This window comes from Martes martes (genome assembly GCF_963455335.1).
Source record: "Martes martes genome assembly, chromosome: 9".
NCBI classification, from domain to species: Eukaryota; Metazoa; Chordata; class Mammalia; order Carnivora; family Mustelidae; genus Martes; species Martes martes.
Genome location: NC_137896.1, coordinates 104,245,599 through 104,315,379, shown reverse-complemented (window position 1 = coordinate 104,315,379; position 69,781 = coordinate 104,245,599). Strand labels below are relative to the sequence as shown.

At 44.2% G+C, this 69,781-nt stretch overlaps 3 protein-coding genes across 5 annotated transcripts; 1 reads left to right on the top strand and 2 right to left on the bottom strand.

Annotated features, from left to right (window-relative positions):
• Positions 1-2,551: 2,551 nt before the first annotated feature.
• On the bottom strand, positions 2,552-12,329 carry ZNF892 (zinc finger protein 892). Its single transcript, XM_080814158.1, has 4 exons — positions 11,983-12,329; positions 11,079-11,246; positions 7,577-7,657; positions 2,552-4,912 (listed from the first exon to the last, which is right to left on the bottom strand). Exon 4 carries the CDS (start codon positions 4,589-4,591, stop codon positions 3,647-3,649), a length of 945 nt encoding a protein of 314 aa, XP_080670284.1. The 5' UTR covers positions 4,592-4,912; positions 7,577-7,657; positions 11,079-11,246; positions 11,983-12,329; the 3' UTR covers positions 2,552-3,646.
• Positions 12,330-33,081: 20,752 nt separating this feature from the next.
• Positions 33,082-50,680, bottom strand: ZNF2 (zinc finger protein 2). The gene is made up of 5 exons (XM_080813257.1): positions 50,559-50,680; positions 41,196-41,267; positions 39,876-40,002; positions 37,019-37,132; positions 33,082-36,501 (listed from the first exon to the last, which is right to left on the bottom strand). The coding sequence occupies exons 2-5, from the start codon at positions 41,226-41,228 to the stop codon at positions 35,495-35,497; spliced, it is 1,281 nt and encodes a 426-aa protein (XP_080669383.1). The 5' UTR covers positions 41,229-41,267; positions 50,559-50,680; the 3' UTR covers positions 33,082-35,494.
• Positions 50,681-55,021: 4,341 nt separating this feature from the next.
• Positions 55,022-66,608, top strand: ZNF514 (zinc finger protein 514). 3 transcript variants are annotated; one of them, XM_080814631.1, is made up of 5 exons: positions 55,022-55,646; positions 57,113-57,201; positions 61,879-62,005; positions 62,334-62,417; positions 64,346-66,608. In XM_080814631.1, exons 1-5 carry the CDS (start codon positions 55,628-55,630, stop codon positions 65,326-65,328), a joined length of 1,302 nt encoding a protein of 433 aa, XP_080670757.1. In that variant the 5' UTR covers positions 55,022-55,627; the 3' UTR covers positions 65,329-66,608. The 3 variants fall into 3 exon arrangements, with proteins under 3 accessions (XP_080670757.1, XP_080670759.1, XP_080670758.1); XM_080814633.1 differs by having other exon boundaries at positions 55,034-55,646; positions 57,127-57,201; XM_080814632.1 differs by lacking the exon at positions 55,022-55,646 and adding an exon at positions 56,638-56,698 and having other exon boundaries at positions 57,127-57,201.
• The last annotated feature ends 3,173 nt before the right edge of the window (positions 66,609-69,781 follow it).

The window sequence follows — 69,781 nt, the reverse complement described above, 5'->3', positions numbered from 1 at the left end:
ACTGAAATGACACAGATGTTAGAATTGCCTGATAAAAGATTTTAAAACAGCCGTCATAAAATGCCTCGATGAGCAAGGACAAACATGCTTGATGCAATTTTAGAAAGGAGTTTCAGTAAAGAAGTAGAATACAATCAAATGGAACTGAAAAATAGAAATGAAATAAAGTCCAATGATGGAGTCAACATCAGAAGGGAAGGGGCAGAGGAAAGAATCAGTGAAGTCGAAGATAGAACAACAGAAAATACGCAACCTGAACAACAGAAAGAAAATTACTGTGGATGGAATTGTGCGTCAACCATCCCCCAACCACCAATTCATGTTGAAGCCCTAACCAATGTGACTGTATTTAGAGACAGGGTTTGCAGAAGGTAATTAAGGTTAAATGAGGTCATAATAATGGGGTCTTAAGCTGATAGGATTGGTGGCCTTGTAAGAAGATAGAATTCTCTCTGCAAGTGCATGCAGGGAGGAAGAGCTGTGAGGACACAGCAAGGAGGTGGCCGTCTACAAGCTAGGAAGAGAACCCTCTTACCAGAAACCCAATCAGTGCATACCTTGATCTTGGCCTTCCCAGCCTCTAGAATGGTGAGAAATGAACTTCTGTTATATGAGCCCCCCAGTCTATGGTATTTTGTTTTGGCACCCCCAAGCAGATTAACAGATTTTGGCACCTACAAGAGGGGTGCTGCTCTAACAAATACCTAAAGATGTGGAAGCACCTTTGGAACTTGGGAATGGGTAGAGGTTGGCAGAGTTTTGAGGTGCACACTCTAAATATGGATGTTAAAGGCTGTTCTGATGAAATCTCAGACAGAAATGAGGAACATGTTATCGGAAACTGGAAGGCAATCCTTGTTGTAAAGTTCCAGTGTTTTGTGGAAGGTAGAACTTATGAGCAAAGAAACTGTAGACATTCAACAAAGATTTCCAAGCAAAGTGCTGGAGGTGCAGCTTGGGCCCTCCTTACTGCTTATAACAAAATGTGAGAGGTGAGAGGTACATCGAAGGACTTGTTAAGCAAAAACAAAAACCCCAAACCCCAGAACTTAGAGATTTGGAAAATTCTGTCTGCCCAGATTGCAAAATATGAGAAAGCCTGTTCTGCAGAGAACGTTAAGGGTGTGGCTGAACAACCATTTGAAATAGAGAACAGGGGTGTGACTCACGGGTGTGATTAAGTTCAGCCATCTCCACAGAAGCCGGGATGGTACCAGCAGAAACACGCCAGCTGGGACTCAAGGGACAGAAAAACTAGACAAATGGAGGAAGACTCTCAGATCCTATAGGACTGGACAATAAAGCTACTCAGCCACAAACATGCTCTATGTTTCAAAAAAAAGAAAGTATGACTCAAGTCAATTTCAGGATCATCCCTGCCTCCTGTGTCAAAGAGTGGGGACGTCACCTAAGTTTCAACAGGCCAGTTGCCACAGTTGCCAACAAAGTTCTGGAGGCAGGGCTACCCAGCAGAGACTTGGTGCTGAGACTGCTGACCAGTGGGTCCAGAAGGTGGGATCACTGCCTCAGTGGGTCTGGAAGGTGGGGCATCCAGCCAAACAGCATTGTTCTCAAGACCTGAGATTTTATGGAGTTTGCCTTGCTGGGTTTTGGACTTGCCGGGGACCTCTCACTCCTTCCTTCTTTCCTATTTCTCCCTTTTGGAGAATAGAATATCTATCACATGCCTGTCCCACAATCCTATTTTGGAAGCATATAACTTATCTGGTTTCACAGGTTCGCAGCTGAACAAGAATTTTGCCTCAGGATAAATTATACCTTAAGCCTCACCCATATCTGATTTATGTGATAGTTAGGTAAGATTTCAGACTTGATGTTGGAATGAGTTAAGATTTGAGGGGTTGGGATGGAGCAAATGTATTTTGCATGAACATGAATTTGGGGGAGCCAGGGGCAGAATGCTATGGACTGAATTGTGTGCCCCCCAAATTCATATGTTGAAGTGTTAACTCTCAGTGTGAATTGTATTTGGACACAGGGGTTCTCAGAGGTAACTAAGGTTAAATGAGGTCATAAGGCTGGGGTCCTAACCAGATAGGACTGGCAGCTTTATAGGAAATAGAAGAGAGAAAGAGCTCTCTTTTCCCATGAAAGCACCAAAAAAAGGCCTCGTGAGGACACAGCAAGAAGGTGGCCCTTTGCAATCCAGGAAGAGAGCCCTCACCAGGGGCCAAAGCTGAAAGCTTGATCGTGGACTTCCCAGCCTCCAAAACTGTGAGAAATTCATTTGTTGTTTGAGCTCCCCATTCTAGATTATTTTGTTATGGTAGCCTGAGGACATTGAGGTAAAAATATACTCTGGTGGTGGGGGGGAGAAAGAAAAAAAAAGAACAGAAGAAGAACAGAGCCTCAGGAACCTGTGGGACTACAATCAAAGATCTAACATGTGTGTCATCAGGGTCCTGGAAGGAGAGGAGTGAGGGCTGGAAAATGTGTTCAAAGAAATGATGGGTAAAAATGCCCCAAATGTGGTGAAACACATACACCTACAGACTGAAGTTCAGAAAACAGGATAAACTCAAAGAAATCCACATCAACACACATGATCAAACTTGTGAAAACTAAAAACACAATACTCAAAATATGTGCAATAACCTTCAAAGTTTCAATGAAAAAAAAAATATATATATATATGGCTGTCCTGTGCCTCTACCCGAGAATAAAATGGTGAAAGGTATTTCAAAGTCTTACCGAATTTCACAATCTAATACGCAGTGTCAGCTCAGGTCTACAACTTAATGTGACTATGGTATGAATGAGTCTAAAGTACAAACTATATACGATTGAGGTAAAATCTTTATAAATAAGCACATCCTCAGGTAACTTAGCTTAAAATACATAGCTTAAAATAGACTGAAAACATCAAAGGTCCCTTCTGTACCTTCTCTTTCTAGACTGTCAGTCTTGACCTCTGGAGTTAGTATGATTCTCAGCAGGCTGTGAATCAGTAAGCAAGGTCTCCGAGACAAAGAGTGCGGCAGCAGACTACCATGCCGACATTCCTTGGTGTTGGGGTGGAAACTCCACACCTGGCCAACTAACGAGTCTAATACTTTCCCTGGTTGGGAGCACTCATTTGGGTAGTTATCCCAATCAACATTTCTTGAGTTCATTCCCCCAGTTCTTTTTCTTGATCCTTCTCATCTATCTTCTAAGTGACCCTGTACTTAAGCCGGAGGACCACTTCCCTTCCACCGCCACTCCCAACCCTGGACCAACTTGTCATGAATTCTTAATCTCTTATTTCTGCCTCTGCAATTTCCCTAAAGAACCCCTCATCTCTTTAAAGCTTCGTTTCCTTAGCATTAAGAGACTATCCAGCCCAGACAAGATGCCTTCTTTGCATCACCACACACCCTATTTCTCTCCCAAGGATTTGGAAGCTTACATACACCTCAGGGTGTTGGAAATAATCATTCTCTTTCCCCGAGGAAATTTAAAGTCCTCTGCTGCACTGAAAAAATGTCAAACCCCTCCTTCACATTCTAAGTACACTATGTATCAGCAATGACTTCTCAATTAATATCGTTTGCATGACACATTCTGAACTTCATTTGTAGCCCTCACGTGACGTTTAGTAATTGTTTGCTAAATATATTCTAAAGGTACCACATCTACATGGTCTTTATCCAGTATGAATTCTCTTTTGCTGGCCAAAGGCTGAATGCTCACTAAAGGCTTTTCCGTATTCTTTGGTTTTCCCTCCAGCATGAGTTTTCTGATGTTGAGAAAGGGATGAACTCTGGCTGAAGGCTTTTCCACATTCCTTACACTTATAGGGCTTTTCTCCAGTGTGAGTTTTCTGATGCTTTGTAAGAGATGAGCTCTGGCTGAAAGCTTTTCCACAGTCCTTACACTTGTAAGGTTTCTCTCCAGTGTGTGTTCTCTGATGACGAATAAGGGCTGAGCGGTCGCTGAAGGCTTTGGCACAATCATTGCATTTATAGGGTTTCTCCCCAGTGTGAGTTCTCTGGTGTTGAGTCAGGGCTGAACAGTAGCCAAAGGCTTTCCCACACTCATTACACTCATAAGGCCTCTCCCCAGTATGAGTTCTCTGGTGCTGAATAAGTCCTGATCGATCACTAAAGGCCTTCCCACATTCATTACACTTATAGGGTTTCTCTCCAGTGTGAATGACCTGATGTTGGGTAAGGAATGTGCTCTGGCTAAAGGCCTTCCCACACTCGTTACACTCGTAAGGTTTTTCTCCAGTATGAATTCGCTGATGTTGAGTGAGGTATGAGCTCTGATTAAAGGCCTTCCCACACTCACTGCACTCATAGGGCTTCTCTCCAGTATGGATGATATGGTGGCGAATGAGAGCAGAGCGGTGACTGAAGGCTTTCCCACATTCGTGACATTCGTAGGGTTTCTCTCCAGTATGAATTCTCTGGTGTAGAGTAAGGTGTATGCTCTGGCTAAAAGCTTTACCACATTCGTTACATTCGTAGGGCTTTTCTCCTGTGTGAATTCTCTGATGCAAGACAAAAGCTGAGTAGTAACTAAAGGCTTTCTCACACTCATTACACTTCCAAGGTTTCTTTTCGGCACAAATCTTCTCGTGCCTCATTAGATCTGAATTTTAAGTTCTTTTTAAATGAATCACAGTTACGTAGTCTCCCTCCTTGTTGCTGCGTAAGCGATGACCTCTAACTAAAACTTTTCCCAAATTCATCACACTGGTAACGTCTCTCCCCAGAAGATTTCTTCTGAGTGACAGCCTCCTGTACTAAATGTTTCTCATGGTTTTCCTGCTGACTCTCTAAAGAATCCTCACATTCACTGGAACTTTCCTTTGGAAATCTTTCTAGTAACGCACCAGGGGCTGATTCTTCCTCAGAAATATTCTGTTCTGGAGTAAGCTCCTTGCCTTCTGGTCTTTTCTCTCAGTCTGAAAAAAAAACCAAAAATACACGTGGATCATTTCCTACACAGGAAAGAAAAATAACTACTGTGGTAGGAAAATAATGAAAAACAAACAAATGAAAAACACTTACACGGAACAGAGGAACTTGAAATCTCTCAAAAGTCACTTCGTAATTTTGAAAGAACTTGAGAAAAGAAAGATGAGTGGGCAAAGAGGTGCCCAAAAGGGAAAGAGTGAGCAGGCACTCAATACTCTTCTAACCAGGAAGGGAGGAGATGAGAAAGAATAACAGAGAGTAAGACTAGGCAGAGGTCATATGGGGAAATGGCAGATGAGATTTAAAAACGGGTGAGGTGGAGACAGGGAAAGACAGTCTTGTAGGGATTGCCCACTCTCACCCCCTCACTGGAGCCTCCGCACCTCATGCCTTGAGATCATCAATGTTAGTTGATCTTGTTGCTACCAGTCTTTCCCCATCCCAGGATTTCCCAATCACTACTAATAGACTGACCTTCAAAACCTTAAAAAAAAAAATCTCTGTTGGATTCATTGTCTCAAGATGAGACACGGATTCTCTTAAGCTAGCATTCAAAGTGGTCCAGATCAGGGCGCCTGGTTGGCTCAGTCGGCTGAGCATCTGCCTTTAACTCAGGTCATGATCCCAGGGGCCTGGGATTGAGTCCCGCATCAGGTTCCTTGCTCAGCGGGGAGTCTGCTTCTCCCTTCCCCTCTGCTCCTCCCCCTGCTCGTGTGTACTCGCACGAGCTGCATGCATTCTCTAAAATAAATAAATAAAATCTTTAAAAAAATTTTAAAAAACCAAAGAAACAAAGTGGTCCAGATCAGCAACTTCACATCATCACAAAGCTTAGTGATTAAGAAGCAAATGGAATGCCTGGGTGGTTCAGTTGGTTAAGCGTCCAACTCTTCTTGATTTCAGCTCAGGTCATAGTCTCAGGGTCATGAGACTGAGTCCCATGTCAGGCTCTGCACTCAGCATGGAGTCTGCTTGGGATTCTCTCTCCTCCTTCTGCCCCTTCCGCTTGTGCTCTCTCTCAGATAAATAAATAAATAAATACATCTTCAAAAAATAATAAATCTTTTTTCTTTTTTTAAAGATTTATTTATTTATTTGACACACACACACACATACACACACACACAGAGGGAGCACAAGCAGGGGGAGTGGGAGAGGGAAAAGCAGGCTTCCCGCCAAGCAGGGAGCCCAGTGAGGGTCTCGATCTCAGAACCCTGGGATCATGATCCGAGCCGAAGGCAGACTCTCGACGACTGAGCCACCCAGGCACCCATAATCTTAAAAAAAAAAAAAAGAAGCAACTGATCAGCTCTGACTGCCCCACACTTAACAAATTTCAAAGAGTTAAATAGAACGAAGTTCAGAAAAAAAGAGCAGCATGTAGGGATAAGGGCAAATCCCTATATGCTCAGATTTGTTCCCAATCTGTCACGGCACCTGCCCCAAATCCTAGGTTTCCTAGTAAGGGTTCTGGGAGAAAAGCTAAAAATGTTTAAATATTTCCAGGCTTAAATGCTCCTGAATATCCATAAAAAAATCAATGCAATACAATGTTCTCAACTACATGCCGTAATCAGGGAAGTACCTGGGATTTTAAAGGGCAAATGGGTAGAAACAGGTTTAAGGCAAATGGACTTTCAGGACTTTCAGCTATGGGGAATGGGGAATTAAATCCCCAAATGTCCATGGAGAACACACAGGAAGTGGAGGAAAGTAAGAGACTGCCTGTCTGGTGTTAAGGGTTCAAGTTGAAGGATGAAGAAGATGAAAAAGTTAGGCAGGTAAGTAACAAAAGCCTTGAAAGCAGGCAGAGGAATACGGAACTGGCAGAGTGGGGAATCTAGCAGGGGGATGCTGCCTCAGTAAGACAAGGATAAGACTAGGAAAAATATAATTAGCAGGCAGTCCATGACAGTATCCATTTTGATAGAAATGATCAAGTCAAATTCATGATATCTTTCAAAATAAGTTACCAGGACTTAATCAATAGTTATTACTTGCTTAGCATTTGGCCAGGTACTATTCTAAACAATTCTCTTGGATTATTTCATTTGATCTTCACAGCAACCCTGAGTTAAGTGCTATCATTATCTCTATTTTATAATTGGGAACTTTGAGTCACAGAGAGGATAATTCACTTGTTAAAGGCCACAGAGCTAGTAAGTAGTTGAGATTGGCTTTGAACACATTTAGACTGGTTCTAAGGTTTACACTCAACCATTATTCTATGCTTCCTCTACTTAAAGAGGGAGGCAAGGGGAAAGTCAAGAGATCGATTTTTAGTCATCGATCTGAGACAAAAAGTCACACTCTGAGATAAAATAACATATATGAAAAGCCTGGTTTAGAGCCTAACAGCCAAGCATATTATTAACAAATATTAAAAGTTGACTTCATTTTACCTTATTTGGGAAAAAGAACTGGTTTGAAAGGGTGGAAAATATTTCTTTTCTAAAAAAAAAAAGTGTAAAATGTATGCATTTATAAAAGATGATCATCCACAGAGCTGGAGTGCAGCACCGGAGAAAGGGACTTCACTTCAATGTTTCCACGGGTCTAGTGAAATCTGGAAAAGCTCCTCCACAAGCACTTCCAAGATGCTTTGACCCATTTGATCCCACTGGCCATCTGGGTTTTATGTTACCACTCACCTGACGCTTTTGATACTTCTCTCTCTAGCTCCTCCCCACACTCCAACTGAGGGATGACATCACGCTTGGAAATTGGAAGCCCTGTTCATGGGAAAAGAAAAATTCGTTTGGTAAAGAGTTTATTCAGTGTTATTTCCTTGGTTACTAGGAAGACAGTATAAGAGAAAGAAAGAAAGGGGCGCCTGGGTGGTTCAGTCGGTTAAGTGGTTGCTTTCTTCTCAGGTCATGACCTCAGGTCCTGGGAGTGAGCCCCACATTGGGCTCTCTGCTCAGTGGGGGGTCTGCTTCTCTCTCTCCCTCTGCTATCCCCCCCACAACTTGTGCTGTCTGGCTCTCTCTGTAAAAAAATATAGTTATGAGTTAACTATTTTCTTGGTGGTATGGTTTCAGACTGTAAGGGGTTCAAGAAATAGGAAAAATTTTTCTCTCTAGTTTTCCTTTTTTTTTTTTTTTTTAAAAGGTTTTATTTATTTATTTGACAGACAGAGATGACAAGCAGGCAGAGAGGAAGCAGAGAGAGAGAGGAGGAAGCAGGCTCACCTGCTGAGCAGAGAGCCCGACGCGGGGCTTGATCCCAGGACCCTGGGATCACGACCCGAGCCGAAAGCAGAGGCTTTAACCCACTGAGCCACCCAGGCGCCCCTCTAGTTTTCCTTTAAGAATAAAATCTGTCCAATACATATTAAAAGTTAAGATGTTTGCTATACCTGTCACAGAATGTAGATTTATTTGTAAAACAGTATCTCAAGCTCAAATTACCAAAGTCCTCAAAGTGTTCCTGCCATGTCTCATAATGGCCCTGATGAGTCTGACACCCGCCACCCTGCTCTGTCTTCTCTCTCTTCCCTCTCACACACTACTCCTCCCACATGCCCTGTGACTCCAGCTGGTGGTTGCCTTTGAGATGTGGGCCACATTCCCTTTAACCCCCTTGTACAAGCTGCTTCCTCTTCCTGAATGTTCTCCCCCTGCCGCATCCTTTCAGCTATTTCAACCCTGCTCACACTTTGTATCTCAGCTCAGGTGTTACCCTCTCAGGGAAGGCTTTCCTGGCTCTCTGGGCTGAAGTGCCATGTTCTTTCCCTTCTTTCGGGTGATGCACACACTGATTTTGTGCGTCATGTCTGTGTCTCCTATTCGATGGGAAGCTCCACGAGAGCCAAGGCTGGGTCTAATTTTGCTCACGGAAGCAACCCCGGTTATCTGGCACAAAGCAGAAACACTGTATTTGTCAAAGGCTGAACGAAGGAAGGAACACTTGAAGAAGAAGTCATAGAAACAAGTTTAAATGAAGTTCCGTAAAAGTGGGCATGGGAACACAGGTCGGGAAGGGAAGAGAAGGATATCAGACGTTGCGGGAGTGCCAAGCCTAACCTTGATCTATGTGACAGGCACACAGCTCAGATTGTCTCCTAAAATGCAGGGTAAGGGAGCAGAGTGGGCCATGCTCCTCGGAATCTATAGCTGATCTATTTACTGCTGATAACACAGATGTATACTAATTTTTCTAATTCTATATAAAAAAAATTCCTGTACAACTTTAATATAATATTGATACATTAAAACAGACCAGTTCCCTGGGATGCTAGCAAATGAAAGTCTTGTCTCTCTTTCAACTACCACTTTTGCCATGGCTCCCTGAACATACCTATGAGTATACTGGGTAATTTTGTTTGTAGTCAGCATTCTAGTGTTTATGATACAGCTCTCCAAAAATAAATGGTAAAAACAATTCATATAATAAAATAAAGTTACAAGAACTACCTAATTGGAAAATCCTCTGCTCAAAATAATTTAATTCTTTACTTTTATTTTTATGTTGGATCTTTTTTTTACTTAAATTTACTTAATTAACATAGAGTGTATTATTCGTTTCAGAGGTAAAGGTCACTGATTCCGTCAGTCTTATATAACACCCAATGCTCATTACATAACCTGCTCTCCTTAACGTCCAGCCCCCAGTTATCCCATTCCCCCCTCCCCTCCCCTCTAGCGATGCTGTTTGTTTCCTAGTTAAGAGTCTCTTACAATTTGTCTCCCTCTCTGATTTCATCTTGTTTTATTTTTCCCTCCCTTCCCCTATGCTACTCTGTTTTGTTTCTTAAATTTCACATATGTTAATTCTTTAATACTTGAAGTATGAAATCACTACCCTTTTTATTTAAGTTCATGGTCCCTCAAGGCCATATGCCTTAGGAGTGATCAACACAGCAATATAATTTATACAGTCTCCTCTCTTTACAAATAGTAACAGTAACAGACTAACTGGCAGTTCCTTTCAGACTTTAGTTTCCTGAGAAAACCTCAGCAATTGAACTTGTTAAAGAGCTGCTACTTGGGGCACCTGGGTGGCTCAGTGGGTTAAAGCCTCTGCCTTCGGCTCAGGTCATGATCCCAGGGTCCTGGGATCGAGCCCCGCATCAGGCTCTCTGCTCAGTGGGCAGCCTGCTTCCCTCTCTCTCTGCCTGCCTCTCTGCCTGCTTGTGATCTCTCTCTCTGTCAAATAAATAAATAAAATCTTAAAAAAAAAAAAAAAGAGTTGCTGCTCACTGTGCATGTGCTGGGGCTTGAAGACACAGGAAGACCAACAGGAAACTGTCCAGCAGAGGCTACTGACTCTGTCTTCCCTTTCCTCTGAAAGAGATCTACGTTTCAGATCTATGTGCTGGGAGGCAGGTCTGAAGTTGTCAAATAGACCCACTGCCTTTACCACAGAGTCTGCTATTCTCCCAGGGTCTCAGGCCAGAGCCTACAGAAACATCGTGACTAATTTCCCTTCAATCAGAGAGAGGTATGTTTCATCTTGCTGGGCCTCTACAAACTTTTATGGGGCTTTATTTACCTTTGGAACAAGACCCCATGTAGGTTTTCCTGCAGTCTGACTACAAATACCTAAGTTTCCCTTACCACACTCCCGCTCACCCTACAGTGACACACATACCGTGAAGACCTCCAACTTGCTTACAGACTTTCTGCGAAAGCTGTTTCTCTCTCCTCTATTCTATTCTCCAACTACCTACTACCTACTCTCTCTTATTCTCCAAAGTATAGCTTTTATCCCAGTATTTTTTCCCTCAAATACTCTAGAGGATGGAAAACCTCTTCCAAGGCTGTTTATGACTTGTCCTACCAGTCATTCCTGCATCTTTATATGTATATATATCTTTTTATTGATTAACTATTTTCCTTATCTCTATCTTTTTTCCTTGGTAAATTTTGTGAGTCAGGGAAACTGGCTTTTATTACTTTGCATCTGACCATGAGGCCAATGACAGCACCAAAGAGCGAGTAAGAGTGAATTGAGCACTCAGTGGATCGAGAAGGAATGCCAAAGGGAATGTTCTGCATAAGTGAGGAGCATTTACTGTCTGGTTCGTCACTCATCATTTTATCAGGATGAACCCAGTGGTCTAGGAATCATGGGTGAGCAACTCCCACACAATGGAGGAAATCATATTTCTGTTCTGAAAACAAAAGAGAAAAAAGAAGAAATTAAACCCACCTGGGATGCAGGCAGGGGTCAGTAGCACAGTGGTCATGCCATTTTCTCCAGCATAGAAAAGGTGTTGAGTCTTCAGAAAGTAACCCTACAAGTGGAGTCAGGAGCCATGATGATTACTCTTGCCTTGTAGTAAACTTGCAGATACTGCCGTACACAGCTACTTGTCACCTAAGAAGAGTCAACACAGGAAATCGAGGGACAATCCCACAGCATCCCTGAATCAAGACAAACATGACCATCATTGCCTCCCACTCCTCCTATGCTCCTCTGCCTTTAAACTCTAGTAAGATTCTGCTATGAAAATCTGGACATATAAATTAAATACGTATTTCTACCTCTCATCGGCTGAGTGAGAGTCCAAGTAGTACTCAAAGTTTCTAGGTGTCAATCCGTTCCTCACTTAATGACCCAATCTTGTTCTATTCCAGGCTCACAGGAAGAAGGAAGACTAGTTAAAGTCTTCTTGAACACTGGTTTTTCAGATATGATACTGGCATTCTTAGGAAAGCAATGGGTCTTATAGGGGAAAAAAATCCTAGGTCTAAACAAATCCTGTGACTTCTGGAATCCTCATTTTACCCATCTGCCAAATGGGTATGACAATCTCCTTCCTACCACCTTATGGGGTTCCCGTGAAGAGAAAACGAAATCATTATCAAAAGCCACATTGTTGGAGCTGATGATTTTGGGTGCAAGGGAGGCATACATCGTTCCAAAGACCAGCAGGGCAATGAAGTAGCGGGCTCTCCCTCAAAACCTCAACGTAAGACCAACCAGTTGGAAAGGCTGTGGTCTCACAGAGAAGACGTGATGCTTCCCCTTCCAGAGACTGCCCAGCCAGAGGGCAGCCTTTCCCTTTTTCTCTCCAGCAGGCTCTGCGGCCGCATCCCTCCGAAATTCTCACCTCTGCCCCAGGCTCCATGGCTACTCCCTCCCCCGGCCGGCGCAGGTGACGAATGCCGCGGGAGAAGGGAGCAGCGAAAGTGCGAGGGACCCAGGGTGTCCACCGCTCTGGTGCACTCGGAGGCCCGAGACCGCGCGCGCGAATCTCGCAGGGCAGCCTGGCGCCACCCCGGGGGCCTCCCGCCGCCCTCCTTCCAGCCACTCAGAGTTGGAAGGCCCCGCGTTCAGCCCTCCTCGACAACAGGCTCGACCTCCTGCTCGACTGGGAGGAAGCCCCGGCCAGTCGACAAAGGTATCTAGTAGTCCGCCAGGCCAAGTTTCGCCGGCCTGAACTCAAGGCTGAACTACAACTCCCAGAATCCTCCGCGGGGCGCGGCGCACGTCACGGAACGCCGCTTCCCAGAGGACTCCGCGGGACGCTAGCCAGGCGGACCTTCCCAGTCGGGGCTGATAGTCCCGCGACGCCACGCAGTTAGTGGCTCTCCGAGAGCGTCGAGCCCCCTAGAAAAACACTTGCTGGCTGCTCGAAAGACGCCGCCTTCCTGGTGCTGACTCTGGACGCAGGCCCACAAGATGTATTCGACCGCGCTAAACCCCGCCTAGCATGACACATTTACTGCCCCGCAACTATGAGGGGCCAAGGGCCTGGCGGCACCCTGCCCCTCCCCCGCCGGGTTCCCTCTTTACCTGCGGTGCTCCCTCAGAGGGGAGACGCCCGCATCCCCGTCGCTTCCTTTCTGCGCCTCCATGGTATGAGCCCATTGTGACGGGAACAGGGATTATATAAAGTAACCAGGGGTGTGTATTCCAGGCTGTGTCTCAGAATAAGGAAAAGTGAAATCTCAGTCCCGGAAATTACCTCAACACAGACACAGGTCCCCAAGAAATTATTAGTTAATAACTGGTACCGCTAACCTCAAGGCGACTGGAACATGAAAAGTCTCTCAAGACTCCAGAGAAGTTCGAGGAGCTCCCAGCTGGGACTGGGTGTATCTTCAGGCCAGTGCATGGTCTCCCGTATCCTCCCACAATAAAGTAGTCAGCTTTCTCTAGTTCAGATTCCCAAGAAAGAAAATCAAATTAGCCTAACTGTCCCTGTTTGGGTAGAAGCCACAATGACAATTTCTCCTTGCTCTGATAGCGTTCCCAACTTCTAGGTAGGCCTAAAACTTCCTAGAGTAAAGATTACATTTCTTATCATCCCTACCCCTTGCCAGGGAAATGACAGCAAAGTGATTCTTAAAGGGAAGAGGAAAACTCCTCCATGCAGGCTGGAACACAAGTCCTCGTGGACCACGTGGATAAGGTTAACCCCAGAGGAATGGCAAACCAACCCCAGAGATGGAACTGAGCCCCTGACAATTTGTTGGAACAGAGCTGGAGCTTTAACCTGAGATGTAAACTTCTATTTTACGTAAGCCGCTCTTATACTGGGTTTGTTACACAGATAGCTATGCTCATCTCCTAACTGGCTCTTAAGATCGGCTGCTTTTGGTCCAGTCATCTAGGGCTGAGAGGAGAGAGGGCATGTGGTAGAGAACACTGCTCTACCAGCTCAAAGAACAACTGAAAGGAGCTCCCCCGCCAACTCCCTTCCTCCATTAGCAAGAGCTATGGAGTGGATAGTTAATTTGAAATACTGTTGATGAGGGAGCAGGAGGCTGGCAAAGCAAAGGCTGGCACCTTGCACCCCCTCTCCACCTCTCCACCCCCTCTCCACCCGCTCTCCACCCGCTCCCCTCGGTGCTCCCCTCAGGCACCTCTAACTGCCCTAAAAGAAAAACAAATAGTTAACTTGCAGAGATCACAACGCTGCAAGGCAGGAGTCTCCCTTGGTTTACAAATGTCCTTGAGATTTACAACAAAGAAGTTACCTATCAATAGCCCAATTTCCAGAGGCACATAACTCAGTTCCTCAAGCCCTAATGTCATCCGCCCCTCCATAAACAAAACTGAAGGAGGCTGAGGTAGAAGGATAAGTAAAGTTAAATTTCTTCTAAACCTAAATCTCAACAAAGACGCTTGATAGCAGGAATGTGACATTCCACCAGGAGACTCCCAATTGTCTTTATGTTAGTGCCTCATTAGAGGGAAAATGGCCTTGGCTTGATAGTAACCAGGCCTTCAATATCCTGACAGTCTTCTTTACCCTGATAGCCCTTCTGAATACCCACTTTGTCCTCACCTACCTAACTCCTGTGTATATAACCAGCCACTCCTCACATCCCCGGGGCAGCAGCTCTTTCTGCCCATTGGTCCTGTCCCCATGCTTTAATAAACCACCTTTTTGCACCAAAGACGTCTTAAGAATTCTTTCTTAGCTGTCGGCTCCGAACCTCACTTCACCGAACCTCACCTAGGTTCAAGAACTTCATCACTGTTATATATGAAAGGTGCCACTAGTTGACTTGTCTAAAAGGGAGGATGGTTGAACACCTGGGATACTGTCCCCCCTTTTGTTTACCAACCCAATCACAGAAATCCCCCTTCTTTTATTACCAAATCAATGGTCAGTTCTCAGTCTTCCTATCTATCACTAGCAGTTGATAAAACTGACTACTCCCTGCTCCTGGAAAAACTCTGGTTTTCCTCCTCGACTGGTCACTCCTTCTCAGTCTCTTAAGTGGACTCCTCTTCTCCCCAGCCTCGAAACCAGTGATTCTCAAAATGTACCATGATCTGAATTGCCTGGAAGGCTTGTTAAAACACAGTGCTTAACTCTCTCTACCCTTATTCAGGGTGCTGGGGTGGGGCCAGAGGTTTTGCATTTCCAACAAGTTTCCAAGGGCTGCTGAAGCTGCTGTAAATCTTGGAATGTCCCAGGGCTCAATCCTTGGGCCACTCTTCTTTTTCTGTGAACACTTACTTCTTAGTAATCTTGTTCAGTCTGCATGTTCTAAATACCATCCAAAAGTGATCCCAATTTCTATCTCTAACATGGGCTTCTTCTCCAACCTTGAGCTGTCTCAATCTCTTTAGTCTTTCTTTGTTTAATAAATATTTCTAATATAGGATGTTCAAAACTGAACTTTTGATGCCCTTCCTCCCCCAATGCCATAACTATTCCTTCTATAGTTTTCCTTAATTCAGTAAATGGCAATTCTTCCTTCTAGTTGCTCAGTCCAAACACCTTGGAGTCATCATTCTTCTCTTTATCTTAACAACCCACATCCAGTTCCTCTGCAAATCCTGTTGGCTGTACTTTCAAGATACATACAGTATCTGACCACGTCTCGCCATGTCCACTACTGTCCCCCTGATCTAAGCACCCATCGTCTGTTACCTGGATCACTGCAAATGCCTGCTCACTGGCCTCACTCCTGCCCTTGCCCTACATATCCTATTCTCAACACAGCTGCTCTCCTATCTCAAAACAAAGCCAAAGTCCTTACAGTGGCCCACAAAGCCTTGAAAAATCCACACACACTAACTCCCTGATCTCATCTTCTACCACTTTCCCCTCATTTGTTCTGCTGACACTGGCCTGTCACTCAATCCAGTGAGGCATGCTTCCACTATGTAGCCTCTGTGCTTCTTCCTCTGCCTGGATAGACATTCTGGGGGGAGGGGTATCCAGCATATGCCTGGAGGGTATCCACATGACTTGCTCTCACCTCCTCCAAGCCTTTGTTCCCCTTCTTTGTGAAGCCCTCGCTGACCACTTCTCTTTTTTTTCCACAGTACTTATCTCTTTCTAACGTATAATTAATTTTGCTTATTGGGTGTCTCCCAACACACATACGCCACAGATTAAGGTCCATGGGAGGAATATCCCAAAGTATTTACTGCTCCTTAGATGATCAATAACCGAGTACACTCTTCTCTGTGCTTGTAGAAAAGGTGTAAATGCCTGAAACTAATATTGCCTTCATTGCTTTTCTTGGCTTTCATATTTGTGTGCTTTTGGAAAACTTGGACTTCCTTCATAACCCTACTTTTATTTACAGAGGCCTTGCTTTACAAATCACATAGTCCTGGACAATACCAGCTGGCCCAAGCACATAAATTAGTGTTCCATAGTAGAGTGGAGTTGAAACACTTTAAGATAAAAATCCATTGGTCCCCAGTGAGTCCCCATAGTCTCTTAAGGGTTTTCCTAAATTTAGTGAGGGCTTCTGTTTCCTTCTAGTCTGTCTCTGTGTTTGCCACAACATCCCACCAGGAAAGCATCTCTGCATTCTTTATAGGCTACATTACCTCAACAGGCCATTTACTTTGAGGTGAAAACTGATACGCAGAGTGATCACAACAAGGAAACCTTTAGTTGCCACGGGAGAGGACCAAACTGAAAATGTAAAGGTGGGATTTGAGTGGCAAACAGGTGGAAGTCCCAGGGACATGAGATTCAACAGAAGAGAGAGGAGTTACAAGTCTCGGGTAGAGAGAGAAGAAGGCAGACTGGAGACAGGCAATCAAACTTGGAGTGAAATAAACAGCAAAGGCAATAAATCAGGCATGAGTATGTGCCTAGTCTAATTACATGTTACCTTTGGACCTTTGCACATAACCTCAGCACTTTGCTCCACCTCAGCTGCCTGAGCGTGTGAACCCACTGCACATCTGACTACACCAGCTTCAGCTGGACAGTTACCTCTTTGGGGGTGTCAGTCTTTCCCCATCACCTGCCACAGGCCAAACAATTGCACAACTCAAGTTTCTCATTCCTTGTACCACCTCCAGGCTTGCCACACAGTGGGCTGTGGGATCTGGCCTCCCTAGGGGTGGCTGGATGAAGCAACCTGAATGTATGAAGGAAATAGGAGGAATCGGATCAGATACACTGCTTCTGCTTCTCTTTGCCTGTCTACTTTAACAGGAATTTCCTTTGGCTGTGAATGTAGCGGTTAAATACATAAGGGTTTATTCTCTCTCATGCAAGATCAGAAGTAGGCAATCTAGAGCTGGTATGGAATCTCCATAAGATCATCAAGGAGTCAGATGTCTTCTGTTTTTCTCCTTTCCCATCCTTTAGGCATGCCTTAGATCCTCAAAGTCACAAGATGGCTGCTGATTCCTGTCCATTAATAAGATGAAAGAAGAGAGTGCCATGCTACTTCTCTATCCTACATCCACTGTAATACCAATATGGTATAAGAAATTAAAACAACTGTGCTTTTCAAAAAAAACTACCTAGATGTGAGGAATCTGTCCTCCTCCTCATCTAAGTGCTCATGTTCTCTCAGCTGCTCTCTGGAATTATTGCTTTATTACTAAGGAGGAATTCTCAAGAGGTAGGTGTGAGGAAGCCGATCTATGTCGCCACTGTAGGTGTGGATAGGACAGTGTGGATTTTGGTTTCACACATACTGATGTTCTGGCAAGAAGGACATCATGTCTAATAGGATGTGATGGCCTGGCTCTCAGTTACATCCTCATGGCCGCTGCTTTAGTACCGAAGAATGAGAACTCACAGATGAGCTACGCCTGGAGTTAACTTTGGCTTTGTGATATTCTTTGAGACTAGATATAGCCCCATCTCCTGGTTTACTGTGGCTGACTTCTTCAGCCTGGAACCCCACCCAGCGGCCACGGCTACAGCTGGCTTGCAACTGGACTTTGAACCTTTGGTGTGTACTATTTTTCCCTTATACACAAATACATTACGAGAACGGGAAGGTGTTGTGTCCAGAGTATAGATGGAACGGCAGAACGAGGCTAAGGGATTTTAGTTATCAATGAGATTAAACAAATATAAAACAAAAACACAACCACTAACCTAGAAACAAGGGCGATGGGCTAGTCTACTAGAGCACAATGGTCAGGTTAGAGGGCAGAAGAGCCCAAGGTCAGGGAAACGAAGGATCCTGAGTGAAGATCACCTGCATACCCAAGCCAGGGCTCCAGGAACCTCGGAGAAGAGTGGATTAGGAGCTAACAGCACCATGACAGTGAAGGTATTTACAGTCCTGCATACTTACTAGCTTCATGTTGATTTTCTTACTAAAGTGTCTAGTTCTAGAAAGTACTTTTGACTGGTGACTCAAGTTCTCATGATTAGACAGGTTTTCACAAAATGAGAAAATATGTCGTAAGTGGCAGGCACCACACTGGGGACACGACAGTGCACAGATATGAGATAGTTCCCATTCAATAAATAGATAAATAAATAAAGCTTATCTTAGGGTCCCATTCAAACACTTACAAAACATATTGATTGGAGAGCTTCTGACTCATCTGGGGATCGTGATAGTATTATATAAAGTATGAGGCATCCCAGAGGAAGTCTGTGGCATGGTCCACTGGGACTATTTATTGAGACTCTAGACCAAACGGAGGCATGAGAATAAGCATAAGTTAGATGGCGCTCAAACAGAAAAGCTTCCTTTTCTTGTACAAAGGTGTCTTAAGTCTCTGCGGGGGTCCTTTGCAGGACAGAAGCTTGTCTGTGATACTCTGAAGCCCGGCTGGCATAATGTCGCTAGTGCTGGATGATGGAGGACTTGCATCGGAACACGTTCCCACACACGCTGCACTCATAGGGCTTCTCTCTGGTGTGCACTCTCTGATGCTGAGTAAAGGGTCTCTTCTGGAGGAAGGCTTTCCCACAGTCGGTGCACTTATAGGGCTTGTCTCTGCTATGAATTTTCTGATGTTGCTTAAGGGATGAGCGGTCAAAGAAAACTTTCGCACACTCATTACATTTGAAAGGGTGCTCTCCGGTGTGTGCTCTGCAGTGGCGAATGAGGGAGGAGCGGTCAACCAGGGCTTTGCCACACCCCTTGCATTCGTAAGGCCACTCTCCAGTGTGAGTGAGCTGGTGGCATGCAAGGATGCTTTTCTCGCAAAAGGATTTCCCACATTCTCTACACCCGTAAGGACTTTCTCCAGTGTGAATTCTCCAATGCGAGTAAAAGACGAGCAGACAAAGAAAGCCTTGCCACATTCATGACATTTAAAGGACTTCTCTTCCGTATGAGTTTGCTGATGTTCAGTAAGGGTTAATCGGTCATAGAATGTTTTCCCACATTCCCTGCATTTAAAGGGGCTCTTCCCACTGTGAGACATCAGGTGTTTCTTAAGACTACTTTTATAGCTGAAGGTTTTCCTGCACCCTTGACGGTTATAGGGCTTCTCTCCCATGTGGGTCCTTTGATGACGAGTGAGGGATAAGTGGTTATATAAGGTCTTCCCACATACGCTGCATTCAAGGTTTCTCCCCTTACTGTTGGTTTTCTTGGCAGGAGTGGACCTTTGCGAGTCCTCCTTGGGGGAGGATTTCTTCAAAGTTTTCCGTGAAAGATGTTCTTTCTTGGTGCCCTCAAGGTTTTCTGGGCCAAGTACAAGACCCAGAGGACCCTCTTTTCTCAGTGTTTCCATTAATGTCTTTTGTGACTTTGCTTTTTTAGAAACATCCTGCCTTTGAGTTGGGTCCTGGCTCTCAAGTCTACGTTCTGGTCTAAAACAAATAGAAATTACAGATATAACTGGGTCTTGATGCTAGTGAAAAAGAGAACATTATCTATGTTACGAAAAGAATGAACAGGAGTTCATTCTGGGTGGCTCAGTTGGTTGTGTCTGCCTTCGGCTCAGGTCATGGTCCTGGGGTCCTGGGATCGAGTCCTACATCAGGCTCCCTGCTCAGCAGGGAGTCTGCTTCTCCTTCTCCCTCTGCCTCTCCCCCTGGCTTGTGCTCTCTCTCTCTCTCTCCAATGCTCTCAAATAAATAAAATCTTTAAAAAAAGAAAAGAAAAGAAAAGAATGAATACAAAATACTGCCTGGTTTATTGGTAACTCCTCAAAAGAAAAACATCACAGAGAGGCTGAAAAATGGCAGAGTTAGAACAGAGAAGAGAAGTAGAAGTTGTGCATTAGCCCACCACCCATGTTTCTGTTGTTCATTCATTAGATATTTACTAGATGCCTACACAGTAATCTAAGAAGCCACTGGGACTCTACTGAACAAGAGAGATATGGCCCGGCCCTCGTGATGCTTATATCCTGTACGACAGAAGACAGAGAGTAAACAAATAAAATGGAACACATATGGTAAGTCCAGTAAAGGAAATAAATGAATGGAAGTTGGAATGGGGTCTTCTTTAGAGGGAAAACTTTAGAGTGGTCATCTAGAGGTGACATTTAAGTAGAGCTCTGGAAGATATGTGAGCCATGTGAACAACCAAAAGAACATATGAGGGAGAAGCACATGCAGAAAAGCAGGGAAGAAGCATGGAAATGACTGCTCAGTTTACTACACCTCCATGAGTTTAAACAGCAGAGAGTAAGTGGGAAGATCGGCTAGGACCCTAGAAAGTGAACTGTCAATGACAATGGTTTTTAAGGGAAGAGGAAGGAGATAAGGTAAAAGGTAAGTAGGAAAGATAAAAAAAATGTTATCAGAGTTAAATACAAATAGGTCTCAACCCTCCCTCTGCCCACTCCCCCTAAACCCCCAACAGGTGGGACCCTGATGTCTGTCTGTTCATCTGACAAGTACCTAAATGCTGTATACCACGCACTGTTCCAGACACTGGGGTCCAGTAGTAAGCCACATAAAACCTCTGATGGAATTTATATTTTCATCAGGGTAGATATGGACAAACACGAAACAAGTAAAAATATGGTACGTTAGGAGGACACACTGAGAAGCGAGCTAGGTAGTGCAGGGGAGGAGGAAAGAGACGGAGAGAGTTCAGTTATAGACTGGGTCATCAGGGCAGTCCTGACTGAGAAGACAGCGCATTTGAGCATAAACCTCATAAAGGAGACAAGAAACCCATGTGGCTCTCTGGGCCTGAGTTTTCCAGACAAAGGCGCAGTACAGCAGTGACCGTTCTCCACAGGCCTATGACTAGCCCAAGGAGTGGTCTCTAATGATCTGTCCAGCGAAATCCCAACCACCCAGTTCACACATACCCAGAAAAGTGCTTCCTGGGACTTGACTTTCTTCATCTTCCTGAAAATCAAGTTTCCATGGCTCTTCACCTCTCTTCAACTGGAAAATCACGTCAGGTTTAGGAACTAGAAGTCCTGCTCGCAAAGGACAAAATGAGAAACGGCTGTTTGGGATGGAAATTCACAACTGTTCCCAGGGTTTAATAAGATCCTCTTAGTCCCTAGAGAGGAATATGGAAGTATCCAAAAAGCATATGCTAATTTCTAAACTAAGATGCTAATTCTCCTTCTCTGAAGGGAAGTCAGTACTGACTTTTTAGAAAATCTGAATTAGATCTATTGAAGTAGTTGCCCTGATCTAGGAACCTCCCCCAGATGAAATTAGTATTCTTGTGAGTTGAGGGAAAATTCTTAGTTTGGAGAAGTGGAATGTGGAGAAGGTTCCACACCTCAAGCAACTAAGGTGAAGAAGCTACCTGACTTTCTTTTGTAGTTTTTTAAATAATAGATTTGTATCCCTTAATTACACTTCTGTGCGATTATACTGAATCTAATGCAACTACAAATTAAACTGAAACAGTTTAAGAAATATTATTCAGCTTATGTGTAGTTAATATTAAATGCTTAAAACGGAAAACATTAGTAAACAATTTTTTAGAAATCTTTAAAAAGAAAAATTATAATGTCTTTGGCTTTTAATGATTTAAAGTAGTGACATTTTAAAAAAATAAAAAAATAAAGTAGTGACATTTATAAATGTCATATATATGTAAATTTATATAGTGACATATATACATTTTCTATATTCAGTTTTTAAATGCATTACTGAGGGGCGCCTGGGTGGCTCAGTGGATTAAGCCGCTGCCTTCGGCTCAGGTCATGATCTCAGGGTCCTGGGATCGAGCCCCACATCGGGCTCTCTGCTCAGCGGGGAGCCTGCTTCTCCCTCTCTCTCTGCCTGCCTCTCTGCCTACTTGTGATCTCTCTCTCTCTGTCAAATAAATAAATAAAATCTTAAAAAAAAAATAAATGCATTACTGAATGTTTAAGACATACAAAAGGCATAAAGACTAAGACAATCACCTATGAACCAATCATCTAACTTAAGAAATAAACATTAAAACTAAGATTGAAGCCCCTCCCTCACTCCCTCTTCCTCCCCACCATGAGGCAACCACTGTGCTAAATTTGGTGTTAATCACTATGCATTTAATGTTTCCTCATCTTTGTAGCTTTAAAAATATTTCATGTTCAGGGGCGCCTGGGTGGCTCGGTCAGTAAAGTGTCTGTCTTTGGCTCAGGTCATGATTCCAGAGTCCTGGGATGGAGCCCCACATCAGCTCCTTGCTCAGCAGGGAGCCTAAGGAAAAAAAAATTCATGTTCAGGGCACTGCATGGCTCAGTCGTTTGGGTATCTAACTCTTGATTTTGGCTCAGGTCATGATCTCAGGGTCGTGAGACTGAGCCCCGTGTCTGGCTCTGTGCTGAGCATGGAGCCTGCTTGGGATTCTCTCTCTTGCTCTCCCTCTGCCTTTAATTTTTTAAATTAAAAAAAAATGTTATGTTCGTTGTAGACAATTAAGAAATATAAAAAGAGAAAAAGTTACCTCTAAGACTACTAGTTAAAGATAATTAGGGGTAAAATTCTGGTGTAGATTCTTCCAGACTTTTTCTGTACATACAGATATATGTTGTAAATGTACTTCGGTCCCAATCATTTAGTACACTGCTTTTATCATTTAACAGGATATCATTAATATCTTGCCAACTCTATAAATTTCACTCATGGTCAAGGCCCATACTATACTGTAGTCTATTATGGATGTACAATGATTCATTTACCTAAATCCCCATTCCCAAGTGCCTGCATCATTTCCATTGTTTCACAATTTTAGGTAAAACACAGATAAACATCTATCTGATTTTTCCCCCCTTATGAAAATCCCCAGGAAAGGGGCTACCCATTTTCCATTTTATATAATACAATTTTTTGCTTAAAGCTAGGGTCTTCAGACCAAACTTCACTTACCCTACAGACTTTATCCAGATCAAAAAGGCCACTTACTGACAGTCCTGACAGTCATTAGTTAAACACAAACAACAAAAGTTAAAAAAACTCACAAACCATTTACACCCTTCCCAGGGATCTATCCAAAGACGTACAATTCTGCCCCAGTAAGAAAAGAAGGGCCATCTTTACATACACACCCAGCGGCAGATTCTGCGTCACAGAGGAAAGTCAAGCTTACCCAAAGACAAAACCCTGATAGTTCTCAAGCATCATCTCCCTGTAAAGAGCCCTTCGAGTAGGGACCAGTTGCTTCCATTCATCCTTTGAGAACTTCACAGCCACGTCCTTAAACTTGAGTGACTTCTGAAAAGACAAACATGTTCTTACTCACTTATTGTCTTCTTTTATGTCTTACCAAGGAAGAGAAAAGAATATAGCACCGGAAGATGTATGAAATAGGAAAGAATTCTTTTTTTAAAATACTTTTTCTTTTTAATTTTTTTTAAAAGATTTATTTATTTATTTGTCAGAGAGATAGAAAGGAGCGAGAGTGAGCACAAGCAGACAGAGTGGCAGGCAGAGGCAGAGGGAGAAGCAGGCTCCCTGCCGAGCAAGGAGCCCGATGTGGGACTCGATCCCAGGATGCTGGGATCATGACCTGAGCCGAAGGCAGCTGCTTAACCAACTGAGCCACCCAGGCGTCCCAAGAAATGGTTTTAATGATATAAGGGCACTGGATATTTTACGTAAGGGGTATAGGTCTGAGGGACACCTGGGTGGCTCAGTTGGTTAAGTGTCTGACTCTTGATCTCAGCTCAGATCTTGATCTCAGGGTCATTGAGTTCAAGCCCTGTGTTGGGCTCCCCACTGGATGTGGAGACTACTTAAAAAAAAAAAAAAAGATGGGGTACCTGAGTGGCTCAGTCGGTTAAGCATCTGCCTTCGGCTCAGGACTGAGCCCTGGGTTGGGCTCCCTGCTCAGTGGGGAGCCTGCTTCTCCCTCTCCCTCTGTCGTCCCCACTGCTCATGCTGGATTTCTCTCCCTCTCAAATAAATAAAATCCTAGAAAAAAAAGAAAAAAAGGGGTACAGTTCTGTGACCTGAGGCATGAAACTCTTGGTGATGGCCTATGTCATATCCATGGCTGAGCCTCCAAACTTCAGGGACAGTTATTAGTCTTAATTTTTTAAACTATAAAATTAAAGAATTCAATTAGATGATCTTTAAGTTCCCTTTCAGCTTTCACATGCATGGATCCATGAGATCTCGGGCTGAACAGCTGATTCTCAAGTCAAGGGAAGATCCATGATAAGTGTATGTAGAACAGAAGATACTTTTAAGAACTAAAACAGGAGAAAATGGATAAAAAATGTAGTGTCCCTTTGAAAGGGACTAGAAGATTCAGAATTTTTATGTTCTCATGAAAGTTCTCTAAACACTCCCTGAGCTACTGCTAGGGGGAGAGCTGCCTCAATCCTCTGCTCCCATCCATTACAAAACACATGATGGGGCCAGTCACCCAGGCGTTACGAAAGGCCGTTCAGAAGGAAGATCCCTACAGCTGGGTTGTATGGTGAGAAAGAAGAGAATCTGAAGCCAAGAAACATACTAGTCTTCTCTATAGAGCCCAGCTTCTATCATAATGGGATAATCTCTAAGGCTTGCAAAGAAGCTCATGACTGAAGGAAGTCCAACTCACCTGCCACCTGGCTGCCATTCTCTCCTCTTCTATGTTCTCTTGGAAAAGGCGCAGGCCAGAGCTGGCAGAGCTAGAGAAGCAGACATGAAAGAGACCAATCCCATTCTGTAGTTCTCTGACTCAAACTAAAAATCTCTACATATCAATTTGGTATGAAACAGTCCTCACTCTCAATATTCTACGAAGAGCAGAGCAAGCCTAGAAGTAAATTCCCCCTTTCCCAAGAGATGGAAATTATGGATATTGCCACAACTCTGTTCCTAGTTAGTAGGGTGTCATTTAGGAACTCTGTTCCTGAGTTAGTAGCTTCCTGGAAACAGAACCCAAACCAGAAAACTATTAAAAAAATCAAAGAGTTTACAATGAAGTCAATTTTTACCCCATTTTATAAATCTATAATAAGCATTATATTCTGTAGTATTTCGATATAAGCAAGCAATTTAATAAATAACTCAATTTGACTTTTAAATTCAAAACAACCAGGAGGATGCTTATACTAACATTTTTTAAAAGCTATTGTGAAGCCTATATGATCACCAATAAAACAGTAAAAGCAGATTAGTGTACTAGTGTATTAGTCAAGTTTTGTTTAGTTCTAAGGACCAGAAATACATTTAAGCCAGGTCAGGTGTTATTTATAGGATACAGTGGGCATTATAAGGATACTGAAATTAAACAGCATCTAGGTCGGGGCACCTGGGTGGCTCAGTGGGTTGAGCCTCTGCCTTTGGCTCAGGTCAAGGTCATGGTCTCAGCATCCTGGGATCAAGCCCTGCATTGGGCTCTCTGCTCAGTGGGGAGCCTGCTTCCCCCTCTCTCTCTGCCTGCCTCTCTGCCTACTTGTGATCTCTCTCTCTGTCAAATAAATAAATAAAGTCTTTAGGAAAAAAAAACAAAACAAAAAACACACAGCATCTAAGCCTTATGACATCTGTGGCCCCTACTGGGATCTAAAGAGCACTGGCCTCCTGTCCTAATTCCTTCCTGATTGCCAAAGGTCACAAGTACAGGTTCAAGAAAGTGACTGTGTTTCATCCAACCAAGAAATGGAGTCAGACACCAGATTCTAGAAATTCCAGCGAGCTGCTTTAGGGTCATTTTTTCTGGTCACGGTCATTTTTTTAAAAAGTTTATTTATTTTTTAGTTTATTATTTCTACACACAACACGGGGCTTGAACTCACAAACCTGAGATCAAGAGTTGCACACTCCTCCAACTGAGCCAGCACCTCTGTTAGTCATTTTTTTAAAGTTTCCACAGCACTAGGAGGCTATACACAAAATGACACCAAGCTATTCAGTGGTGAGTCCAGGCCTGAATACAACTGCTTCTCCAACAGGAGAAACAGGGCAGCAGGACCAACCAGTGGACTGACTGACCACAGCCCCTACATGAGCTGGCATCACAGAAGACCATGGGAAATAAAGAATTAGCTAGAGAGCTAGTGTATCCAGAGTGTAAGGGTCACCTGCAGAGGCGGACAGGCCCCACCCAAAGTTTGGTTCCAATACTGAGAATGATAATGCCACGTAAACACAGACCAAGTGTATGAGACGGTTTATTACTTACGTAACTGAGGTCTAGACCAGGGTCGGTCTCTCAATCCGGCCCAAAATGGCTTGAGAGAGTGAGGAAAGGAGGCTAGGTTTTTATTGTGCTTAGGACCAGGGTGAGTGTTCCCATGCCCAGGGGAAGGGGCTTGTGTGATGTGGATCTCTTGCCAAGGCCCAAGGAGACAGCATTCAGGCTTTCTTATCAGCTTGTCCAGGTGTGAGACTCAAGGAGAAGGAGGGGTGAGTCTTAAAAGCTGTCAGCAGTCAAATATCAAAAAGCGAAGGCAGACTACACAGAGTAACTATCCATCTGGAACAGGATGAAGAATCTCTGTCCTCTTCTCTCCAATCCTACTCATCTTTGGGCCTGATATGGAGACCACCTGTGACATAACAGTACCTGGAAGACAGGAGAGGTAATATTCTCAAGAGAAAGATGCATTCATCTGACAGAAGTTTTATTCAGGGAATCTGAAAAACCCTTCCAGGAGTGGCCAGGAACAATGGTCTCCCCAAGCTTGCCCACAGAGAAAGCTAGAACAATATTCTGTCGGGGTTCTATTACAAAGGCTGTTGCAAGATGGAGTCAGTACCAGTAGGGAGGACGGAAGAGTAGAAAAAAAGGGTAAAGGGATCGATCCATCAGTGCTCATCTGAGGCTGATTCTATGTAACATAATCCCTATGGTCCAGCGGGATAAATCCTATTTGGCACCATCTTTGGGATTCTGATGTGGTTGTGATTCACTACCAATCAGATTTTATTTTTTTCATTAATAGAACTGTGTACCCTGCTGGATACTGAAGGATGATGGTGCTGCACATTCTTTATCTCTTGCTCTTAAGATCTCTACATAGAGAACCTGGATATGCCGTCTTGGACATTTAGAATGGCCAATAGCAAGATTATATTTATAATTTCTGTGTATGCAGGCCATCTGATATGGGCATGGAGGCGGCCACAAATGAGAATGGTGCTGAGATAAAGGGGGCTCTCTCAAGCCATCAGGGCCTAAATGGGTCTTGCATCTCTTCATCCCCCAAGAGAATGTTCTCAGAACATTGTCCTCTGGCTCAGAGAGGTCTTTAACTCCCAGCCCTCCTGGGCTTGCTGATCTAACACCCACAATTCACTGGCCACGGTCTCTGCATTTCCTACTCAGAATTCTCAGGACTTTATTTGTTGTTAGCCATTGAGAGACTAATGAATGACCTTAGATCATGTTTCCACCTCTTGCCCACTCAGCCATTCCCAGGAGCAGAAAGAGCTGTTCTCAGAGAAAGGGACTATGGCAAGGACAGGGCTACTACTCTATATAAAGTAATTTTCTTAGTAGTCCTATTTCAGGGTAAGGGACAGGCAACAAGGAGCAGCTACTGTTCCGTCTCTTGAGCTCTGCCAATACTTCACACTTTTCAAGGAAATGGCTCTACCCACAGGGATACAATAATAAAAACGGACTCTACTTCCTGGCCAAAGCTGATTGGCATCTGAACCAATTAGTCCTTCTCATGGAATTTTGGAAGTGGAACCAAAAAAAGAGGTCAGTCTCTTCTCATGAGGCTCCACTTGGGAGCCCTTGACAGTCACATTTTGTTAAGCCATCGGAGAGCAGAAAAAGCCGGAGCAGTGACAGGAAAATATGAAATATAAGTACATACAGAAGCAGAGGCAGGGGGTTAAGAGAGGGTCCCCGGTCCCAGTTTACCCACCTGTATTCTTTTCTTTGGGGCTCCGTGACCTAAACAAATATCCTCAGAATGAAATCTCCCTCCACCCCCATACTAGTTTGAGCTGGGTTTCCGTAATTCGCAACCCAGAGACCCAGATAGGTAGCAAAGGCAACCCTTCTACCTTCCTCACCTAAGGTTTCATTGTTCATGTTCTGCTACCAGACCTCTCCTCTCAAGAGCTCTTTGGAGTCTGGCGGGTACATAGAGGACACAGCATCCAATGCGGCTCATAGAACCAGAAGGTGATATTAATCTTAAGATGCCCACCAGTGTCATTAAAATAAGCTATGGCTGTTTCCAGCCAAGCCTATCTTTTCCAATCCAGAACCAAATGGATCCTCATGATGAAACAGAGAGTCAAGGTCTTTATCTTCCTTCAGATTTCTGATTCAATCGCCTAGTATGTAAGTTATCTTTGTATCTTTATCTTTCCAAGTAGGTGGTAAATGTTGGGACTCACATCTTGGTTCCCTCACATTAAGAAAGCTACTTCCAGGGGCGCCTGGGTGGCTCAGTGGGTTAGGCCGCTGCCTTCGGCTCAGGTCATGATCTCAGGATCCTGGGATCGAGTCCCGCATCAGGCTCTCTGCTCGGTGGGGAGCCTGCTTCCCCCTCTCTCTCTGCCTGCCTCTCTGCCTACTTGTTATCTCTCTCTGTCAAATAAATAAATAAAATCTTAAAAAGAAAGAAAGAAAGAAAGCTACTTCCACATAGCACTCCAGAACTATCTGCAGACTAACTGAAATACCAAGTTGTGCACGAAGTCTGGCTGGCATTGGAAAGCAGCACTCAGAAGAGGGAGCACCACTGGGCAGCTCCAACGAGCCGGGTGTAAGAGGTTGAAACGCCTGGGAACGGAGAGAAATGAGCGATTGAGGTGTTTTCTGGGGAAGACGGACCAACAGGGTTCTGTGGGCCCCAGTTCAATCCCGGTGTACTGAACCCCTACCAGGGGTAAGCAGGGGAAGGACAGCAGGATAAGCTTCGGAAAGGAAGGCTAGGGGAGGAAATGCGCCGTTCTACCCGCAGGACACGCGCTGCGGAGCGCGGCCCTGCGCACCCCAGAGCACTCACACTCTGGGATCAGGCTAGCGACATCTCACTACACCTCCCAGCCACGTCTTCACCCTGAGCATCGCCCGGCCTGCAGCTGGCGCCTCCTCCCCTGCCCCGCAGCAGGTCGGATCAAGGTCAGCCTGGGGGCGGGGCCAAGGATAGTTCGAAACATCCCATTTCGGTTCCACCCTCGCGTCATCGCGTCTCGCATCCCTCCTTCCTTCCCCGTCCTTTCTTCAACACCTCCCTCCCCCGGCCGCCGCTCCCACCACACCCTACCCCTGGTCCTCACCTTGGGTGCCAACCTGCTCGGGGCGGCCCCACAAGGAGCAAGGACCACAGAGCGCCGGCGCACAGTGCCCTCAAAACACTACGATTCCCAGAAGGCCCCGAGGCCCCGCCCCCTCAGCTACCAACGCGGTACTTGAATGTGCCCTTCAAAAGGTGGAAATTGATATTTGGAGTAAAGATGAAGGGAGGCCGAGGGGTGAAGGGGTGAAGAACTAAAGCTGTCTCCTGGCCCTTTTCGCCTGCCCCAGGCGGACCCCCCACCGCGTATGCCTCTGTTTTTATGCTGCTTTCAATTCAGTTCTCCAGGAGGGTATTTGTAACCTCTGCTCTCCCCAGGCCCCTGCTGCTTCATCTTCCTCACTTGGGGAAGGGGGGGGGGAGCGGAAGAAGCATCCGAGAGAATTCCCATACTTGCCTGTAATCAGATATACAAATTCGCCTTTCCTTACGTCCATTCTACTGCCCTCTCCAATTATAACAATAAACAAGAGCTAGACCTGAGCTCTGCAATTCTATCAGTTAATAAAGTCCCTTTAGGCTTAAGCAAGTTAGGGAAGAATTTTCTGTCCCCTGTACCTGAAGGCATCCTGGTACGTGTTCCCATCTCTCACAAGTATTCCCTTAGTCTTACGTTCCCCTCCAGCTAACAGTCTTGACCTCTCCTTCTTCTAAAGCCAAACTACTCAGCACTGAGGATACTTGTTATTTCTACCTTCCACTCCCCACTCATTCCTTAACCACATTCATTCCAACATGGCTTTGGCGCCACCATCCCAGTTACCGACAAACACGCGGGGAGTGGACGTTACCGCTTTGTCTTACCCCTTCCCGCCACCACGGTGAAAACCTTTATATTTAGCCAGCTGGGCTCAGTTTAGTATGGTCCCAGTTTTGTTGGCAACATCCAAAGCACTGTAGTCAGGAGCCAGTTGAATGTATGCCTTCTCTGCCGTCGGGCCTGATTAGGGTGTTGACCTTGGCTCTGTCAATGTCATAGGGCTTCTTCAGGGCCTGTTTGATCTGGTGCTTGTTGGTCTTGACATCCACAATGAGCCAAGTGTGTTGTTATCTTACATTTTCTTCATGGCTGACTCCATAGTCAGGGATAATTGATGGTGGCATAGTGGTCAACCTTGTTTCTCCTGGCGGCGGTCTTTGGAGGGTGTTTGGGCTGCCTTCAGAGACACGGTGTCTTGGGCTGTGCGAATGTAGGTGACCTTGGATCTTTTTTTCTTTGTAACTGTGGATGCCTTTCAGCACCACTTTCTTGGCCTTCAAAGCTTTTGCTTTGGCTTCTGCTTTGGGAGGGGCAGGGTTTTCCTTTGCCTTTGGTGCCATCTTCCTGAAAAGGCTAATGCTTTGTCTTTCTTGACCACTTGGCGGCATTGAATACTTTTTTGCTATCCTCTTTCTTGAAAGTCTTTCTGTGACCCTGCTCTCACCTAGTGTTTCTCTTGCTTCCCTATCCTCTTCTATTCACTCTGCTTTTATGGGCTCTTCCTCTCTTCATGCCCATCTAATCTCCATGTTCTTCAAGGACTTATCCTAGATCCTAGTCTCTTCCTACCTACACTTTGATAAACTATTTCCCACCACTCACCACCCATATATCTGGGATCACTCTTTTCACCTTCAGTTTTGCCTACAGAACATCCCCACATATGTCTGGATATTTCACAAGCATCTCAAGCTCAATGTATTCAAATGAGCTTACTCTCTACCCTCATTCCAAACACCTTGGGTGCACCACCCCATATTCTCTTGGCCCAAATTTTACCCCAGCCATGCTGCAGCAACCACTTTTGCAAACATAATCAGATAAACCCTTGCTTCAGTTGTACCCCACCCTCATCACTTTACTCCCTGGAGTTAGTCTCTGACTTTGCCACAGGGGATGACTACAGAAACCCTGGGTGTTCATGCAGCAACACTTAACCAACAGGGGATGGGAGCCAGTAGATAAATGCTCCCCGCTTCAGGGGCAGACAATTATGAAGCCCATTCAACATGACTCCCATGTCCCAGTGGGGTTGAGCCTCAGTTGCCCACAGCAGTGACTAACTTGATTACGTGCTATTTATTGGCTTTTTCTCCTTCTCTTTTTAACAGATACTGCCACTATGATGAATAACTTAATTATTTTAATTATTTAAATCTTGCTTTATCAAATTATGGTACAATGCAAAAAAATCTCAGGGGCGGGCCAATAAAAATAAATTGCTAGTGTGTTAGGTGAAGCTAAATTTACACTGCTATCGGCGGATCAACTTAATGGGCTTAGAAAAGAATTAACTAGATCAGTGGCTACACATCAGTCAAAGGGCAACTTACAGCTACCTTCCAATATAGAAATGAGGTGAAGCACAGAACTAACTACAGTTGACTCCACTTCATTAGCTTTTCTGTAATATCAGAGACGCTTAACTTCCAGGATCTAGCTTTTTGATCAAACCAAGGAATCAGAAAGGAAATGGTGGGACAAATCACTCCCAAGACCTCCAACTTTATCATCATGGCTGTAGTTTTCCTTTTTTGTATTGACAATCTTGGAGTGGTGGGGGAGTTCCAGTGGCTTCTACTGGGCACATCCTTCGCCAGCACCCATTCATGCTTTGCTCATTCTAACAGAACCCCTCCTCCCTCCAGAATCATGTTAAGTGGATTCTAATAGCCTGCTCAGAAAACGTGAAATGATCACACAAAGTAATTTTCATCTTTCACTAACGGGCAATCTTAGATACTTCCTCCTCCATATCCTGGTTGGGTTGTTAAAGATTCATAAATAACAGGGGCGCCTGGGTGGTTCAGTGAGTTAAGCCTCTGCCTTCGGCTCAGGTCATGATCCTGGGCCTGATCTCTGCTCGGCAGGGAGCCTGCTCCCCCCCCCCCACACACACTCTCTGCCTGCCTCTCTGCCTACTTGTGATCTCTGTCTGTCAAATAAATAAATAAAATCTTAAAAAAAAAATTCATAAATAACAATCTCTTCCCCACCTGAGGTAACAAACGATCCAACTCAGAAAACAAAGGAGACAGGCACACAGAGATCAAAGCAGCTGTTTTGAGATGTGTTAAAAATGTGTCTGAGGGATGGTAAGAACAGGCTTCCCAGTCTTGGACCCCACTTGACCTACCGGAAGCAGAAGACTACCTTATACAGGTGCAGAGTGCTTGCCACATGGCCAGAAGCAAGCATCCCTCCAACATCTCCAATGACCAAAACAATCCCTTTATCTTTTCCCTCTAAAAGCTCCTGATGGCTATCTGAAATTGTGCTGTTCAATACAAGAGCTATTGAGTCCTTGAAATGTGTCTAGTCTGAATTTGAGATGTGCTCTAAATACAAAGTAGTTGAAGATTCAGTTTTTAAAAAAAGGATGTAGGGTATCTCAATACTTTTTGTATTGATTACATGTTGGAGTAACATTGCATGAAAATTTTAAATATTTGAATTAAATTCAAATACTGAAATATTAAAATTAATTCCATCAGTTTCATTTTCGATTTTAAGATAGGGCATACTTCCAATTTGACCAATTTCTGATTCCAAGATTTGTACTCCCAATGATCATCTGGTGAAGCTAACACCTCAAAATTTAAGGCCTCCAGTACTGTATGCCCTCTTGGAAGATATCAGTTAAAAGGGAAAATGGCCCTTCCCTCAGAATTTTTAGGAGGAGGTAGAGCAGCACTTCACATTTTTAAAAATGCTCTGCAGATCACCAAATTTGAAAAAGAAACAAAGGGAATGTCCCCATTGTTTCACTTATCACCATACTCAGAATTCCATTAGTGTTCTCAATTTGTTCTAGTCTCATCTTGCTGACAATGGCAGAATATCTTGGGGAAACACTCGATCGTCAGTTTATTTTTAACAAGGGAATAGATTAAAGATTCAGAACTCTCAGATATAGTCCAGTCAAAAGTCTGTCAATAGTCCCTTTTATTTTCTACTTCACATTATTAAATAATACCAGATATTATCCACTCTGATAGATTCTGCACTCTCTGAAGTGTTTTTCTTCAAGTTGCTTCAAGAGTCCACACGTGAAAAGTCTTCCCTGTCAATTGTCTGCTTTAAGAAAGGTGGACAAATAGGGTTGTTAGTAGACTGGGGAGGGGGATGTCTGTTTGGCAATCCATCTTCTTGAATCTGACTTTACCTCTCAGGAGAAATGCATCTTGGTCCACTGGGATTCATGCAGGCAAACTAAATTCTAGACAGCCTTTCAGAATCAAGTCCTCTTCCGGGCTTCACCTCAAGCAACTAGGAAGGGAATGCAGATGCCTAGGGTCAAAGCTGCCTAGTCCCTGACCTTTAATAAAATAAAAATAAAGGGCTGGGTCCAGGGTATAGAAGAGTTTTGGGAATCAGAACTTAAAGTTCAGTGATGTGGAATCACATCAAGGCAGATCTTAAGCACTCAGAGAAGCTGGGGTGCCTGGGTGGCTCAGTGGCTTAAGCCTCTGCCTTGGCTTAGGTCATGATCTCAGGATCCTGGGATGGAGCCCCCCATCAGGCTCCTTGCTCAGCAGGGAGCCTGCTTCCCACCCCCCTCTCTCTGCCTGCCTCTCTGCCTACTTGTGATCTCTGTCTGTCAAATAAAAAAAAAATATATTCAGAGAAGCTTTCATTAAACAGGGAGCTATTTTAGGTCTCAAGTAAGGCAATGATGAGCAGGAAAGGGTCATTTAGAAAGACTGGTCTAAGCGTAATGTGCAAAATGTCTGTAATGTGCAAAATGTAATTCGTGACAGATGCTTTTGATGTTAACCAAATATTGAGGTGCTTGTTTACTTTTCTGGCCTCTGGTGCTAGGTTCTGGTTTATGAGATGTGGACATTTCTGGCCTCTGGTGCTAGGTTCTGGTTTATGAGATGGTCCTTAGAAATAACCTAAAATATCTTCCAGCTTTCTCTTTCGTGATACCCTTAGAGGCAACATGTTCTAAATGATGAGGATGGAGTAAGACAGACTGACTCACATCAGATTTTATGTGAGATGTGAATTTTCAGTTGGGGGTTACTTATTATGGCACCAAAGCTTAGCATACCCCTACTCAGTAAGGAAGAGGGAAGGGACGCCTGGGTGGCTCAGTTGGTTAAGCCCCTGCCTTGGGCTCGGGTCGTGATCCCGGGGTCCTAAGATCCAGTCCCGCATCTGGCTCCTTGCTCAGCGGGGAGCCTGGTTCTCTCTCCACCTCTGCCTGCCACTCTGCCTGCTTGTGCATGCGCTCTCTCTCTCTCTCTCTCTCGTGTGCGCTCTCTCTCTCTCTCTCTGACAAATAAATAAATAAAATCCTTTAATAAAAAAAAAATAAGGAAGAGGGAAGAATTCAATGACTACCACAGTAATGGGAGACTGAGAGGATAAAGGCGCAGCCTAGACTGAAAATTCAGAGAAAGGATGTATACGTAACAGATGTTTTAAATAGAGAGAACTTGGTAAATAGAAAAATCATTAATTCAGATAAATATTTATTGAGCACCTATTATGTGCAAGGCACTGTGTGAGATGCAAAGACACCTAAGTCACGCCTCCAAGTGCTTATAATCTAGTTGAGGAGATGATACCTGTATATAAATTATTAAACAAACCATATAGCATAATGGTTAAGAGAATAGACTTCGAAGGTAGACTTGTATTCAAGGATTAGCTTCACCTTTTACGAGCTATGTCACTTTGGGCAAATTATTTAATACCTCTAAACTTTAGTCTGCTCATCTGTAAAATGAGGATAATAACAGTACCTACTTCTAATTCACAGGGTTGGTGAGAGAACCAAATAGTCTGCTCTTTGCCAAATTCTCCATTGAGTGCTTACCCCATAATAAGCGCTCAGTAAGTGCTAGCCAGTAGTAGTAGTAGTAGTGGTGATAGTAGTAGTAGTAGTGGTAGAAAGGAACCTAGAAGTTGGGACACAAAGAACAAGGCCAGGGCCCAAAAAAGCTCCCAGGGAGAGGGACGTAGCTATAAAAAGAAGTGCTGCTCCAACTTCGCCTTCCCTCCTGCTCGAGCCTCCGGTTATTAAAGTGCAGTGATACTTGGGGCCTCAGACAAGAGACATGTCTGACAATCACCTCCTAACATTTATCCTGTTGTCTAACAAACTTCCGCAAAGTGTCGACCCTTTAGAGTCACATCCTAACTTCCAGCATCCACAGTCAGTTCCAGAACTCGGTAAGTAGAGAATGTTTATTCACACTGTGGTAGCAGAGGTGGAAAAGGAGAGGAGTAGCCAGAATAGGTAGAATGCTCAAAGGGTGGGTTTGCTTACGATGGGGAAGACCCAGCTTGAGTTTCTATAGAGGTCCTTTGACTAAAGCTTTCCCCCAACTCAGTCTATTCCTTGTTTGGCGTAACGCCGTTGGTGTTGAATAACGGATGATTTAGAACTGAACACTTTCCCGCACACGCTGCATTCAAAGGGTTTCTCTCCTGTATGCACTCGCTGATGTCGTGTGAGCCGGCATCTCTGGCTAAAGGCTTTCCCACATTCGGTGCACTCATATGGCTTGTCTCCAGTGTGAATCTTCTGATGCTGTGTAAGGGATGAACGGTCGAAGAAAGCTTTCCCGCACTCACTGCACTGATAGTGAGGCTCTCCAGTGTGAGCCTTCTGATGTCTGTTCAGTGATGACACGCCGTAGAAGGCTTTCCCACACTCGTTACATTCATAAGGCTTCCTGCCAGTGTGGATGAGCTGATGTCGAGTGAGAATACTTTTCTGGCTGAAGGCTTTCCCACACTGATTACATTCATAAGGGCTTTCTCCGGTGTGGATTCTCTGGTGTCGAGTAAGGGAAGAGCGGTCGAAGAAGGCTTTTCCACACTCACTGCATTTAAAGGGCTTCTCTCCAGTATGAATTCGCTGATGGACAGTTAGGGACGACCGGTCGAAAAAGGCCTTCCCACACGCATTGCATTCATAGGGGCTCTCCCCCGTGTGAGACATCAGATGTCTACTGAGACTGCTCCTGTGACTGAAGGCCTTCCCACACTCGTGACAGTCATAGGGCTTCTCTCCAGTGTGAGTCCTCTGGTGGCGGGTAAGGGATGAGTGGTCAAAAAAGGTCTTCCCACAGTGGCTGCATTCCTGGTCTCTCTCTTTAGTGAGGATTTTCTTGAGAGGGGTAGACCCTGGCGGCAAGCTTTCCTTCTGGGAAAGGGACTTCTTGCAGGTCTGGATGGCAGGCCTCTCCTTCCCTGCTTCCGACTCACCCTCCAGTGCATGAGCTTCAAATTTAGGACACACGGGAACTTCTCCTCGAAGCTTTTCCCTCCCCGTTCCTTCTGATTCTTCTCCTTCTGAAGGACCGTGAATCTCGGGCTTAGTCTCCCGGTCTGGAACAGACAGAAAATACAGATGCAGTTTCTTTCCTGAGCTAGGAAATACTACAGTACGACAGCAGAAAGACGAGATGCTACAATAAATCTGAAAAGTAATGTACAGGGACTGCCCCGCTGGCTCCCATAGACAGTTGTTCGTGTTGGGAAAAGACTGAGACTTGAAAAGAGAACAGAACTGACAGTGGACAGCTCAGAAGAGAGAGAAGACTTCCCACTGGGAGCGTGGCCTGGATAATTGGGAAAGTAGGCTAAGTGGTGGTGGGGGGCAGTGGGCAATAGGTGTGTATAGGCAACATGACAGATTTGAGAGAATAATAACATTTGGTGGATAAAGAGGAGTAACACTTTCACGTGTGGAGAAAAAAATGAAAGCTGGTGGGTGACAGAGAATAAACAGAGAAAAGCAGAAGATGCGAATGTGAGAATAATGTGGTACCCAAGCCTCCTTCCCACACACCCAAATAACAGCCACAAAACAAAACTCGGCCCTGCCCTGCTCATATACAGTTACCTAGACAGACATTCTCTGGACATTCTCTCTCCTCAGATCCGTGAAGATCAACTACCCAAGGCTCATCCCCTCTCTTCAACTGAAAAATGACATCAGGTTGAGGAACTGGAAGTCCTGCTCAGGGAGAAAGAAACAAGCCAGGTATGTGATGGAAATACGCAACTATTCTGAAGCTTAAACCCCACCTCTCACTCTTTCTGAGAGAAAACAGAAAGCCAGGGGGCCCACGCCGGGAACGCAGAGTACAAAGTAAGGCAAAAGGATGTGGGAAGCTCACGATGGAGGTCAAGACTGAGGTTCTACAAAGAAACAAGTAGCACTTGGTCAAAAAGTTGATAAAATCCATTTGAACTAATGTGTTTATTCTCCCCGCTGAAGTGAATGGGATGTCTTAGCTTTAGCACTGGTATGATGGTGGGAAAGAGTCCTTGGCTCAGGAAAGATAAGAATGAAAACAGATCATCTTGAGTAAAACAAACATGTAATTTTGTTGGTTGGTTTACCCTTTAGTATTTTTTTTTTTTTTTTTTTAAAGATTTTATTTATTTATTTGTCAGAGAGAGAGAGAGGGAGAGAGAACGAACGAGCACAGGCAGGCAGAGTGGCAGGCAGAGGCAGAGGGAGAAGCAGGCTCCCTGCTGAGCAAGGAGCCCGATGCGGGACTCGATCCCAGGACGCTGGGATCATGACCTGAGCCGAAGGCAGCTGCTTAACCAACTGAGCCACCCAGGCGTCCCTACCCTTTAGTATTAAGCTTTTATTTACACAAGTGGGTCATGTTCATCGTAGGAAAATTAGAGGTAAGTAGAAATAAAAAGAAAAATCACCTTTTGTACTTTGTATTCATTTTTTCTTTCTTTCTATTCATTTTGAAACTGAAAGATACCTATAGATACATTCTGTTAAAAACTGGGTTATGAAATAATGCTAATTTATAAATTTGACTTTTTTCACATAATAAACTTAAAGTATTACTTCACTTCAACTAGCACAGATCTACATCACCACTTTAATGGCTACATGATGTTAGTTGTATGGGATAATCTAATGTATTTAGTCTCCTGCTGACAGACATTCAGACTGTTTTTACTGTTTCGCTATTAAGAAACAATGACGTGACGAACATTTTTGTACACCCGGGGCTGTTGATCCTATTATTTGCTTGGGACGAATTTCTACAAGTGAATCTCTCCATTTTTGGTCATTTAAAGAAACAGAATCCATCCTAGAAGCAGTCTTGAAGTCTAAACTTCCCTTGTGTTGGGGGTCCCCAACTTGTGAAAGAGAAACACCTTCTTATTGGCCCAAGGATCACCTATCTGGTTAAATGCTGATCACCTGCTGACAAATGGGCCACATCTATCGCCTCCCTTTGGCTTCCTGTTTCTGATCTTAGGAATTCTATTTTCCCCAATATTTCATCCCACCAAAATCTGTGACAAAGGCTCAGCAGTCTCCTTTAGTGCTCCCTGAACATTCTATCCTGTCTATCCTGTTTTTCCCATTTGGCTTACTTAAATTCTTGACCGGCCTCATAGAAAATCTGCAGTGTGACTCCTCTGACGGCCACCTGCTGCTTGTCTTACACCTTTTTCTGAATCTGCACTCTCTCTCAGTCTCTTATTCTGGAAGCTCCTGAGAGGTTGGCATTATGTACAGGAGCCCAACCTTTACTTCTCATAAATATCTCAAACCAACATTCTTTTTCTTTTTCGTTTTCTTCTTCTTCTTCTTCTTTTTTTTTTTTCCCAAAGATTTTATTTATTTATTTGAGAGAGGGAGAGAGCATGAGAGGTGAGAAGGTCAGAGGGAGAAGCAGACTCCCCAAGGAGCTGGGAGCCCGATTCGGGACTCGATCCTGGGACTCCAGGATCATGACCTGAGCTGAAGGCAGCCGCTTAACCAACGGAGCCACCCAGGTGCCCTCTTCTTTTTTTAAAGTAAGTTCTACACCCAATGTGGGGCTTAAACGCACGACCCCGAGGTCAAGAGTTGCACGCTCTACAGACTGAGCCAGCCGGGGGCCTCCAAGCAGTCATTCTTAATTTTCCTTTTGTCACACAAGTCTCTATAACTGCAAAGTGCCTTCTGTGGGCCTCTCTCTAAGACTGCACTTAAGATAAATATTCAAAATCAAATACACTTCTAGTGACCTACTCTGAGGCATAGGCTTGTATTTCTACACCCGTACCTGCCCTCTTTTTAGAGGAAAACACTTGGGGCACCTGGGTGGCTCAGTTGGTTAAGCGACTGCCTTCGATTCAGGTCATGATCGTGGGGGCCTGGGATTGAACCCCCTGCTCAGTGGAGAGCCTGCTTTTCCCTCTCCCTCTACCTGCTACTCCCCCTCCTTGTACTCTTTCTCTCATTCAGTCAAATAAATAAATAAAATCTTTAAAAAAAAATAAAGGAAAACACTTCTTCCTCCCCTCCTCTGCTTCCCTGAGGAGAAATTTGCTCCCAACAAGATGGCATCCTTAGTCCTCTGGACGAAGCTTAGTAAGTTACCTGACTGATGAACTGGGGGAGGAACTGGACATATGTAACTCAGCTTCTTCTCTTTGCCCCTCCACCCCCCTTCGGAGACTGGGTCCTCTATACTGTAGGGACAGGCTGCTGAACAAGGGAGGCTGGGGTTGTACAACCTGCCCATGGCTCAAGAAGCCAATCTGTCCAATCTTGGGGTTCAGGATGAAGAAGCCCACTGTCGCTGTACCCCTAAGCCATACCTTCTACTCCTCTATCTTGTCTCTCCGTGCTTCAGAACTCAGGTGGGAGAAGAGGTATCATTTATTGGCTCCTCAACCCCCCATTAACACAGTACCGAGTCTAACTTCTTATGGGAAGCTCTCCTTACCTAATGAGACAATACTCTTATAGTTTTCCAGCATCACCTCCTTGTAGAGATCCCTCTGAATAGGGACTAGATGTCTCCACTCCTCATCTGTGAAAATCACGGCCACATCCTCGAATGTCACTGATTCCTGGAAACACAATCACATTGCCCCTGACTTATAACCATTCTCTTTATATGGACCAGACGAAACAGTCATAAAGATGATAGCCCTGAGGTTGTGGAAGGAGGGTAAGCAAAATTGTTCTGATGAAGCAGGGCTCTGAAGCACTTGGGAGAAAGTGCCATAATTCCCTGAGGCATGAAGTTCTTGGTCATAATTCTTATATTCACAGCCAAGCCTGTAAATTTTAGATAATTTGCAAGAACAGAACAAAGAATGCCTATGTACCCTTCACCCAGCTTCCCCAAATGTTAACATTCTCCACATGTGCTTTATCTTTTTGTCTGTCTCTCTCAGTATATACACATTCTCCTTTTTCCTGAACTTCTTGAGAGTAACTTGCAAACATGATGCCTCTTTACTCCTATTTTATGCATATTTTATAAAAACAAGGATATTCTCTAATATAATCACAGTGTAATTATGAAAGTCAAGAAAACACCATTGATATTATACTATAATCTACAACCTTATTTGAATTCCACCAATTATCTGGGTGGTTTTTCTTTGTTTTTTTTTTTTTACAAATCCTTAAAATGATGGTGTTGATTAGATTGTCCTTAGGATCACTTCATTTCACGCAAATGCTTTGTGATTGTGTAAGACAGCATCTTTACCCCCAATCCTAAAACCCCAGATGAGTCTCCAGTGTGCAAGTTCTAAGCCAGAGCATAGAATTCAAGACTCCAGGTCCGTGGGCAGGTGTGGGGCAAGCCCCATGTCTCTACCTATACTTATCTCTCTTTGGGACTCTTACCACCTCACTGAGGGGCTCTTCAGCAAGTGTCATATTCCCCAGCCTAACCCAACACTTCCTGGAATACTTGGGGTCCACTCTCAAATGGATGCATTGAAGACAAGTCAGGACAAGAACTGTTCCCTCAAACCATCCAAACCAACCTGTACCATCATTTTTTAGGCAAAAGCACTCAGAGCCAAGTCCACAGGGGCCATGTCCCTGGTGACATGCTACTGGGCACATTTCAAGGCAAGAAAAGGTCATTGAAGGATACCACAAGTCAAATGGGAAAGACGCATTCCCCCCGGAGCCCTTCATTTACCTGGCTCGGTTTGACTGAAGAAGTTCCCGGATAAAGAGAGAAAAACGGTTACAATCTGGAGACTAACCGAGTATTCCAGACACACAAAGTTCACCTCACCTGGCATCTGGCAGTCAGAGACACAGCAGCCATTCCCTCTTGTGTGCTCTCCTTGTAGAAAAGGGCAGAGTCCTAATGAAGAAAAGGTACAGGACAAGAAAGACGGTATGAGAAAGACAAGTCCTGGTTTGGAGTTTTCTGACCCATAAAGCAAGAAATCTCCAAATACCAGTGAGTTATATACCCATTCTCTTTCTTAATACCCTACAAAAAGGGAAGACAAAGCAAAGCCAGGCTAGGAGCAACCCCACCCTAAACCAGAGTTGGAGCGAAAGGCCACGGATAGTGCTATTCAGGACACAAGGGGGTGCTGGTTTGACCGTGACCCCAGAGGAAGAGTTCTGTTCCTGGGAATCAAGAACATATGAAGCTTATACTATATTTATAAGTTCACATTCAATATTGCCCTGACGGTTACCAGATAAGAACTCTAAGAAATTTTATAAATGACTATATGGAAAGACATGTCCAGTAAATACCTACAGCCTCATTAAGGGAAAAATACCCCCTTTGTAACCCTGTGCTAAAGGAGCCACTGTTGGGCAGCCACATCTTGTTCCACACGACACTGTCTCTCCCTCCTGGAGCCACACTGACGTAGGCCTCAGGTAGTGGACTGAGATGTGATCTAGCTTGGAAAGGAGAACATGAGCTAAGAAATTGTCAGCACAACAGGTGAGCGATGAGCTGAAAGGGTGTCAGGAGGGACGGAAGTAGCCATGAGGATCAGCGGAGCCAAAGCTACCCAGAAGCAGATCCCGTGAGTGTGTGGGAGGCATGACCCGGGAAGACTAGACACAGGCTGGGGGAAGAAGAGCCTGGTCACTTTAGTGGTGAAACACTGGAGCGAAGACTTAAGAGTTTTTTACTGGTGTGAAGTCCCTCAATGCATGCAGACCACCCCTGGGCTCCAATTCACATTTAGACCAGCCTCATTTATTTTGGGATTGCCATAACCTTCTTAGGCTTGGTGTGAATCCTATCGCTAACCCCTTTTCCTTGAGTTAGCTGAGTAGGTCTCAGTTTCCCACAGTCAAGAGTCTAAGTCAACACATTTAAGTCAAACATTTCTGGAAATCATGAGTGGGACGGGAAGTGCGGTCTGAGGAAGGACGAGGCAAAGAGGGGGTGCACCGAGTACTCTCCTGCGGTCAAGGGGATATGGGTACTGATCCTTGTATTCATCCGTCTATCCAACCAACATTTATTCAGCACCAACTATTTATACCAAACACAAAAACTTAAGGATACTGTCCTTGTCCTCTAAAAGCTTATAGCTTAGAATATGGACAAACAAGTAGCCCAAATAATGTGTCACAGGATGGATACATACTATAAAGAGATACCCACTCTCAGAGCCCAGCAGAGGCTTGCCTCATCCAGATAGGAGGCTGTAAGTTCCTTGGCAGAAATGGGATGTAAGGGTTGATTCGGGGGAGGAGGTGGAACATTCCAGGCAGGAAAAGTAACAAGTTTTCAAAAATAAGGAGGTGTGTCTTTACATGGAAAAGATGAACAATTGGAACTGGTTTAGAACGGCAGAGGTCTAGGCTGTGAGCAGTGCAGTGGGGAAGCAGACAGAGACCAACCAGATCAAGGACAGCTTTGTATGGTCCCATGCATGGAAGAGGGACCACAGGCATGGAGATCACTGAAGAATTTCAACGTGGAAGTATTCTCAGATTTATGTTTTAGAAAGATCATTGCAAACTGTATGAAGAGCCTTGGAACACACATACTCTGGCTCAGCAAATCTTTCCTAGGAGTTTGTCCTAAGGAAGTAAGTGAGAATATCTTTAGTCATATTAATACGAACCTTTATGGAGTACTACATGTGGTAACTTTTTAAGCACTTTACACGTATTATCTCATTTAATCCTTACTGTAAAGGAAAAATTTGAAATATCCTAAGTTTCTGAAACAGGAGATATGATTAAATCCATAATATCCATACACTATAATACCATTTAATAACATATTAATAATAACTAGCATTTATTGAGTATTTGTGACTTACCAGGCACTGTGCTAGTATTTGTTACTTACCAGGCACTTAAAAAAAAAAAAGATTTTATTTATTTATGACAGAGAGAGATAGCAAGAGAGAGAATACAAGCACAGGAGAGCTGGAGAGGAAGAAGCAGACTCCCCATTGAGCAGGGAGCCCAATATGGGGCTTGATCCCAGGATGCTGGAATCATGACCTGAGCCAAAGGCAGACTCTTTCTCAGGATAACTTAATTCCATATTCATAAATTGATAAGGTAGGTACTATTAAATTTATTTATTTTTAAAGATTTTATTTTATTTATTTGAGGGAGAGAGTGACAGAGAGAGTGACAGAGAGAGCACAAGCTCGATCTCAGGACCCTGGGATCATGACTTGAGCTGAAGGCAGACACTTAACCGACTGAGCCACCCAGGAGCCCCAGATAGGTACTATCTTACAGATTAGGAAAGTTAGGGTTAAAAGAAGCTGTGGGAGAATTTGAACCCAGGTCTGTCCATCAGTTTTTAACCTCAATGCTATAATGATTTTTATTTTCACGAAAAAATAGCCACACAGATAACAGACCAATAGACTAGAATAAAAAAATCCCCCAACATATCCAAACGTGTAGGGAAACTTGATATACAACTGAGCCCGCATTACGAATCATTGAGGAAAAGATCACTAGTGATAAACTGCAAACAACTTAAATGTTCATCAGAAGGACCAATTGTTATTTTATCTGTGAACTTATGTGTATTGGAATATTATACATTAAGATGAATGAAGTAGAGCTTTGTGTTAATAATAAATCACAAAATGTAATTACTGAGCAAAAAATAAAGTTTTAGAATTACTGTGTAACATCTATATAAAACTTAAAAAACAGGGCACCTGGATGGCTCAGTTGGTTAAGTCTCTGACTCTTGATTTTGGCTCAGGTCATGATCTTAGGGCCATGATCTCAGGGTCATGAGATTGAGCCCTGCATCAGACTACACACTCATTGGGGAGTCTGCATGAGGTTCTCTCTTTTCCTCTGCCCCTCCTTGCCAAGCTCACACTCTTTCTCTCTCTCTCAAATAAACGTATCTTTAAAAAAAAACCCAAACTTAAAAACAGGTAAATAGTATCTATAAAAATCTGTGTGGGACAATAAGTACCAAATTAAGAGTTATCTCTGGGAAGGGAGGGATATGGAATTGGGACAGATAACCAGGAGAGTTCAACTTTGTCTGTGATGTTTTGTTAAAAAAATTTTTTAAACAAATTTACAAATATTAAGTGAAGAATGCACACTTAAAACTACTTACTTGTGTATGCGCATATGTATAGAAAAAGGACTGAAAGAATATACACTAAAATGTAAGTGGAATTTGAGTGTGGCATTACAAGTGGCTTTTTTTTTTTAAGATTTTATTTATTTATTTGACAGACAGATCACAAGTAGGCAGAGAGGCAGGCAGAGAGAGAGAGAGAGAGAGAGAGGAGGAAGCAGGCTCCCCGCTGAGCAGACAGCCCGATGGGGGCTTGATCCCAGGACCCTGGGATCATGACCTGAGCTGAAGGCAGAGGCTTTAACCCACTGAGCCACCCAGGTGACCCTACAAGTGGCTTTATTCTATTTCTTGTAATTCTTTATATCCTGATTTTTGGTTTTATGAGTATGTATTTACTTTGGTGTACAGGAAAAATAACAGGAAGGAATGTGGGTATACAGAAAAGTTAAAGCAGACCCAAGATAGCTATTCTCAGAAAATTCCATTTGCGAGGTTGGTCCTTGGCTGGGGTCTGGGAACTTCGATTTGGGGAGGGTTCCCTAAGAAAGAAGGGTGGCCCATTATGCCAAACTATGTGAGCAAACAATGTGTTTTATGTTGAACACTTGGTCTCCTGCCAGAGGGTCTGGAATTTTGGTATGTGTTAGGCAGAGGGTGCCTACCTGACCTGCTCTCAATAAAAAAAAACCTTGGGCTCTGAGTCTCTAATGAGCCTTTGTGAGCTGGAACATCACACACACATTGTTGCATTTTTATTGCTGGAGAGGATGCATTTGGTGTGACTCCTCATGGCGGGGAGAGAGCACAAGAAAGCCTGTATTTGGGTTTCTTCAGACTCTGCCTGTCTCATCCCTGATTGACCTAGCTGTACATCCCTGTCTTAGCCATGAGTGCAAGTATAGGCTGAGCTCCATGTCCTTCCAGCAAATCCCTGAATGGGGGGTGATCTTAGGGACCTCCAACACAGGCAGCCATGCCATTCTGGGTAGCTATAGCAGAATGGGACTAGAGGAGGGCAAGAATGCAGGTGAGGAGACCAGTGAGGAATCTCATAATTAATAAGGAAAAATGATGAAAAGCTGAATGAAAGTAGTGACAGCAGAAATGGACAAAAGTGGAACTACTGTCAAGACGTGAAGAACAGGGATGCCTGGGTGGCTCAGTGGGCTAAGTATCTGCCTTCAGCTCAGATCATGATCCCAGGGTCCTGAGATCGAGTCCCGCATTGGGTTCTTTGCTCTTCGGGGAGCCTGCTTCTTCCTCTGTCTGCAGCTCCCCCTGCTTGTGTTCTCTCTCTGACAAAATAAAAAAATCTTAAAAAAAAAAAAAGAAGAACAGACAACAGATTGACTGCCAGTGGAGGCTGAGGGTGATGGGAGAAGCAAGAATGACCTCCAGGTCACTGATCTGAACAACAGTGTGCACAGTGGTACCATTCATGGAGATGAACAACAGAGGAGGAGGAGGTTTGGAGGGAAAGCTACTGGGTACAGTTTGGAATATTTAGAGTTTGAGCTGTTGCCACATCTTTGGATAGGAAAAATCAGGTGACTCTGGCTTCCACTGGCCAGGTTATAAAAATTATTATTGCTGAATGAAATAGTTTGAATTTTGAAAGACCATGAGTTCCATACTCAAAATGAGAAAAAAAAATAATGTATTTTAAAAATGGTTGTAATACAAAGAGGGCAATGTTTACACCTTTAGTGATACAAATAAGTACTTTTTTTTTTTCCTATTAATTGTATGACTATTCACAAAGTACAGATGTATCGTTAGGATATATACTTGTGTCCATTCACACAAGCATGAGAAAAGAAATCAAGGGAATGTGGATAAACTAAGTAATCCCAGAATCAGGAATGTCAAACCCCAAATAGACTAATCAGTACTGGGGAGAGGAAGAAGGAGTATGAGCTGGTCTAAAGAGGCAAAGTAACCATGCAGACTTAATCCTTCCTCCTTTAGGAGATGAACCCACTATCTCGTCTTATTATGAGATACTACTAAGGTAAAGTTAAGTTTTCAAAAAGACCAGACCAATATATATTTACTAGACAATGGGTTATTGAGCACTGGCCAAGCAAAACTTTAAAAGATTATTACCTTGAGGGTGAACACCAGTTTGCAAAAATGTTTAAACTTATGCAAAAGGTGGGGCGACTGGATGGCTCAGTGGGTTGAGCCTCTGGCTTCGGCTCAGGTCATGATCTCCAGGTCCTGGGATAGAACCCCGCATCAGGCTCTCTGCTCAGTGGGAAGCCTGTTTCCCCCCTCTCTCTCTGCCTGCCTCTCTGCCTACTTGTGATCTCTCCCTGTCAAATAATAAAATCTTAAAAAAAAAAAAACCGATGCAAAAGGTAAAAACTTAAAAAAAAAAGTTACTGGAAAAATATGTTTAGTGTAACTACAAATTTTTTTTTTTTTTTTGACCTGAGAGATTGGGATTTGAATCTTGTTAGGAGGAGGCAGAGTGATATATACACAAATGGAAACAGCTAAGACATCATCAGTAGCCTGCAAGCTGTGTTGTTTAAGACAGTAATCTTTCCCTTGCTTGTCAAGATTCCTCCATTCCCAGGAGAGTTTTAAAACATTACTCTTGGGCCCTCGAAAGAAGTCCAAATTAGTATTTTGAGATACAGGAGAGACTGCCAGAAATAAAATTCCAGCTCTGTTTACTACCTGTATGACCTTAGGCAAGTTTCTCAACCTCTGTCTCAGTTTACCCGTCTGTAAAATTAGTATAATGAAAGTACCTACCTCAGAGCTATTGTGATGTGTAAATAGAATACATATAAAGCATATAGAATAATGGGCTACGTGTTAGCATTAGCTACGTGTTATAATCTTAGGAAGGTAGAAATAATGAAAATATTAATTACAGTGTGTTGTTGCTGTTTTAGAATAGGTTTAAGTGTAAGTGTAGGAATAACTTTGGAATCAAAGTATTTAAATATGTTGTCGAAAGCATTTGAGCTTTTCGAACAAATCAGTTGAACTACATCTGAGACTGTAGTTGAAACTGCTCAATGTTTAAATCCTTAAAGACAATTTTCAAAGTTTTGTATATTGGATTATGACTTCATAAAATGAGCATTGAACACCTTATAAATGGTGGTGGGCATAAAACTCCCCAGCCATTCAGTAACCAGCCAATACTCCCGAGGTGCTCATTATTCGTGGGATCCCTGCCAGGCTGACTTCCCTCCCCTGGCAGTCGCTTCAGTAGCCTCCCAGTGATACTCAGGGCTCCCCAAGTCCACCAAATCCACATGGAGTCACTTATGTTTTCTCTTGTCCTACTCCTGGTTCTCAGAGTATTTCTAGAGAAAAAAAAAAAAAACTCTTCAAATTCTTATTCCAGATCTTCAAATGAGCCCTTGCCTAGAAAGCTTTTCCTGTTCCCATCCTTGCCCCACAGCTACTCCAAACCTCCACGGCTACCATTCGATTTTGGAAGAATGCTCACTCACAAGAGTTCCAAAGTCTGTGTGGTAAAAAGCATTCCACAGGCATGTATTTATTAACGATGAAGGCTTGGGCAAATTACTTAAGCTAAAGGTTGACCTCTAGTTGTTTACTACCTACCTCACACAGTAGTTATAAACAGTATATGAGACAGTTAATGTAAAGCGTTTATCTTAGTCTGTTCAAAAATGAAAATTGCTTTCCTTTCGACTGCCCAGTACCAACCCATTCATCCACTCATTCATCCTGCTAGTCAACAAATACATCCAAGCACCTGCTATGTGCGTGGTAGCATGGGGTGTGAGGATGAAACAGAAATGTTTCTGTCTCTGGGTCTTTCCCTGAGTGTCCTCTGTGTCCTACCTCCTTTTCCACTACTGTTGCTTTTCAGAATCTGTTCCCTGCATTACCAGGTCTTGCTTTCTCCACCATCTCCCAGCTCACCAGTAACTTCTTGCCCCATATGTTCAAACAGATACAACCTTCATCTCTCTGAAACCTTTTTCACTGAATCCCATGGCCTCTCTTTAGCAAAAGAGTTCTCATTTAGGTTTTCCTTTCATGATCAAAGTTCTTGGTAACACATACTTATCAATTCCATCTCCTCCTTTTGAATCTTTTTCTGTTCTTGTCACACCCCTCACCACCTGAAACTGTACAGTTGAAAATTACCAAGTGCCTCTAATTACGATAGTCTTTTTCTCCTTATCTTTATTTCTCTGCAGCTTTTGATTATTCTGACAAGTTCCTGCTTCTTTTCCCCAGTCTTGCCCTGGAAACTTGACTGCTGCCCAACAACACTTAGTCTTCGTACAATGTTCCTGCTATCCCTCAGAAAGTCCATCCACCTGGCCCTCCATTCTCCACCTCTACAGAGATGGTTTCCAGTCTAGTCCCAATGCCTCTTCCAAACTCAGCTGGCATTTCCAAGTGACTGTAAATTTTGATTCAGGCATTCTGCCAGCACCTTAAGACATCTTCCCCTATGCAACTCCCCAATTAATCCCTCTCCCTAGCTTGACATTTCTGTCAGATGTTCTATTATTTTCCCAGATGCCCCCTATTCAAACTTTTACCTTGCTCTCTTTCCTCCCAAATCTAGTCACCAGGTCCTCCTTCTTCTTTTTTTTTTTAATATTTTATTTATTTATTTGAGAGACAGAGATCACAAGTAAGCAGAGAGGCAGGCAGAGAGAGTGGGGGAAGCAGGCTCACCACCAGGCAGAGAGCCCGACACGGGGCTCGATCCCAGGACCCTGGGATCATGGCCCAACCTGAAGGCAGAGGTTTTAACCCACTGAGACACCCAGGCACCCCTCACCAGGTCCTTCTGACTCTTCTTCTGCATTGTCATTTTTATCCTTTCCTACCACTGACACCATTCATTCAGGTCTGTAACAACCCACATCAGGATTACCTTGCATTCCCAACTGGCTCCCTGCCACTAGTCCCTTTCTCTCTCTAGTCCTGGGTGTGACCTCTAGAATTACTGTCCCCAAATAGTTTTCTTCCTGACAGTCTTCAGATCAGAACTATACTATCCACTTGCCCTGTGTTTTGTCCTGATCCTCTGTGTTCTCGTGCCAGTACTTTTCTCCACCCTTGTCTTCCACTACTCCTTGACACTTCACTGCAGTTAAAATCAGGTCCTTCTCCAATCTGCCTAATGCTTTGCTACTTCTTCCCTGTTTTTTTACCCCCACCTCAAATCCTACCTCCTCCATGATAGGCCCTGCCTCATCAAGGCCCCTAGCAACTAAAGAATGATATTAAAGCATTTGTTTTACCATTCATTCCTCTGAACTAAGAAAAGATTGTGCATGATGTTGACAGCTGAAACAGACACATTAGGCATTAAGGTAGCTTTAATTACTGGTTTAATGGATAACCATATATGTCAAGCCAAGTGCTTTAAGGACTGCATCTCAGACTCAATTCTCAAATATCCTTTTTAAAATCACAGATATCTCAGAGATATAGTTACTTCTAGAATCAAACTTGTCAATAAGCTAAATAATAACCATCGGTTTCAACAATGGATTCCAACCAGCTTAAAAATTAAACTTCCTTGGTTAAAATTTTTTAAAATGTTCAATGATGTAGTCTAAAACATGATGTATCTATCCTTAAATGAGGGCCTCGTACGGAGGGAGCTAACCGAGACAATCTGAGATGTTTTCTGAGAAAGACGGAGGGGCGGAGCCGGCGTCCCCACAGATTTAGTGTTGATTCCACCCATATTTATTAAACACCCATTATGGGAAGGAGAACGAGAGGAGAGGAAGAAGGCTCCAAACTTCCAACCTGAAAGTTGGGATCTGGCATATAGTGGGTGTATGATGAAAGATCACTCCTGCCAGTGCCCACACTCCACGGAATACACACACACACAGGAGGCGAGGGGCAACTTTCCGTCTGCACCTCTCCGAGCTGGGATACACACACACACACACACACACACACACACTCACTCTGTCTCTCTCTCTCTCTCTGCAGGCTGGCTCCGCCCGCGTCACCCCGTTGAACTCCCACAGCACCTCCCCCAAGTTCTCAGTGTCCCTTTCTCTCGGCCGCTGCGCTCACTCCACATCTCGAAGTCAAACACCCGCAGCCTGAGCTCACCTCCTGCACAGAGTGCTGGGGACCCAGGAAGACGGCGCCTCTTCAGGTCGGAAAAGCAATGCGCCTGCGTAAAGGCTCTGACGTCTGAGCTCACAGTGTTCGGCTTCCTCACAGACTCCATTTCCCAGAAGTCTCAGCGGTCGGCGCGCTCCAATATGACGTATGAAATTTGCGCAAGCGCACGTTTCTGGGAACGGGGCTGAAGGCTCTAAAGCGGGTTGAATAGAGCGTTCCAGTTGCTGTAGCCAGGTGAGAGAAGATGTATGGGAGAATTATAAGACCCTGGAAGTACTGCTTACGTGTGTCGTCACGTCCCTCCAGTCCTCTGATGGAAGGGCCATCCGAAGGAAATGTGTCTGATCTTTGGGGCCGGTCCCTACCCTTGTTTTTCACCGACGGAAGACAGAACGAGTCTCCTGACGCTTGGAAGAGGCTTCTTCCTCCTTCAGCTTGTCCGCTCTCAGGCATTTTGTTCTGAAATTTGGGAGAAAGGCAGAATTTGGTTCTAGGACAAGGCTGGGCCTGAGGTAGGGTATGTGCACATTTTTGCGCCGGAAGAGGAAAGCCCACGATACACGTCTGTTTAACTGGGCAGCTGGCAGACTGCCGACAGTTTGAGCTCACACTAGCCTGCCTTCTTTGGTACTGCTAGAAGGGCCCTAGTTGGAGACGGGATTCTCATCGGTGGCTCCATGTCGGAATCACCTGAAGAGCTCTCTCTCCTCACTCCGAGGAGAGAGAGTCTACAAAGATCTTTAGGTGATTCTGATGTGCTGCTAAAGCTAAGAACCACTGAGCTAGAGCTTCAGAGAACACTGGAGATTGCAAGAATATGATAAAACACTACTTCGGAAACAAGTCTACACTTTCATTCAAAAAACCTATTATGCCTACCATACACAAGGCATTGTTACAAATGTAAATAAGACATAGTCACTGCCTCAGACGAACTCATGGTCTAAAGGAAAAACCAGAATGTAAGAGTTATAGTTTTTTTTTTTTTTTTTAAAGATTTTATTTATTTATTTGACAGACAGAGATCACAAGTAGACAGAGAGGCAGGCGGAGAGAGAGGGAAGCAGGCTCCCTGCCGAGCAGAGAGCCCGATGCGGGACTCGATCCCAGGACCCTGAGATCATGACCTGAGCCGAAGGCAGCGGCTTAACCCACTGAGCCACCCAGAATGTAAGAGTTAAAACACAATGCAGTATGTTCTATATGTCACATTGGAGACACTAGGGGAGTACAAGCAGGAAGCAATTAACTGTGGCTGAAAATGTTTAAAAAGGCCTGTAACAGTTACAGTCTTATAACCGATCCACTTGAAAACAACAACAACAACAACAACAACAACAACAACAACAACAACACTTGCTTTGGGGCACCTGGGTGGCTCAGTGGGTTAAAGCAGCCTCTGCCTTCGGCTCACCTCATGATCTCAGGGTCCTGGGATTGAGCCCTGCATCGGGCTCTCTGCTCAGTAGGGAGCCTGCTTCCTCCTCTCTCTCTGCCTGTCTCTCTGCCTACTTGTGATCTCTGTCTGTAAAATAAATAAATAAAATCTTTAAAAAAAAAACCCACTTGCTTTATTAAGAAGAAAGAAAGTGTGTCTCGGTAGCTCAGTTGGTTAAGCTTCGGACTTTTGGTTTGGGCTCAGGTCATGATCTCAGGGATCTCAGGATCCCAAGTTGGGTTCCATGCTCAGTGTGGACTCTGCTTGGGATTCTCTCTCTTTACCTCTGCCACCCCCAAATAAACAAATAAAATCTTTTAAACACACACACACACACACACACACACACACACACACACACACACTGCAATCTATGTAGAGAGAATAGCATCTTGTAAAGATACAGACTAGGGGATAAAAGTGTGAAAAATTAGTAGCAAGATGAGTGGTCAGTGGGTATTTAGGGTCTGACAACTGTAATTTGGGGCCAGACTGGGGATGGTTTTGTACGGTAGTAGGGGTTTGGATCTTCCAGGATTAGGACTTGATTGAAGTCATGATGTCTAAGACGGACATCCTTTCTTGCTGTTCCCTTGCTGTTGTTTTTAATTTATCTAGCCTTAGATACTGAGAGTGGAAATTGCATATGATCAGAAGCTGGGTGATGGGTGGGAGAGAAATATTCAGGCACAATTTCACACTATACCTGAAAAACACTGTTGCTTTTAATACCCAGATCTGATTCCAGATTGGAATGGCTTTCTACTTCTATGTTTTTGTTTTCATAATACCTTCTTTCAGAATGGCCACCATTGGGGCATCTTTAGTCCGCTCTCAATGACTGCATACTCCTGAGTCCTAATTGTAAACAGGTTTCTGTTTTTACTATGGGGCTCCCAACCCAGGAAAGTTGGAGGTTGTGTGATGATGGATGCCTGCGCACACAGGGGACCTGTAGAAAAATCTATGCTTCAGTTCTGCTTTACAAAAGCACCTTTACATTTGTTTTTTTTTTTTTTTAATAATTGGCTTAAAATAGGATAAGCCATCTCCCTCAGGCTAATTTGATTTAGAGATGTTCTTGTCACCTGCTCTTCCTCTGAGCAAACTACAGTTTACCAATATTGTTCCTAAAATATGATGTCTTCTGTTTCTTCTCTCCATCTTCCATGGCAATAGAATTTTAGCCAGGCACATGTTTAAAGAGTACATTTCTCTGCAGCTAGATGTGGCCAAGTGTTCTTATAAATAGGATGTAAGTGGATGTGGTGTATGGCTCCTTAGGACAGCCTTCCTTACAGGACAGCTGGAGTCAAGAGTACAAAGGAATGAACTATCGATCCCCATGACAACAGAGATGGATCTCAAGGGCTTTATGCGGAGTGATAAAAGCCACTCTCAAAATGTTACATACTAGGGGTCCCTGGGTGGCTCAGTGGGTTAAAGCCTCTGCCTTCGGCTCAGGTCATGACCCCAGGGTCCTGGGATTGAGCCCCGAATCGGGCTCTCTGCTTAGTGGGGAGCCTGCTTCCTCCTCTCTCTGCCTGCCTCTGCCTCCTTGTGATCTCTCTCTGTCAAATAAATAAAGTCTTTTTTAAAAAGCTACATACGATATAATCCTGTTTATATGACATTCTGTAAAAGGCAAAACTATGGGTACAGAACAGTAGTCACACTGGGTTGGAATGGGAGAAATGTTTGACTATAAAGGAGCAGCAAAAGGGAATGTTGGGGGCAGTGCACAAACTTACCGGGTTGCTGGGAACCAGAGCTCCCCTAACAGTAGTTGACCTCGAGTGGCACATGAGAACACTCTGGAAGAGGGGACATTCTTGTTAAGCTATTGATTAACTCTCTTGGGTAACATGTGCATTGTGACATATGCCTCTGGATCAGGCTCTGTCCTGAATTTAAGAGGAGGGAAATTTCAGACACTGTAGCAGGCCAATGCCAAAAGGCACACCAGGCACAGAGGGCGCTCCTCAAGATAATCTGAAGCAGTTCCATTTCTGTCTAGTTGTGCTAAGTTACAAATGAGATGACATTTTTTTTCTCATTCGTCCATCCCTTTCTCTTCCTGGTTCCAGAGCACAGAAGAGAACAGAAACTCCTGGGCCAAAACCACGGTTCCCTGGCAGCACCCCCACGTCGCCTGCCGGCCCCCTCCTCGCCCCAGAGGAAGAGGGCTTGCTTTTTGGGCACTTGCTATGCCATCCTGGCCATGTGTGCCACCGTGAGTGCTGGGGAAAAGTGGCAGATTGAAAAGCAAGAGGGGAAAATGGTGGATTTTGCCCTGACTTAATGGGTTGTTCCAGAACCCCTAGATAGATTCTATAAACCACTCAGTCCTCACAAGTCCCCTCTCTGGCTGAGGACTGCCTCCTGAGAGCCATCGTTTTAATATTCAGACCATTTCTACATTTCTTTTAGGTCGTAAATGATACTCGTTTCTGGAGCAGGAAGGAGTCCATAGTCTTTTCTTCGGTGGCCCTTCTCTGAACTCAGAAATTGGAGCAGTGGGAGGAAGGCGGAGAGGCACGGGACGGTCTGTAGAATAGCAGTTAGTAACTAGCAATAAGCCATCTGTATGTCCTGGGCACTCTGTAAGAGATATGCCTACAGGTCTCCTGTAAATCCTTATTTGGCAGATTCAGGGTAGGGCCCAGGCTTCTCTTTTTAACAAATTTCCAGTGGCTTCTGGTTGGGCAGCCTCAAACCTGGCTATGGAGGCTAAAATAGAAGTTGCTCTCAGTTCCCAGCCGGTGGTGAGAGCCCGGGAAACCCTCTACCCTGGTCGGTTGCTAACAGCGCCGCTCCCAGAGGTTTCCCGTCCCGCACCATCAAGACCATTCTCTCTGGCCCCCACGGCGCAGGCGCCACTCGCCCCGCCCCGCGGACCCGCCCTGGACGCTTGCTTGTTTGACCCCCGCGAGGCGGCCCGTCTGCGCAGGCTCGGGACCGTCTGGGCTCAGGGGCTGGGGCTGGGGCCGGGGAGGGCTTTACTCTTTGTAGGATCTGTGACTTCGGGCGCGCGGGCTTGTCGCGGACACCGCGCCCCAGCCCGTGACAGAGTTGGAAGTGCTCCTCCGCCTGCCCGCCTGCGGGGGGGTATGGGGGCCTAGAGCTAGCGGACAGAGTTGCAGGGCCGGTCCATGTCCCTGTGAGGCTCTCTCCCGAATCCCTGCTGTCTTAGGGCCGCGGAGGCGCACTGGCGCCGGAGGTCGCAGGCCTGGCTACGGACGTAACTCCTGGTGGTGTAGTCGTCACTGTGGGTGTGGGTCTGCGAGGGAACTGGGTTCCAGAGCCTGGTCCCGAGAAGGGCGGCGGAGCGGTGCCAGTGTGCCCAGGCCCGGCTCGTGAGGGGTCTGAGAGCGCGCCTGAAAGCGGTGGAACGGCCCCTCCTTGGGCGGCAGAGCTCCGCGCCGGGGCTGCAGCCCGGGTTTGATACCCCTGCTCAGGGCCGTGCGGGTCGGCTGGGCGTCACCGCGCGGAGTGGGAATGCCCGGTGTCACCCAGCGTACTCCCCGCTCCCTGAATCGTAGAGAGGACCGCAGGGCTACGGCCGCAGAACAGAGATTTGGACCTAGTGAAAGGACGTCGCCCCTTAGCCCCAGCTATGGACTCCACAGCATCAGGTTTGGCTCTCGAGGGTGCAGAGGGCCAGAAGCCCTTCTGGGGACTTAGTAGTGGGCCGAGGAGGAGGACGACTCTAGAAAGAAGCCGGGAACTCCAGTGATGGGGCAGAGCCTGTAACCGTCTTCCCTGTGGCATTTCCTAATTTCCCAGGCCCAGGAGCATGAGGTCCCAGTATCCAAGATAACATGGTAAAAGTGGAGGGGATGGCCACGGAAGTCTTCCCAAAGGCCAGAGGAGAGCGTAGCGGGCGGGAGAGGATCTCTTCTTGTGCGGGAGGGAGAGGGTGAACAATAAACAAAAGCTGTGGGGGAGTGACCCTTGGCCAGAGATCAGAGGGCAGTAGGGCCATTTAGACCCTGCCCGCCCTTTCCTTTATTGCTTCATTGGTAAGATTTCCTCTAGCTCGTCTAGCTCAACTGTGTACAAGATTAGCAGTGTACATGGTGGGGGGGGGGCACTACTCCTGTAGCCACTCTTTCACTATTGTTTGGGAGGAGGCAACCTAGGTGACCCAGGAGGTTTTAAGCCATTCCTTTGTAAAGTTAGAATCTACTGCCCTTCACCGAATGGCATTTTGACTTTTCACTCTTCAGTGCAAATGCTCAAGGTCACAAGACTGGCCAATGGCAGAACTAGGCTGCATCTCTGGGACTACCACCCTCTCTGTATTCCTTTATGCCTTGTGTTCTGTAGACCATCAGCACAGGGATCATCTCGAAATTCCTTAGAAATGCAGGCTCTCAGGCACTACCCTACAGTCACTGAATCAGAGTCTGTTTAAGATGATCCTCAGGAATCCATACACACATTCAAGTTTGAGAAAGTGCTGACCTGTACTGTACCATGCTGCTTGCCACTTCCATGCTTTTACTGCTGTTGTTAGCTATGACCACTTCTCTGGTGTAGTTGATTTTCAGGCTTTAAAAGCAGGAAGGGACAAAACCCTATCATAGAGGGACTTGCTAAGTATGGTTGCAGAGACCTAACGATGCTTGGGAAGTTATCAGGAAGAACGGACCTTTGAGCTGGCTTCCCAAGGATGAGGGGAAAGGTGTGACTTGCTTTCCCTTAGAGTCTGTATCCCTCTGTGGCCTTGCCCTGGGCCTTGTTTTGTATTCTTAACCTGTCTTACACCGCAGGCTGGATTTAAAGTTTCTTGAACATCTTCCTGTTTATATTGTGGATGCCCAGTAAATAACTGTCCAGTGGAGTGGCCAAGCTTTGGTGATACCTAAGTTACCTGCAGCCTGCTGTGGCCTTTGGACACTAAGGGGGCGGGGAGTTTGTGCACTTCTCTCTCATGTGGGATAGCTAGAGGCTGCCACTCAGCTCCCTTTGACCCAGCTCGGTCCCCAGAACCATGGAGGTGACACACTGAGTCTTCAGGGATCTCTAATGTGGGGGAGTCTGGGAGCTGCAAAGGCCATGGGGTTAGCCTTCCTTATGGCTCCTTTTACCTTCCTAGTTCTCCCTTCTCAGGACCCTCCTCTTCCTCCAGAGGGATACCCAGGAGAAAAGGGAACAGCCAGTTTATTCCTGAAAGCCAGGCCCCAGGTGAGTTGAGGTTCTCTTCGTTTTTTTCTCAAATGACTGAACTACGGATGTCTTTGCCCCCTTTTCTCTGGAGCCCCTTTGTTCAATGCCAAAGGGAACTGACCTCAGTTCCTGCTCTGCAGGAGCCTGAGCCCATCAAGGTGGATGCTGGCCTCCCTGGCCCTTTCCAGGGCCCTCTCCTCTCTGCTCCGTATGTACTCACTCAGATCCTTTGGTTTATTTCTGTCATGAGCACTGCAGTGAGTACCAAGTAATGTGAGAGAGCCCTGGCCTTGGGAGAGGACTCTGGTACCAAGGATGCAGCCCCAGTCACAGTGAGGATATGCATGATTTAATGACAGATGGGAGTGGCACGGATAGGCCTTTCCTTCAAAGTTTAGTAAAAGGAAAAATCAGCCTGTGCTGGAGAGGCTGGGGGAAGGCTCATGGAGAAGAGGGACAAGGTTCTGAGGGTATAGACAGGTGGGGAAGTCATTTGAGTCTATGTCCCTGTTCAAATGTTATCTTCCTGGATTAGTAAGGAGAGAGACTTAACGCACTACTTCCACGCTGGAAGACTCACCTGACTTCTCTATGCGTTGGTTTTGCCAACTGTAAAATGAAGATGGTAATCACATTAATGATAATGATGAAAGCAGTAATAGCCATTATGTATTGAGAACTAAATATGTATCAGGAAATATTCTACACAATTTACTTAAACTAACTCATTTCATCTTTCAAACATTCTCATTTTGAAGAATGGCAACTGAGGCATAGAGAGGCAGCTGAGAAAGCCAAGGCATACAGAGATAAGGTAACTTGTTTATGGTTATCTGGCTCATAAGGAAGGCATTCTAGTTTCAGATCTGGGTTGTCTGGCTCTGAGATCTTAACCACTCAGTAATGCAGCTAGCTCATATCATTGCTGCAGTCTTCTGGCAAATGGTAACTGCTTAGTCTTTGTGAGCTGCAGTTGTGATGGGGGTAGAAGGGATAATGGTGACTGACTCCAGAATTGGATTCAGGGCTGGCTGTAGTGGTCCGGAGAACCAAGTGGAGGGCTGTGGATGCCAGACTGCATGGCTTCCTAGCATGGATGCCAAGGTGGTACCATCTTGGTACTACCTAAATGATAGTTTCATGTATTCTAGCTTAATGACAGATATTGTGTTTAATTTTCTAGCAAATGGGGGAAACCCCAACCAGTAGGGAAGTCTCACAAATAACTAGTAGAGTAATAAATAGAGTTTAAACCTCTTTGACCTTGATGTACCCATTCAGAGGTATATCAGAGAGCTTAATCTAATTATACCGTGGTGACAATGGCCTATAGATCTCAATGGCCCATAGTAACAAAGGTGTATTTCTTCTCTGTTACGTATCAGTAGTGGACTGGCTGTGACTGCTCCACACCCTCTTTGCTCTGGGATTTAGGCTGAAGGATTAGTCCTCCTCTGGGATATGTTATGTGGCAGGGAGAAATGCAATGTCAGAACCAGGAGATGGTTCTTCTGGCTTCTGCCCGGGAAGGACTGTGTTGCTTCTACCTACAATCCGTTGGCTGAAGCAAGTCATGTGGCCAAGCCTAATGTCAGTGAGATGGGAAATATAAGCCTCCCATAGTGAGGGGCACCAAGGGAGGGGCAGTGACTATTTTGAACAACTAATGAGTCTACCACTTTATGTTTTCTTACAAAAATTCACTTGCCTTCCTCCACACAAATTCCCTCCCCAAGAGATAACCCCAAAACTCCATTTAGTTACCTAGTAGGAACATCAGGATCAAAGTCCTGGATGGGGTGATGGCCTCAACATCAGGTCTGGATGTTTCTCCTCTGGATCTGGAGACCCATGAACTAAAAGGACAAACTGCCCAAATCCATATATCCAACGTACAGTGGAAAAGGATAACCACAGTAAGCACCCCTATTCAAAACAGGGAAGCAATGGAGAAGCCCAGTAGTCTCAGGTCCATAACCGTTAAGATATTCCACTTGGCAGACTTAGTGAGAACCACTGATCTGGGGACTGGGAAGTCTTTTGGTTCTGTCCGGGTTCTGTTCCCCAGGTGGAGCTCCTCAGTCCCATGTTTTCCTTAGCTCTTGGCTCTGCCCCACAAGTTCCTTTTGCAGTATCCTTGGTCACATAGGAAATGATATTGGAGAATAAACTCACTTGAGGGATAGGCAGCTTCTTCATCCTGCCTGAGTAGGTTGATGGCCCAAGGATTATTTCAAGTCATGGACGTTCAGTGTAACTCTCAAAATGTAATCAGCTTTTAATGTATTTGTTTTCTGTCACTTCCATGTGTCAAGTTTTACCCACAGTTCTTTTTAAAATATATCCCTCTTTAGGCTTAATTGTGGAGTTTTGAGGGTTTTTCTTTTTTAGACAGTAAGCAGTTTGGTTGCCTTAAAGATATACTGGGAGCCATCTGGAATTATTCAGAGGTTTAAACAAAAGGTTTGATTACCACACTCATAATTTGGTCCTTCCCTTAGGTTGAGTTTTAATCATCCTTTGTCACTGCAAAAGCCTTATCTACATTGTCTTTGACCAACTGGAAACAAGAACTGGTTTAATCTCTAACTCTCCAAGTCCTGGAATTTCTAGACACTTTCTTTTGCCTTCCATTTTTATTTTGCAAACTCACAAACTCAAGCTCATTTTTTTTCTTTTTTTTTTTTTTAAAGATTTTGTTTATTTATTTGACAGACAGAGATCACAAGTAGGCAGAGAGGCAGGCAGAGAGAGAGGAAGGGAAGCAGGCTCCCTACTGAGCAGAGAGCCCGATGCGGGGCTCGATCCCAGGACCCTGGGATCATGACCTGAGCCGAAGGCAGAGGCTTTAACCCACTGAGCCACCCAGGCGCCCCAAGCTCATTTTTTTTCTTGTAATATTTTGTCAGATTCTGCCAGTAACAACCAGCTCACACTACTGAAGTTCCAGCCTCTTCTCGTAACATCACAAGTTCATGCTTACATTGTTCATCTTTGCAGTTACTGCCGACAACAGTTTTAGCACACAGTTCACCACCAAATCATGTAGGTTGCCATCTTACCAGTAGGTTTCTTTACTACTGGCCCTGAAGCCAAAGTCAGATATTTTAGACTTTTTGTTATGGCAAAACCCTACATTAAGTACTAGTTTCTTAATGAGTCGGTTTAGGCTAGTTATGCTTTAATAACAACAGCAAACTCTCAAAGACTTATACCAACAAAGGTTTATATCTTGCCTGCATTACCTGTTTTACATCCCATTTGTGAAAGCAGATTATTTGACTACCCCTGGGTTGTTGGGGTAGGGAACTCAATCCTGTAGGGAGAGCCAGTGATTATTTTGAACAAATAATATAATCTATCACAAGAGGTTACTATAGCAGTATTTGACTATTTTGGACTGACTTTCATGTTAATGTAAAATTTTACTTTCACTTATTTTATGGAATCAGTGCCTAAATGGGATTTGATTTCTAAACATATTTTGGGAAAAGTAACAGGGATTTAACAGTCAGATGGGAGGAGGACAGGAGAGTCCTGACTGGGACCCACAGAATGGTTGTACCTTGTGGGGACCTGGGATTCAGGGTCTCAGTGTCAGTTTTACACATTCAGGAACTGAATGAGTGGGGACGAAAAGTGATTAGGGTTTGGGGGAGAGGATTCGTGTTAATCAAACTCACAAAAGACTTACTGATTTGTTATAAGGCCACTGGATATACTTTCACTGAACTATGTGGTGGTGGTGATATATTATTATAAATCCCCAATTACTTGATTTGGACTTAGTAAAAATTGTCTTTAAAATCATAGGCCACAAGTTTCAAAAATAGTTGGAGACTTTTGATACTAGTGCATTTGAGAATGCAAAACAGGGGCCTCTGGGTAGCACAGTTGGTTAAGCATCTAACTATTGGTTTGGGCTCAGGTCATGATCTCGGGGTCTTGGGATGGCGCCCCATGTCAGGCTCCAAGCTCAGTGAGGAGTCTGCTGGAGTTTCTCTCTCTTCTCTATGTGCCCCTCCCATACTCACTCATGCTCTCTCTCAAATAAGTAAATACATCTTAAGAAAAAAGGAATGCAAAACATATTAGTCTGTTACTTCTAGTTGATTCTAATTAAATGCAACTATGTGGAAAATAGAAGAAATGGATTGCATTTACCTCCCTTATGTAAGCAGACTGTCTCTGTAGGCCTGAGATCTTGAGATCCTGATTATATTTCTAAGCAGCGTGATACTGACAAGTCGGCATCAGTGGGTAGGATACCAAGTAGTAACAATAATACAATCCCTGGAGCAGCTTAAAATATTTTGGGGATGACAAGACCCAAAACTGGGCATTGGTGGGGCGCCTGGGTGGCTCAGTGGGTTAAAGCCTCTACCTTCGGTTCAGGTCATGATCCTGAGATCAAGCCCTGCATCAAGCTCTCTGCTTAGCGGGGAACCTGCTAACCTCCCCCCACCATCTCTGCCTGCCTCTCTGCCTACTTGTGATCTCTGTCTGTCAAATAAATAAATAAAATCTAAAAAAACCCAAACAAATAAACAAACAAAAAACACTGGGCATTGGGATAGCTAGGAACTCTTAGAATCCCTTCTACATCCTAAGGTTTTACTCAGACATCCACCCACTCTTCTCCCTGGGGCTGCTAGTGTGCTCCCTTAGGGCACAAGAATATTTTCTGTGTTTCAGGATCTGATGACATTCGAGGATGTAGCTGTGGAATTCACCCAGTGGGAATGGGGGCAGCTGGACTCTGCTCAAAAGGACCTATACAGGGTAGTGATGCTGGAGAACTTCAAGAACCTGGCTTCTCTGGGTGAGCTCAGCTCCTCCAAAGCCCAAAGCTTGCCTGTCAGGCCTGCCATCTTTATTTCACTGGTGTTTAAAAGCTTGGGGTTTCTAGGCCTGTTTGCTGAGTTTTGCCCTGGGGTTATGGAATCATACACTTACATGTCCTTGGGGTCCTCATTCCTAGAAAAAGTTCTGCTCCATATGAAGTTTCATGATTCTGCTCCTAAATTTTACAGTACCTATTCTTTGGAGGCTTTCTACACCTACAGTATGATCTCCCCCAGAAAGATCTAGAGCCAAAGCCTTGGCCTCTAACATACAGAGTCATGGTCCTTTTCTTTCTCTACCATCAGGGCTTCCAGTGGCTAAACCATATGTCATCTCCCAGTTGGAGAAAGGGAAAGAACCCTGTGTATTAGAGGGAGAAATCTCAACAGGTGAGTGAATGAGAACTAAGCAACATCACACGTAATAAGGACCAGCCATGGGTGAGAAATTGCCCTGAACCCTTGCTCATGGGGCTCTCCTTTGGGAAGGTAAGACCACTTGTCAGGGGCTCTCCACTGCAGTATTTTGAATATTCTCGGGCTTCTGTAATTATGTCTGGTGTCAGAAAGAAGAGATGCTCATTTTCTTCTCTAGCATTTACACTTTGGAACCCCTCTCTGCCCACCCTTTTTGGGTTCTTGGTGACACTCAGCATCACTAGATGTCATATGGATGATGTTGGATGGAATCAAAGGATTGACAGTTGTAAATGGCCAGGCTCTCCTGTGCCAGCAGGGTTAAGAGAGTTAGTTAAAGACCAAACAGTAGAGTAGCCTAGAAATTAAAGGGTTACAGGCAAGGACACATGGTAGATGTCAAGAAGATCAAGGTAGAGACACTTCATGGTTGATCAAGCTGAGCTTCAACAGAGGTGGTTCCAGGAACAAAAATTACTCCTTACTGTCTATTGATGTCACCTCTTTGAGACCACGTGTTCCTAGGTAACTTGAGAGTACCTGATGGGCCTCACCTCTTGGAGCAGTATTCTGGACTCAAGCTCTTCTGCCTGCCATGTGTAACTAAGGCACAATGGAGGAAGGTGACAGTCTGTGCCAGTATCGATCTCGGGTAGGATCACAGCCCTGGGTCAGAGATAAATCTCAGGAAATAAGTGCTCACATCCTGGAAGCACAGGCTGGGCCTCATTAAAGGAGCCTAGAATAGAGAACAGAGAGTGAAGTTGCTAATCTCTGCTATATTCATATTTTCTTGATCTTTTTTCCTTCTAGAATGGAAGCAAGGGTGTGACCTCTGGATCTAGTCTTGACAGTGCTCTACAAACATGGCTGTGTTTCAGAATCTCTCAGGGAGCTTGTTAAAGATCCAGATCTCCAGGGGCCACATGAGACCTACTGACTCAGAATATGGTTCTGGGAGCACTGGCATCAGTAATCATTTACCTCTTCAGAAGTGTTACTATTATTACATTAGTTTTCTGTTATTGCTCAAACAAACATATACAAACTTAATGACTTTAAACACAAGTTTAGTTATAGTTCATAGGTCAGAAATCTGGCATGGATCTCACAAAAGATGTGAGGAGAGGTGTGTTCCTTTCTGGAGTCGCTAGGGGAGATTCTGTTTTCTGTCATTTGAGATGTTGCCAGAACCAATTCTTGCAGTTGTGAAACTGAGATCCCTGTTTTCTTGCTGGATGTCAACTGAGAAATATTTCCAGCTTCTAGAGACTGCTGCATTCCTTGGCTCATCGTGCCCTTACTCCGTCTTCAAAGCCAGAAATGGTGGGCTGAGTCATTCTCACACATCTCTCTGACCCAGCTAGGAAATGTTCTCTGATTTTAATTAAGGACTTATGTGATTACATTGGGCTCATCTGAATAATCCAGGATAATCTCCCCATCTAAAGGTTTGGGCCCTTAATCATATCTGCAAAGTCCTTTTTGCCATGTAAGATAACACATTTACAAGTTCTTGGGATTAGGGCATGGATGTCTTTGGGGGAGAATTATTCTGCCTGTCACAATTATATACTGTAATATATTACTGAGGTGCTGAGGGGACTTTGTGGAGGACATCTTCCTGCCCTCTTCTTATCTTTATGTTAGATTTACCTTGTGTACTGGAATCCAAAGACTTTTTTTAGATTTTCCTAATCTCCATTCAGTAATTTATCACCTCTTGATAACTCCAAAACCTTCTTCAGATATACACTATACTTGAAAGAAACTGTACACATCTCGGGTATTATTTTAAAGCTTCATTACCTAACATCCATTATAGGACTTTACTTCCTCTGCGCACGTGGAACAGTTAACATTAGAATGTCTTGTCTTTTTTTTTTTTTCCCCCCTCTCAGACTGGGAGAAAAGGCCTAAAGCCAAGGAATCAGTACTACATCAGGGAATTTCCAAAGAAGAATTACTCCAGATAGCACCAGTGGAAAAATACATCAGAGATGAATTCTTCTTCTGCAAACTGAAAGCAACCTGTGGTTGTGATGACCAATTAGAGATACAGCCAAAAATCCAGGAGAGACATCTGAAAGGAATGCCAATCTCTCACAAATCTACCACCCTTAAGATAGATCATGAACGGAGTGAATTTGGGAGAAGTTTAGACCTAAGATCAGTCCTTGTTAACCAATGCAGTGTTCCTATAGGAGAAGGAGCCTATAAATGTGACACAGAATTCAGACAGACTTCAGGGAGAAATAACTCCCAGAGAAGCCATCCAGGAAAGAAACCTTGTAAATGTAATGAATGTGGGAAGTCTTTCCATTTCCAGTCAGAACTGAGGCGCCATCAGAGATGTCACACTGGAGAAAAGCCCTATGAATGCAGTGAATGTGGAAGAGCCTTTGGTCATATTTCATCCCTTATTAAACATCAGAGAACTCATACTGGAGAAAAGCCCTATGAATGCAGTGAATGTGGGAGAGCCTTCAGCCAGAGTTCATCTCTTGTTTTACATTACAGATTTCATACTGGGGAGAAACCCTACAAATGTAATGAATGTGGAAGAGCCTTTGGTCATACTTCATCTCTTATTAAACATCAGAGAACTCACACTGGAGAAAAGCCCTATGAATGCAGGGAATGCGGGAGAACCTTCAGCCAGAGTTCATCTCTCATTGTACATTACAGATTTCATACTGGAGAGAAACCTTACAAATGTAATAAATGTGGGCGAGCCTTCAGCCAGAGTTCATCTCTCACTCAACATTACAGATTTCATACTGGAGAGAAACCTTACAAATGTAATGAATGTGGGAGAGCCTTTGCTCATACTGCATCCCTTATTAAACATCAAAAAAGTCATGCTGGAAAAAAAGCCATATGAATTCAGTCAATGTAGGAAGGCTTTCAGCTGGAGCACACACAGTTTTCACATGACACACCCCGGAGAGAGATCCTATATGTGTAATGTATGTGGGAAGACTTGGTTGGAAGACCTGTCTTATTCATCATCAGAAGTACATGCTAAAGAAAGGCTCTTTCTATGTCAAGAGAGAAGGTGGGCTTTGTCACACCTTGCCCTTTATCAAACACCAGAGGATCCGTATTAGTAAGAAACGAAGTAAATGTGATTGATTTGGAGAGGCTTTTGTCAGAGGACACATATTATTCAACAGCAGACAGTTTCTACTGGCAAGAAGCCTTATCAATGCACTGAGTATGGCAAAGCCTTCAGTCACATACTATTCAGAAAGTAAATAAGTAAGTAAATAAATAAATACCAGATAACTCAAGTGTGGTAAAATCCATCTGTGATACTTCTTCTCTTACTAAGCACCAAGAACACATAGAAAAGAAAAGTCTTTGAAAGCAATAAAGGTGGGAAGGCCTTTTAGAGCTCATCTCTCAATAAACATCAGAGAATTTATTTTTGAGAAAAATACTATGGAAATAGTGAATGTGGGAGAATCTTGATTTACAAATACCAGTGAACTCACCCTGCTAGTTAGAAACCCAGGAATAGAATGCATGCGGAAAAGCCTTTGGCCAATGTTCCACCCATTTTGCAATCAGAGAATGTGTACTGGAGTGACTTTTTGAATTTGGTGAAACTGGGAAAACCCACTAGTATAGTTCAGGCCTCAGCATACATTAAGGCTTTACTCCAATGAGAAACCCTGGGAACTTAATGAATGTGGGAAAAGTTCCTTTCAGCCTTGAGATTCATAAAGCAAGAGCTGAAAGGAATCTGAGTGATTCAACGAGTCCTGTGATTTTCTGCCTGGTGGGGCTCTCTATAACAGCACTGTGCTTCACCTCCCTATCCTGTTACTGATGGGAGCAGATGTGCTACTGTGTGGGTGAATAGAATGGAAGCTGAGCTAGGTCAAGAGCCACCACTGATTCAGCCAGACCCTATCTTAGGGCTAAGAAAACTGATTTGAAAGTGCCAGGCGCTGGGCTGGGTGTCTCTTCCTTTTGGTTCACAGCTGTGGTTTTGAGATTAAGAGACTGAAGGTCTTCCCGTACAAAACTCACCATGCCACTACATGTTACCTCTCTCTAAGAGGCAATGGAGTGGCATTTTTAAAGTTTGAGCAAAAAGCAATTTTCATTAGATCTTTATGCTCTGAGATTTGGGATTTTTGAAATAAAATCTTTTTAAACATTAAAATCATTAAAATGTGGGTATTGTATTAAAAAAATCAAAACTTCAAAAACATTATTCTAAGTGAAAGCCAGATGCCACCATTCCATTTATAGTAAATGTCCAGAAATGGCAAATCCTCAGAGGCAAAATAGTTTAGTGGTTTTCTGGTACCAGGAGAGGCAACTGGGAGTAAATGCAAATGTTAGAAGGAATCTTACTGGGGTGATGCAAATGTCCTAAAACTGGATTATAGTGATGGTTGAACAATTTAGTAAATTTACTAAGAATTATTGAATTGCACACACAAAATGGGTGAAATTTATGGTATGTAAATTACACCTCAGTAAAATTGCTTTTATAAAACATCAGATAGATATACCAACTATTGCTAAACTACTTTTCCTACCTTGTCTATTACTTCAAGCCATCTGTATGTCTTTATTTTCTGTAATAGTTAACCCTAAGCTTACTGGGTCTCAAGTTCATATCATGATGCATCTGAAATTTATGTGGAGAAGCCTGGAGTAGGAGCTGGCAGAGAGCAGAGGAGTCTTGACTAAAAAGATTAGCTTATACTAAAGACAGTCCTTCAAGCATTTTAAGTCACTGAGCCTAGACTTCAGGGAATCAGTTCAAAGTGGGTCCATGCAGACAGGCAGAATCTAGAGGTCCAACAGGTTGGCTAAGGCAGAGAGGTGCAGGCAGACAGGATGAATGGAGGCGTCTGGACAGCTGACATCAGAGTGCCAGTCTAGAGACCTAGAAATCATGGGAATTTCTTTCCAGAGAGCCAAAGTATACAGGAGAGAAATAGCAAATTTACTACATTAGTACTGTCTTAGTTTGCTCTGTCTTACCTTTTCTCCCAGTGCCCTTTTCTAACCCCAACTTAAGTCACTTTATATACCTGGATAACTGCAACTTTGTAGCTCGTCTTTGCTTAACATGTCTGTCTTGTGTATCTTTGCTATGGTAACCATTCTTTTCAGTCTGTACCCACTGCTTTGTCTGAAAGCCTCTGTACTGCCTACAAGAAAAATCCTCACTCCTCAGTTTGGCATTTAACACCTTCTTCACCCTCTGGTACTCCTGACAAGAACCTCTATTAGAGACAAACTAATTTGCTTGCCATACCTCAGAGATACCTTCACACTCCCCTGCCTGTTCCACCAGCCTGGAATGCCCTCTCCACTTCTCTGAAGCCTAATAAGTAGAACCCTGTTCAAATACCCTCTCATCAGGGAAGAATTCTCTTGAACACTGATGTGAAGTCATATCTTACTGACTTAAAATTGTAAACGCATTTGCATTTGCTTAAGGTTTTTTTAAATTTTATTTTTAAAATTTTATTTATTTATTTAAAAGATTTTATTTATTTATTTGACAGAGCGAGATCACAAGTAGGTAGAGAGGCAGGCAGAGAGAGAGGGGGAAGCAGGCTCCCCGCTGAGCAGACAGCCCGATGCGGGGCTCTATCCCAGTATCCTGAGATCATGACCTGAGCCGAAGGCAGAGGCTTAACCCACTGAGCCACCCAGGTGCCCCTTGCTTAAGGTTTTTAAAAATGAAGGATGTCTTGGGTAGTTCTTATTACTGTCTTGATCTATTTAAAGCATTTTTTTTTAATCAGCTTGCCACTTTGTCTCCTGAACCAGATTATCAGCTGCTTCAGATAATTTCTTATACTTCCTCTCAGCAATGAGCAGACAGTAGGTGCTTACTAACCATGTGTTAATTTGAAAAACTTGTATTGCCCATGTTTTCTCACTGTTTCTGACTTCGCACTGTTTATAAAAAAATATTTTACCATACAGATATACTACATTTTATTTTTTTAAAGATTTATTTATTTGGGGTGTCTGGGTGGCTCAGTGGGTTAAGCCTCTGCCTTCAGCTCAGGTCATGATCCTGGAGTCCCAGGATCGAGTCCCATGTCCGGCTCCTTGCTTGGCGGGGAGTCTGCTTCTCCCTCTGACGTCTCCCCTCTCATGCTCGCTCCTCTCTCTCATTCTCTCTCTCTCTCTCAAACAAATAAAATATTTAAAAAAAGATTTACTTATTTGAGAGACAGAGCATCAGGCAGGGAGGGTCAGAGGGAGAAGCAGACTCCTTGCTGAGTAGGGAGCCCTATGCGGGACTCCCTCCAGGATCATGACCTGAGCTGAAGGCAGTCACTTAACCAACTAAGAGACCCAGGTGCCCTGATATACCACATTTAAAAAAAAATAGTATTTATTTAAGTAATTTCTATACCCAACATGGGGCTTGAACTCACCACCCCAAGATCAAGAGTCACATGCTCTTCTGACTGAGCCAGCCAAGTGCCCTTGACTTCACACTTTTGTATTAGATGAAAAACTTTCCTTCTAGAAAACTACCAATTAAATATATTTTTTTAGAAAAATACAATGTTGGGGCACCTGGGTGGCTCAGTGGGTTAAGCCTCTGCCTTCGGCTCAGGTCATGGTCTCAGGGTCCTGGGATCGAGCCCCGCATTGGGCTCTCTGCTCGGCGGGGAGCCTGCTTCCTCCCACCCCCTCTCTCTGCCCGCCTCTCTGCCTACTTGTGATCTCTGTCTGTCAAATGAATAATAAAAAAACAAAACAAAACAATGTTGCTTCCCATAATTATTTTTCAAATTCAAATGTAGATTGGGATTGTTCCATTTTGGGGGGGTGGGTTGGTATGTGTGTACATAAAAACTCATTACTATTTTATTGTGTAGCACTACAATGACTTCTCATATCAGCTACCCAGAATTAGGTCAAACTCCGCAGGTTAAAGATACAGTACTCCACAAGACTGCTCTCATTTCAGACACCAGCCACAAATGTGGGGGTCCCTAGGCTACTCTTCTGACCAGCTAGCTACAAATTTGGGAGTTCCCACCACTCCTTCAGATTTGATAATTCTCTAGAGCAAATCTCAGAACTCAGGAAAGGGCTATATTTATTATGACAATTTTATTATAACAAAAAGATACAAATCAAAGTCAACCTAAGGAAGAGGCACATAGATTGAGGTCTAACAGCATCTCAAATGTGAGGCTTTTATCTTCTCCGGGAACACACCACTGACTAGTACAGCAATATGTAACTATGCAGAGTACTGCAAACTAGGGAAGCTTACCTGAGCTTCATAGTCCAAAGTTTTCACTGGGGTTTCATGTTGTCACAGTTGGTTGACC

Coding starts and splice junctions, on each gene's coding strand:
- ZNF2 (XM_080813257.1), bottom strand. CDS start 41,228: ATGGCTGCTGTGTCTCTGACTGCCAGATGCCAG. Junction 40,003..41,195: donor CTCTGACTGCCAGATGCCAG/GTGAGGTGAACT, acceptor TTGTGTTTCCAG/GAATCAGTGACATTCGAGGA. Junction 37,133..39,875: donor TAAGAGTATTGTCTCATTAG/GTAAGGAGAGCT, acceptor CTCCCTGAGCAG/GACTTCCAGTTCCTCAACCT.
- ZNF514 (XM_080814631.1), top strand. Junction 57,202..61,878: donor TCCTGAAAGCCAGGCCCCAG/GTGAGTTGAGGT, acceptor TCTGTGTTTCAG/GATCTGATGACATTCGAGGA. Junction 62,006..62,333: donor CAAGAACCTGGCTTCTCTGG/GTGAGCTCAGCT, acceptor CTCTACCATCAG/GGCTTCCAGTGGCTAAACCA.
- ZNF892 (XM_080814158.1), bottom strand. CDS start 4,591: ATGAGGCACGAGAAGATTTGTGCCGAAAAGAAACCTTGGAAGTGTAAT.